The following is a 72,089-nucleotide window of genomic DNA, read 5'->3' on the forward strand; positions in this document are numbered from 1 at the left end:
GACTAACTGAAATCCCCCTATTTCAACCCTTTTATAACTGGATTGATTCGCCCCCATCACGACTAAGATATTTTCACACCCTGACAAAATTCTCAATTTACAGGGTATAATCCTGTTATTTCTTACTTTGCACATGTTCATATTATAGTGTCCATTTGTAAGAAATGATCCAAGTTAGAAACTTTTAAGCAGTTTAAGTTCAGTTCTGCTGGTTCATCTTCGCTTACTGATAATATTCATTAGAAAGCACTTTCACGTGTCTCTGTGGCGCAATTGGTTAGCGCGTTCGGCTGTTAACTGAAAGGTTGGTGGTTCAAGCCCACCCAGGGACGTGTTTAGTATTTGTTATTCTGTGGCAGGAGGATTCTTTATTTGACGAAATTTACCAGACATTTGTCTTCATTTTACCTCAATACACAAACTTACATGGAAATTAACAGCTATGACTTTACTAACTCTACATCCATGGCTTTCCAGCTTGTGTTAGATAATACTAGAAAGAACTTTACAAATTGAAAACTAGAGATCAGTCCTAAGAAGATATAGAGAATAAGCTAAAAATTCACAGTGACTTTTAGCCAGAAGAATAAGAAAATTGAATTAATATATACCAGATACTGGGATTCCCTGGGTTAATTCTGAGAAGTTGATTCAATTATTTACAAAGGGGGTAAGTTAACCTTGCAACAGTATAGTAACACCAGTTACAGCAGTTGAAATTGGACCCCTAGCAACCCGATATCACTTTTTTTGCAGCATTATGGGGCTACAACAAATTGCTGCAAGTTTGGAGCTACCGTAAGTGTGGCTTATAGTCAGTTACTCACAGGAAATGTGGTGTATCAGCTCTTTGAATCAACCCCAAATTGTTTGCATGTAATTTTCATGATAACTATATGTAACTCAGCAGTCCTCTGGGGCATCAGAAGAAAATGAAAACAGTGAAAAATTTTGGTCAGGAATGTTATTCTTCACTTGATATATTGAAGCAAATTTTGGTTCCAAAATCTTATCTGGAGAATGCGGAATGGATTACATTTAGAAATAACATCTCAAAAACATCCATTAGCCTCAAGTTTAGTGAAATCCCATTATCGTTGGTATTTAGTACCTTAATGATTTCATAAAATGTTTCCTTCTATATCACCATTGTGTTGGAGACTTTGTGGGGCTGAGGAAACTGTCCCACATCTGGTGGCACTGTCCCAACTTACTTCAATTGTGGACAGATATACATTGTCTTACTTACCTTCTCATACAAATTTTAGTGCCCAACTCCCTGTCATATTCCCTTTTATCTCATTATATTTCTGATTTTCCTAAGTATACCCACAAATTTATAACACATATTTTGAGTGCTACCAAATGCCATATAGCTTTATATTGAAAAAACTCAGTTCCACCATTCTCTATCTTTATTTTAAATACAATTTGGCACATCTATCATTGTGAATACATCACCAGAGTTTTTCATATCACTGCAAATAAGTTCTCATATACTTGGATCCTTGGACTAACTGAAATCCCCCTATTTCAACCCTTTTATAACTGGTTTGATTCGCCCCCATCATGACTAAGATATTTTCACACCCTGACAAAATTCTCAATTCACAGGGTATAATCCTGTTATTTCTTACTTTGCACAACTTCATATTATAGTGTCCATTTGTAAGAAATGATCCAAGTTAGAAACTTTTAAGCAGTTTAAGTTCAGTTCTGCTGGTTCATCTTCCCTTACTGTTAATATCCATTAGAAAGCAATTTCACGTGTCTCTGTGGTGCAATTGGATAGCGCGTTAGGCTATTAACAAAAAGGTTGGTGGTTCAAGCCCACCCAGGGACGTGTTTAGTATTTGTTATTTTGTGGTATTAGACAAAATTTAACAGGCATTTGTCTTCATTTTACCTCAATACACAAACTTACATGGAAATTAACAGCTATGACTTTACTAACTCTACATCCATGGCTTTCAACTAGTGTTAGATAATACTAGAAAAAACTTTACAAATTGAAAACAAGAGATCAGTCCTAAGAATATATAGAGAATAAGCTAAAAATTCACAGTGACTTTTAGCCAGAAGAATAAGAAAATTGAATTAATATATACCAGATACTGGGATTCCCTGGGTTAATTCTGAGAAGTTGATTCAATTATTTACAAAGGGGGTAAGTTAACCTTGCAACAGTATAGTAACACCAGTTACAGCAGTTGAAATTGGACCCCTAGCAACCCGATATCACTTTTTTTGGAGCATTATGGGGCTACAACAAATTGCTGCAAGTTTGGAGCTACCGTAAGTGTGGCTTATAGTCAGTTACTCACAGGAAATGTGGTGTATCAGCTCTTTGAATCAACCCCAAATTGTTTGCATGTAATTTTCATGATAACTATATGTAACTCAGCAGTCCTCTGGGGCATCAGAAGAAAATGAAAACAGTGAAAAATTTTGGTCAGGAATGTTATTCTTCACTTGATATATTGAAGCAAATTTTGGTTCCAAAATCTTATCTGGAGAATGCGGAATGGATTACATTTAGAAATAACATCTCAAAAACATCCATTAGCCTCAAGTTTAGTGAAATCCCATTATCGTTGGTATTTAGTACCTTAATGATTTCATAAAATGTTTCGTTCTTTATCACCATTGTGTTGGAGACTTTGTGGGGCTGAGGAAACTGTCCCACATCTGGTGGCACTGTCACCAACTTACTTCCATTGTGGACAGAGATACATTGTCTTACTTACCTTCTCATTGGAATTTTAATGCCCAACTCCCTGTCATATTAACTTTTATCTCATTATATTTTTGATATTGTAAGAAATGATCCAAGTTAGAAACTTTTATGCAGTTTAAGTTCAGTTCTGCTGGTTCATCTTCCCTTACTGATAATATCCATTAGAAAGCACTTTCACGTGTCTCTGTGGCGCAATTGGTTAGCGCGTTCGGCTGTTAACTGAAAGGTTGGTGGTTCAAGCCCACCCAGGGACGTGTTTAGTATTTGTTATTCTGTGGCTGGAGGATTCTATTTTTGACGAAATTTACCTGGCATTTGTCATCATTTTACCTCAATACACAAACTTACATGGAAATTAACAGCTATGACTTTACTAACTCTACATCCATGGCTTTCCAGCTAGTGTTAGATAATACTAGAAAGAACTTTACAAATTGAAAACAAGTGATCAGTTCTAAGAAGATATAGAGAATAAGCTAAAAATTCACAGTGACTTTTAGCCAGAAGAATAAGAAAAATTTATTAATATATACCAGATACTGGGATCCACTGGGTTAATTCTGAGAAGTGGATTCAATTATTTAAAAAGGGGGTAAGTTACCTTGCAAATGTCTAGTAATACCAGTTACAGCAGTTGAAATTGGACCCCTAGTAACAACATATCACTTTTTTATGCAGCATTATGGGGCTACAACAAGTTGGTGCAAGTTTGGAGCTACCATAAGTGTGGCTTATAGTCAGTTACTCACAGGAAATGTGGTGTATCAGCTCTTTGAATCAACCCCAAATTGTTTGCATGTAATTTTCAAGACAACTATATGTCACTCCGCATTCCTCTGGGGCATCAGAAGAAAATAAAAACAGTGAAGAATTTTGGTCTGGAATGTTATTCTTCACTTGATATATTGCAGCAAATTTTGGTTGCAAAATCTTATCTGGAGAATGCGGACTGGATTACATTTAGAAATAACATCTCAAAAACTTCCATTAGCCTCAAGTTTAGTGAAATCCCATTATCGTTGGTATTTAGTACCTTATTGATTTCATAAAATGTTTCCTTCTTTATCACCATTGTGTTGGAGACTTTGTGGGGCTGAGGAAACTGTCCCACATCTGGTGGCACTGTCCCAACTTACTTCCATTGTGGACAGAGATACATTGTCTTACTTACCTTCTCATTGGAATTTTAATGCCCAACTCCCTGTCATATTCCCTTTTATCTCATTATATTTTTGATATTGTAAGAAATGATCCAAGTTAGAAACTTTTATGCAGTTTAAGTTCAGTTCTGCTGGTTCATCTTCCCTTACTGATAATATCCATTAGAAAGCAATTTCACGTGTCTCTGTGTCGCAATTGGTTAGCGCGTTCGGCTGTTAACCGAAAGGTTGGTAGTTCAAGACCACCCAGGGACGTGTTTAGTATTTGTTATTTTGTGGTATTAGACAAAATTTACCAGGCATTTGTCTTCATTTTACCTCAATACACAAACTTACATGGAAATTAACAGCTATGACTTTACTAACTCTACATCCATGGCTTTCCAGCTAGTGTTAGATAATACTAGAAGGAACTTTGCTAATTGAAAACAAGTGATCAGTCCTAAGAAGATATAGAGAATAAGCTAAAAATTCACAGTGACTTTTAGCCAGAAGAATAAGAAAAATGTATTAATATATACCAGATACTGGGATCCACTGGGTTAATTCTGAGAAGTTGATTCAATTATTTAAAAAGGGAGTAAGTTAATCTTGCAACAGTATAGTAACACAAGTTACAGCAGTTGAAATTGGACCCCTAGCAATCCGATATCACTTTTTTATGTAGCATTATGGGGCTACAACAAATTGGTGCAAGTTTGGAGCTACCATAAGTGTAGCTTATAGTCAGTTACTCACAGGAAATGTGGTGTATCAGCTCTTTGAATCATCCCCAAATTGTTTGCATGTAATTTTCAAGACAACTATATGTAACTCAGCATTCCTCTGGGGCATCAGAAAAAAATAAAAACAGTGAAGAATTTTGGTCAGGAATGTTATTCTTCACTTGATATATTGAATCAAATTTTGGTTCCAAAATCTTATCTGGAGAATGCGGACTGGATTACATTTAGAAATAACATCTCAAAAACATCCATTAGCCTCAAGTTTAGTGAAATCCCATTATCGCTGGTATTTAGTACCTTAATGATTTCATAAAATGTTTCCTTCTTTATCACCATTGTGTTGGAGACTTTGTGGGGCTGAGGAAACTGTCCCACATCTGGTGGCACTGTCCCAACTTACTTCCATTGTGGACAGAGATACATTGTCTTACTTACCTTCTCATTGGAATTTTAATGCCCAACTCCCTGTCTTATTCCTTTTTATCTCATTATATTTCTGATATTCCTAAGTATACCCACAAAATTTATAACACATATTTTAAGTGCTAGCAAATGCCATATAGCTTTATATTGAAAAAACTCAGTTCCACCATTCTCTATCTTTATTATAAATACAATTTGGCACATCTATCATTGTGAATACATCACCAGAATTTTTCATAACACTGCAAATAAGTTCTCATATACTTGGATCCTTGGACTAAGTGAAATCCCCCTATTTCAACCCTTTTATAACTGGATTGATTCGCCCCCATCATGACTAAGATATTTTCACACCCTGACAAAATTCTCAATTCACAGGGTATAATCCTGTTATTTCTTACTCTGCACAAGTTCATATTATGGTGTCCATTTGTTAGAAATGATCCAAGTTAGAAACTTTTAAGTAGTTTAAGTTCAGTTCTGCTGGTTCATCTTCGCTTACTGATAATATCCATTAGAAAGCACTTTCACGTGTCTCTGTGGCGCAATTGGTTAGCGCGTGTCCCAGCTTACTTCCATTGTGGACAGAGATACATTGTCTTACTTACCTTCTCATTGGAATTTTAATGCCCAACTCCCTGTCATATTCCCTTTTATCTCATTATATTTCTGATATTCCTAAGTATACCCACAAATTTATAACACATATTTTAAGTGCTAGCAAATGCCATATAGCTTTATATTGAAAAAACTCAGTTCCACCATTCTCTATCTTTATTATAAATACAATTTGGCACATCTATCATTGTGAATACATCACCAGAATTTTTCATAACACTGCAAATAAGTTCTCATATACTTGGATCCTTGGACTAACTGAAATCCCTCTATTTCAACCCTTTTATAACTGGATTGATTCGCCCCCATCATGACTAAGATATTTTGACACCCTGACAAAATTCTCAATTCACAGGGTATAATCCTGTTATTTCTTACTTTGCACAAGTTCATATTATAGTGTCCATTTGTAAGAAATGATCCAAGTTAGAAACTTTTAAGTAGTTTAAGTTCAGTTCTGCTGGTTCATCTTCGCTTACTGATAATATCCCTTAGAAAGCACTTTCACGTGTCTCTGTGGCGCAATTGGTTAGCGCGTGTCCCAACTTACTTCCATTGTGGACAGAGATACATTGTCTTACTTACCTTCTCATTGGAATTTTAATGCCCAACTCCCTGTCATATTCCCTTTTATCTCATTATATTTCTGATATTCCTAAGTATACCCACAAATTTATAACACATATTTTAAGTGCTAGCAAATGCCATATAGCTTTATATTGAAAAAACTCAGTTCCACCATTCTCTATCTTTATTATAAATACAATTTGGCACATCTATCATTGTGAATACATCACCAGAATTTTTCATAACACTGCAAATAAGTTCTCATATACTTGGATCCTTGGACTAACTGAAATCCCCCTATTTCAACCCTTTTATAACTGGATTGATTCGCCCCCATCATGACTAAGATATTTTGACACCCTGACAAAATTCTCAATTCACAGGGTATAATCCTGTTATTTCTTACTTTGCACAAGTTCATATTATAGTGTCCATTTGTAAGAAATGATCCAAGTTAGAAACTTTTAAGTAGTTGAAGTTCAGTTCTGCTGGTTCATCTTCGCTTACTGATAATATCCATTAGAAAGCACTTTCACGTGTCTCTGTGGCGCAATTGGTTAGCGCATTTGGCTGTTAACTGAAAGGTTGGTGGTTCAAGCCCACCCAGGGACGTGTTTAGTATTTGTTATTCTGTGGCTGGAGGATTCTATATTTGATGAAATTTACCTGGCATTTGTCATCATTTTACCTCAATACACAAACTTACATGGAAATTAACAGCTATGACTTTACTAACTCTACATCCATGGCTTTCCAGCTAGTGTTAGATAATACTAGAAAGAACTTTACAAATTGAAAACAAGTGATCAGTTCTAAGAAGATATAGAGAATAAGCTAAAAATTCACATTGACTTTTAGCCAGAAGAATAAGAAAAATTTATTAATATATATCAGATACTGCGATCCACTGGGTTAATTCTGAGAAGTGGATTCAATTATTTAAAAAGGGGGTAAGTTACCTTGCAAATGTCTAGTAATACCAGATACAGCAGTTGAAATTGGACCCCCAGTAACACAATATCACTTTTTTATGCAGCATTATGGGGCTACAACAAATTGGTGCAAGTTTGGAGCTACCATAAGTGTGGCTTATAGTCAGTTACTCACAGGAAATGTGGTGTATCAGCTCTTTGAATCAACCTCAAATTGTTTGCATGTAATTTTCAAGACAACTATATGTCACTCCGCATTCCTCTGGGGCATCAGAAGAAAATAAAAACAGTGAAGAATTTTGGTCTGGAATGTTATTCTTCACTTGATATATTGCAGCAAATTTTGGTTGCAAAATCTTATCTGGAGAATGTGGACTGGATTACATTTAGAAATAACATCTCAAAAACTTCCATTAGCCTCAAGTTTAGTGAAATCCCATTATCGTTGGTATTTAGTACCTTAATGATTTCATAAAATGTTTCCTTCTTTATCACCATTGTGTTGGAGACTTTGTGGGGCTGAGGAAACTGTCCCACATCTGGTGGCACTGTCCCAACTTACTTCCATTGTGGACAGAGATACATTGTCTTACTTACCTTCTCATTGGAATTTTAATGCCCAACTCCCTGTCATATTCCCTTTTATCTCATTATATTTCTGATATTCCTAAGTATACCCACAAATTTATAACACATATTTTGAGTGCTACCAAATGCCATATAGCTTTATATTGAAAAAACTCAGTTACACCATTCTCTATCTTTATTATAAATACAATTTGGCACATCTATCATTGTGAATACATCACCAGAATTTTTCATAACACTGCAAATAAGTTCTCATATACTTGGATCCTTGGACTAACTGAAATCCCCCTATTTCAACCCTTTTATAACTGGATTGATTCGCCCCCATCACGACTAAGATATTTTCACACCCTGACAAAATTCTCTATTTACAGGGTATAATCCTGTTATTTCTTACTTTGCACATGTTCATATTATAGTGTCCATTTGTAAGAAATGATCCAAGTTAGAAACTTTTAAGCAGTTTAAGTTCAGTTCTGCTGGTTCATCTTCACTTACTGATAATATTCATTAGAAAGCACTTTCACGTGTCTCTGTGGCACAATTGGTTAGCGCGTTCGGCTGTTAACTGAAAGGTTGGTGGTTCATGTTTAGTATTTGTTATTCTGTGGCAGGAGGATTGTTTATTTGACGAAATTTACCAGACATTTGTCTTCATTTTACCTCAATACACAAACTTACATGGAAATTAACAGCTATGACTTTACTAACTCAACATCCATGGCTTTCCAACTAGTGTTAGATAATAATAGAAAGAACTTTACAAATTGAAAACAAGTGATCAGTCCTAAGAAGATATAGAGAATAAGCTAAAAATTCACAGTGACTTTTAGCCAGAAGAATAAGAAAAAATGTATTAATATATACCAGATACTGGGATCCACTGGGTTAATTCTGAGAAGTTGATTCAATTATTTACAAAGGGGGTAAGTTAACCTTGCAACAGTATAGTAACACCAGTTACAGCAGTTGAAATTGGACGACTAGCAACCCGATATCACTTTTTTATACAGCATATGGTGCTACAACAAATTGGTGCAAGTTTGGAGCTACCATAAGTGTGGCTTATAGTCAGTTACTCACATTAAATGTGGTGTATCAGCTCTTTGAATCAACCCCAAATTGTTTGCATGTAATTTTCAAGACAATTATATGTAACTCTGCATTCCTCTGGGGCATCAGAAGAAAATAAAAACAGTGAAGAATTTTGGTCAGGAATGTTATTCTTCACTTGATATATTGCAGCAAATTTTGGTTCCAAAATATTATCTGGAGAATGCGGGAATCGATCCCACTACCTCTCGCATGCTAAGCAAGCACTCTATCATTTGAGCTAATTCCCTTTGATGTTAAAAGCATTTACACCACTCTCACCAAGAGGACTGGATTACATTTAGAGATAACATCTCAAAAACATCCATTAGCCTCAAGTTTAGTGAAATCCCGTTATCGTTGGTATTTAGTACCTTAATGATTTCATAAAATGTTTCCTTCTTTATCACCATTGTGTTGGAGACTTTGTGGGGCTGAGGAAACTGTCCCACATCTGGTGGCACTGTCCCAACTTACTTCCATTGTGGACAGAGATACATTGTCTTACTTACCTTCTCATTGGAATTTTAATGCCCAACTCCCTGTCATATTCCCTTTTATCTCATTATATTTTTGATATTGTAAGAAATGATCCAAGTTAGAAACTTTTATGCAGTTTAAGTTCAGTTCTGCTGGTTCATCTTCCCTTACTGATAATATCCATTAGAAAGCAATTTCTCGTGTCTCTGTGGCGCAATTGGTTAGCGCGTTCGGCTGTTAACCGAAAGGTTGGTAGTTCAAGACCACCCAGGGACGTGTTTAGTATTTGTTATTTTGTGGTATTAGACAAAATTTACTAGGCATTTGTCTTCATTTTACCTCAATACACAAACTTACATGGAAATTAACAGCTATGACTTTACTAACTCTACATCCATGGCTTTCCAGCTAGTGTTAGATAATACTAGAAAGAACTTTACAAATTGAAAACAAGTGATCAGTCCTAAGAAGATATAGAGAATAAGCTAAAAATTCACAGTGACTTTTAGCCAGAAGAATAAGAAAAATGTATTAATATATACCAGATACTGGGATCCACTGGGTTAATTCTGAGAAGTTGATTCAATTATTTAAAAAGGGAGTAAGTTAATCTTGCAACAGTATAGTAACACAAGTTACAGCAGTTGAAATTGGACCCCTAGCAATCCGATATCACTTTTTTATGTAGCATTATGGGGCTACAACAAATTGGTGCAAGTTTGGAGCTACCATAAGTGTAGCTTATAGTCAGTTACTCACAGGAAATGTGGTGTATCAGCTCTTTGAATCATCCCCAAATTGTTTGCATGTAATTTTCAAGACAACTATATGTAACTCAGCATTCCTCTGGGGCATCAGAAAAAAATAAAAACAGTGAAGAATTTTGGTCAGGAATGTTATTCTTCACTTGATATATTGAATCAAATTTTGGTTCCAAAATCTTATCTGGAGAATGTGGACTGGATTACATTTAGAAATAACATCTCAAAAACATCCATTAGCCTCAAGTTTAGTGAAATCCCATTATCGCTGGTATTTAGTACCTTAATGATTTCATAAAATGTTTCCTTCTTTATCACCATTGTGTTGGAGACTTTGTGGGGCTGAGGAAACTGTCCCACATCTGGTGGCACTGTCCCAACTTACTTCCATTGTGGACAGAGATACATTGTCTTACTTACCTTCTCATTGGAATTTTAATGCCCAACTCCCTGTCTTATTCCTTTTTATCTCATTATATTTCTGATATTCCTAAGTATACCCACAAAATTTATAACACATATTTTAAGTGCTAGCAAATGCCATATAGCTTTATATTGAAAAAACTCAGTTCCACCATTCTCTATCTTTATTATAAATACAATTTGGCACATCTATCATTGTGAATACATCACCAGAATTTTTTATAACACTGCAAATAAGTTCTCATATACTTGGATCCTTGGACTAAGTGAAATCCCCCTATTTCAACCCTTTTATAACTGGATTGATTCGCCCCCATCATGACTAAGATATTTTCACACCCTGACAAAATTCTCAATTCACAGGGTATAATCCTGTTATTTCTTACTCTGCACAAGTTCATATTATGGTGTCCATTTGTAAGAAATGATCCAAGTTAGAAACTTTTAAGTAGTTTAAGTTCAGTTCTGCTGGTTCATCTTCGCTTACTGATAATATCCATTAGAAAGCACTTTCACGTGTCTCTGTGGCGCAATTGGTTAGCGCGTGTCCCAGCTTACTTCCATTGTGGACAGAGATACATTGTCTTACTTACCTTCTCATTGGAATTTTAATGCCCAACTCCCTGTCATATTCCCTTTTATCTCATTATATTTCTGATATTCCTAAGTATACCCACAAATTTATAACACATATTTTAAGTGCTAGCAAATGCCATATAGCTTTATATTGAAAAAACTCAGTTCCACCATTCTCTATCTTTATTATAAATACAATTTGGCACATCTATCATTGTGAATACATCACCAGAATTTTTCATAACACTGCAAATAAGTTCTCATATATTTGGATCCTTGGACTAACTGAAATCCCTCTATTTCAACCCTTTTATAACTGGACTGATTCGCCCCCATCATGACTAAGATATTTTGACACCCTGACAAAATTCTCAATTCACAGGGTATAATCCTGTTATTTCTTACTTTGCACAAGTTCATATTATAGTGTCCATTTGTAAGAAATGATCCAAGTTAGAAACTTTTAAGTAGTTTAAGTTCAGTTCTGCTAGTTCATCTTCGCTTACTGATAATATCCCTTAGAAAGCACTTTCACGTGTCTCTGTGGCGCAATTGGTTAGCGCGTGTCCCAACTTACTTCCATTGTGGACAGAGATACATTGTCTTACTTACCTTCTCATTGGAATTTTAATGCCCAACTCCCTGTCATATTCCCTTTTATCTCATTATATTTCTGATATTCCTAAGTATACCCACAAATTTATAACACATATTTTAAGTGCTAGCAAATGCCATATAGCTTTATATTGAAAAAACTCAGTTCCACCATTCTCTATCTTTATTATAAATACAATTTGGCACATCTATCATTGTGAATACATCACCAGAATTTTTCATAACACTGCAAATAAGTTCTCATATACTTGGATCCTTGGACTAACTGAAATCCCCCTATTTCAACCCTTTTATAACTGGATTGATTCGCCCCCATCATGACTAAGATATTTTGACACCCTGACAAAATTCTCAATTCACAGGGTATAATCCTGTTATTTCTTACTTTGCACAAGTTCATATTATAGTGTCCATTTGTAAGAAATGATCCAAGTTAGAAACTTTTAAGTAGTTGAAGTTCAGTTCTGCTGGTTCATCTTCGCTTACTGATAATATCCATTAGAAAGCACTTTCACGTGTCTCTGTGGCGCAATTGGTTAGCGCATTCGGCTGTTAACTGAAAGGTTGGTGGTTCAAGCCCACCCAGGGACGTGTTTAGTATTTGTTATTCTGTGGCTGGAGGATTCTATATTTGATGAAATTTACCTGGCATTTGTCATCATTTTACCTCAATACACAAACTTACATGGAAATTAACAGCTATGACTTTACTAACTCTACATCCATGGCTTTCCAGCTAGTGTTAGATAATACTAGAAAGAACTTTACAAATTGAAAACAAGTGATCAGTTCTAAGAAGATATAGAGAATAAGCTAAAAATTCACATTGACTTTTAGCCAGAAGAATAAGAAAAATTTATTAATATATATCAGATACTGCGATCCACTGGGTTAATTCTGAGAAGTGGATTCAATTATTTAAAAAGGGGGTAAGTTACCTTGCAAATGTCTAGTAATACCAGATACAGCAGTTGAAATTGGACCCCCAGTAACACAATATCACTTTTTTATGCAGCATTATGGGGCTACAACAAATTGGTGCAAGTTTGGAGCTACCATAAGTGTGGCTTATAGTCAGTTACTCACAGGAAATGTGGTGGATCAGCTCTTTGAAGCAACCTCAAATTGTTTGCATGTAATTTTCAAGACAACTATATGTCACTCCGCATTCCTCTGGGGCATCAGAAGAAAATAAAAACAGTGAAGAATTTTGGTCTGGAATGTTATTCTTCACTTGATATATTGCAGCAAATTTTGGTTGCAAAATCTTATCTGGAGAATGCGGACTGGATTACATTTAGAAATAACATCTCAAAAACTTCCATTAGCCTCAAGTTTAGTGAAATCCCATTATCGTTGGTATTTAGTACCTTAATGATTTCATAAAATGTTTCCTTCTTTATCACCATTGTGTTGGAGACTTTGTGGGGCTGAGGAAACTGTCCCACATCTGGTGGCACTGTCCCAACTTACTTCCATTGTGGACAGAGATACATTGTCTTACTTACCTTCTCATTGGAATTTTAATGCCCAACTCCCTGTCATATTCCCTTTTATCTCATTATATTTCTGATTTTCCTAAGTATACCCACAAATTTATAACACATATTTTGAGTGCTACCAAATGCCATATAGCTTTATATTGAAAAAACTCAGTTCCACCATTCTCTATCTTTATTATAAATACAATTTGGCACATCTATCATTGTGAATACATCACCAGAATTTTTCATAACACTGCAAATAAGTTCTCATATACTTGGATCCTTGGACTAACTGAAATCCCCCTATTTCAACCCTTTTATAACTGGATTGATTCGCCCCCATCATGACTAAGATATTTTGACACCCTGACAAAATTCTCAATTCACAGGGTATAATCCTGTTATTTCTTACTTTGCACAAGTTCATATTATAGTGTCCATTTGTAAGAAATGATCCAAGTTAGAAACTTTTAAGTAGTTGAAGTTCAGTTCTGCTGGTTCATCTTCGCTTACTGATAATATCCATTAGAAAGCACTTTCACGTGTCTCTGTGGCGCAATTGGTTAGCGCATTCGGCTGTTAACTGAAAGGTTGGTGGTTCAAGCCCACCCAGGGACGTGTTTAGTATTTGTTATTCTGTGGCTGGAGGATTCTATATTTGATGAAATTTACCTGGCATTTGTCATCATTTTACCTCAATACACAAACTTACATGGAAATTAACAGCTATGACTTTACTAACTCTACATCCATGGCTTTCCAGCTAGTGTTAGATAATACTAGAAAGAACTTTACAAATTGAAAACAAGTGATCAGTTCTAAGAAGATATAGAGAATAAGCTAAAAATTCACATTGACTTTTAGCCAGAAGAATAAGAAAAATTTATTAATATATATCAGATACTGCGATCCACTGGGTTAATTCTGAGAAGTGGATTCAATTATTTAAAAAGGGGGTAAGTTACCTTGCAAATGTCTAGTAATACCAGATACAGCAGTTGAAATTGGACCCCCAGTAACACAATATCACTTTTTTATGCAGCATTATGGGGCTACAACAAATTGGTGCAAGTTTGGAGCTACCATAAGTGTGGCTTATAGTCAGTTACTCACAGGAAATGTGGTGGATCAGCTCTTTGAAGCAACCTCAAATTGTTTGCATGTAATTTTCAAGACAACTATATGTCACTCCGCATTCCTCTGGGGCATCAGAAGAAAATAAAAACAGTGAAGAATTTTGGTCTGGAATGTTATTCTTCACTTGATATATTGCAGCAAATTTTGGTTGCAAAATCTTATCTGGAGAATGCGGACTGGATTACATTTAGAAATAACATCTCAAAAACTTCCATTAGCCTCAAGTTTAGTGAAATCCCATTATCGTTGGTATTTAGTACCTTAATGATTTCATAAAATGTTTCCTTCTTTATCACCATTGTGTTGGAGACTTTGTGGGGCTGAGGAAACTGTCCCACATCTGGTGGCACTGTCCCAACTTACTTCCATTGTGGACAGAGATACATTGTCTTACTTACCTTCTCATTGGAATTTTAATGCCCAACTCCCTGTCATATTCCCTTTTATCTCATTATATTTCTGATTTTCCTAAGTATACCCACAAATTTATAACACATATTTTGAGTGCTACCAAATGCCATATAGCTTTATATTGAAAAAACTCAGTTCCACCATTCTCTATCTTTATTCTAAATACAATTTGGCACATCTATCATTGTGAATACATCACCAGAATTTTTCATAACACTGCAAATAAGTTCTCATATACTTGGATCCTTGGACTAACTGAAATCCCCCTATTTCAACCCTTTTATAACTGGATTGATTCGCACCCATCACGACTAAGATATTTTCACACCCTGACAAAATTCTCAATTTACAGGGTATAATCCTGTTATTTCTTACTTTGCACATGTTCATATTATAGTGTCCATTTGTAAGAAATGATCCAAGTTAGAAACTTTTAAGCAGTTTAAGTTCAATTCTGCTGGTTCATCTTCGCTTACTGATAATATTCATTAGAAAGCACTTTCACGTGTCTCTGTGGCGCAATTGGTTAGCGCATTCGGCTGTTAACTGAAAGGTTGGTGGTTAAAGCCCACCCAGGGACGTGTTTAGTATTTGTTATTCTGTGGCAGGAGGAATCTTTATTTGACGAAATTTACCAGACATTTGTCTTAATTTTACCTCAATACACAAACTTACATGGAAATTAACAGCTATGACTTTACTAACTCAACATCCATGGCTTTCCAGCTAGTGTTAGATAATAATAGAAAGAACTTTACAAATTGAAAACAAGTGATCAGTCCTAAGAAGATATAGAGAATAAGCTAAAAATTCACAGTGACTTTTAGCCAGAAGAATAAGAAAAAATGTATTAATATATACCAGATACTGGGATCCACTGGGTTAATTCTGAGAAGTTGATTCAATTATTTACAAAGGGGGTAAGTTAACCTTGCAACAGTATAGTAACACCAGTTACAGCAGTTGAAATTGGACGACTAGCAACCCGATATCACTTTTTTATACAGCATATGGTGCTACAACAAATTGGTGCAAGTTTGGAGCTACCATAAGTGTGGCTTATAGTCAGTTACTCACATTAAATGTGGTGTATCAGCTCTTTGAATCAACCCCAAATTGTTTGCATGTAACTTTCAAGACAACTATATGTAACTCTGCATTCCTCTAGGGCATCAGAAGAAAATAAAAACATTGAAGAATTTTGGTCAGGAATGTTATTCTTCACTTGATATATTGCAGCAAATTTTGGTTCCAAAATCTTATCTGGAGAATGCAGGAATCGATCCCACTACCTCTCGCATGCTAAGCTAGCACTCTACCATTTGAGCTAATTCCCCTTTGATGTTAAAAGCATTTACACCGCTCACACCAAGAGGACTGGATTACATTTAGAGATAACATCTCAAAAACATCCATTAGCCTCAAGTTTAGTGAAATCCCATTATCGTTGGTATTTAGTACCTTAATGATTTCATAAAATGTTTCCTTCTTTATCACCATTGTGTTGGAGACTTTGTGGGGCTGAGGAAACTGTCCCACATCTGGTGGCACTGTCGCCAACTTACTTCCATTGTGGACAGAGATCCATTGTCTTACTTACCTTCTCATTGGAATTTTAATGCCCAACTCCCTGTCATATTCCCTTTTATCTCATTATATTTTTGATATTGTAAGAAATGATCCAAGTTAGAAACTTTTATGCAGTTTAAGATCAGTTCTGCTGGTTCATCTTCCCTTACTGATAATATCCATTAGAAAGCACTTTCACGTGTCTCTGAGGCGCAATTGGTTAGCGAGTTCGGCTGTTAACCGAAAGGTTGGTAGTTCAAGACCACCCAGGGACGTGTTTAGTATTTGTTATTTTGTGGTATTTGACAAAATTTACCAGGCATTTGTCTTCATTTTACCTCAATACACAAACTTACATGGAAATTAACAGCTATGACTTTACTAACTCTACATCCATGGCTTTCCAGCTAGTGTTAGATAATACTAGAAAGAACTTTACAAATTGAAAACAAGTGATCAGTCCTAAGAAGACATAGAGAATAAGCTAAAAATTCACAGTGACTTTTAGCCAGAAGAATAAGAAAAATGTATTAATATATAGCAGATACTGGGATTCACTGGGTTAATTCAGAGAAGTTGATTCAATTATTTAAAATGGGAGTAAGTTAATCTTGCAACAGTATAGTAACACAAGTTACAGCAGTTGAAATTGGACCCCTAGCAATCCGATATCACTTTTTTATGTAGCATTATGGGGCTACAACAAATTGGTGCAAGTTTGGAGCTACCATAAGTGTAGCTTATAGTCAGTTACTCACAGGAAATGTGGTGTATCAGCTCTTTGAATCATCCCCAAATTGTTTGCATGTAATTTTCAAGACAACTATATGTAACTCAGCATTCCTCTGGGGCATCAGAAAAAAATAAAAACAGTGAAGAATTTTGGTCAGGAATGTTATTCTTCACTTGATATATTGAATCAAATTTTGGTTCCAAAATCTTATCTGGAGAATGCGGACTGGATTACATTTGGAAATAACATCTCAAAAACATCCATTAGCCTCAAGTTTAGTGAAATCCCATTATCGCTGGTATTTAGTACCTTAATGATTTCATAAAATGTTTCCTTCTTTATCACCATTGTGTTGGAGACTTTGTGGGGCTGAGGAAACTGTCCCACATCTGGTGGCACTGTCCCAACTTACTTCCATTGTGGACAGAGATACATTGTCTTACTTACCTTCTCATTGGAATTTTAATGCCCAACTCCCTGTCTTATTCCTTTTTATCTCATTATATTTCTGATATTCCTAAGTATACCCACAAAATTTATAACACATATTTTAATTGCTAGCAAATGCCATATAGCTTTATATTGAAAAAACTCAGTTCCACCATTCTCTATCTTTATTATAAATACAATTTGGCACATCTATCATTGTGAATACATCACCAGAATTTTTCATAACACTGCAAATAAGTTCTCATATACTTGGATCCTTGGACTAACTGAAATCCCCCTATTTCAACCCTTTTATAACTGGATTGATTCGCCCCCATCATGACTAAGATATTTTGACACCCTGACAAAATTCTCAATTCACAGGGTATAATCCTGTTATTTCTTACTTTGCACAAGTTCATATTATAGTGTCCATTTGTAAGAAATGATCCAAGTTAGAAACTTTTAAGTAGTTTAAGTTCAGTTCTGCTGGTTCATCTTCGCTTACTGATAATATCCCTTAGAAAGCACTTTCACGTGTCTCTGTGGCGCAATTGGTTAGCGCGTGTCCCAACTTACTTCCATTGTGGACAGAGATACATTGTCTTACTTACCTTCTCATTGGAATTTTAATGCCCAACTCCCTGTCATATTCCCTTTTATCTCATTATATTTCTGATATTCCTAAGTATACCCACAAATTTATAACACATATTTTGAGTGCTACCAAATGCCATATAGCTTTATATTGAAAAAACTCAGTTCCACCATTCTCTATCTTTATTCTAAATACAATTTGGCACATCTATCATTGTGAATACATCACCAGAATTTTTCATAACACTGCAAATAAGTTCTCATATACTTGGATCCTTGGACTAACTGAAATCCCCCTATTTCAACCCTTTTATAACTGGATTGATTCGCCCCCATCATGACTAAGATATTTTGACACCCTGACAAAATTCTCAATTCACAGGGTATAATCCTGTTATTTCTTACTTTGCACAAGTTCATATTATAGTGTCCATTTGTAAGAAATGATCCAAGAAAGAAACTTTTAAGTAGTTTAAGTTCAGTTCTGCTGGTTCATCTTGCCTTACTGATAATATCCATTAGAAAGCACTTAAAAATGTATTAATATATACCAGATACTGGGATCCACTGGGTTAATTCTGAGAAGTTGATTAAATTATTTACAAAGGGGATAAGTTAACCTTGCAACAGTATAGTAACACCAGTTACAGCAGATGAAATTGGACCCCTAGCAACCCAAAATCAATTTTTTATGCAGCATTATGGGGCTACAACAAATTGCTGCAAGTTTGGAGCTACCATAAGTGTGGCTTATAGTCAGTTACTCACAGGAAATGTGATGTATCAGCTCTTTGAATCATCCCCAAATTGTTTGCATGTAATTTTCAAGACAACTATATGTAACTCAGCATTCCTCTGGGGCATCAGAAGAAAATGAAAACAGTGAAGAATTTTGGTCAGGAATGTTATTCTTCACTTAAAATATTGCAGCAAATTTTGTTTCCAAAATCTTATGTGGAGAATGCGGGCACCGATCCCGTTACCTCTCGCATGCTAAGCGAGTGCTCCACCATTTGAGCTAATTCCCCTTTGATGTTAAAACCATTTACACCACTCACACCAAGAGGACTGGATTACATTTAGAGATAACATCTCAAAAACATCCATTAGCCTCAAGTTTAGTGAAATCCCATTATCGTTGGCATTTAGTACCTTAATGATTTCATAAAATGTTTCCTTCTTTATCACCATTGTGTTGGAGACTTTGTGGGGCTGAGGAAACTGTCCCACATCTGGTGGCACTGTCCCAACTTACTTCCATTGAGGACAGAGAAACATTTTCTTGCTTTCCTTCTCAAAGGAATTTTAATACCAAGCTCCCTGTCATATTCCCTTTTATCTCATTATATTTCTGATATTCCTAAGTATACCCACAAATTTATAAGACATATTTTGAGTGCTACCAAATGCCATATAGCTTTTTATTGAAAAAACTCAGTTCCACCATTCTCTATCTTTATTGTAAATACAATTTGGCACATCTATCATTCTGAATACATCACCAGAATTTTTCATAACACTGCAAATAAGTTCTCATATACTTGGATCCTTTGACTAACTGAAATCCCCCTATTTCAACCCTTTTATAACTGGTTTGATTCGCCCCCATCATGACTAAGATATTTTGACACCCTGACAAAATTCTCAATTCACAGGGTATAATCCTGTTATTTCTTACTTTGCACAAGTTCATATTATAGTGTCCATTTGTAAGAAATGATCCAAGAAAGAAACTTTTAAGTAGTTTAAGTTCAGTTCTGCTGGTTCATCTTGCCTTACTGATAATATCAATTAGAAAGCACTTTCACGTGTCTCTGTGGCGCAATTGGTTAGTGCGTTAGGCTGTTAACCGAAAGGTTGGTGGTTCAAGCCCACCCAAGGATGTGTTTAGTATTTGTTATTCTGTGGCAGGAGGATTCTGTATTTGACAAAATTTACCAGGCATTTGTCTTCATTTTACCTCAATACACAAACTTACATGGAAATTAACAGCTATGACTTTAATAACTCTACATCCATGGCTTTCCAGCTAGTGTTAGATAATACTAGAAATAACTTTACAAATTGAAAACAAGTGATCAGTCCTAAGAAGATATAGAGAATCAGCTAAAAATTCACAGTGACTTTTAGCCAGAAGAATAAGAAAAATCTATTAATATATACCAGATACTGGGATCCACTGGGTTAATTCTGAGAAGTTGATTCAATTATTTACAAAGGGGATAAGTTAACCTTGCAACAGTATAGTAACACCAGTTACAGCAGATGAAATTGGACCCCTAGCAACCCAAAATCAATTTTTTATGCAGCATTATGGGGCTACAACAAATTGCTGCAAGTTTGGAGCTACCATAAGTGTGGCTTATAGTCAGTTACTCTCAGGAAATGTGATGTATCAGCTCTTTGAATCATCCCCAAATTGTTTGCATGTAATTTTCAAGACAACTATATGTAACTCAGCATTCCTCTGGGGCATCAGAAGAAAATGAAAACAGTGAAGAATTTTCATCAGGAATGTTATTCTTCACTTGATATATTGCAGCAAATTTTGTTTCCAAAATCTTATGTGGAGAATGCGGGCACTGATCCCGATACCTCTCGCATGCTAAGCGAGTGCTCCACCATTTGAGCTAATTCCCCTTTGATGTTAAAACCATTTACACCACTCACACCAAGAGGACTGGATTACATGTAGAGATAACATCTGAAAAACATCCATTAGCCTCAAGTTTAGTGAAAACTCATTATCGTTGACATTTAGTACCTTAATGATTTCATAAAATGTTTCCTTCTTTATCACCATTGTGTTGGAGACTTTGTGCGGCTGAGGAAACTGTCCCACATCTGGTGGCACTGTCCCAACTTACTTCCAATGAGGACAGAGATACATTGTCTAGCTTTCCTTCTCATAGGAATTTTAATGCCAAGCTCCCTGTCATATTCCCTTTTATCTCATTATATTTCTGATAATCCTAAGTATACCCACAAATATATAAGACATATTTTGAGTGCTACCAAATGCCTTATAGCTTTTTATTGAAAAAACTCAGTTCCACCATTCTCTATCTTTATTGTAAATACAATTTGGCACATCTATCATTGTGAATACATCACCAGAATTTTTCATAACACTGCAAATAAGTTCTCATATACTTGGATCCTTGGACTAACTGAAATCCCCCTATTTCAACCCTTTTATAACTGGTTTGATTCGCCCCCATCATGACTAAGATATTTTGACACCCTGACAAAATTCTCAATTCACAGGGTATAATCCTGTTATTTCTTACTTTGCACAAGTTCATATTATAGTGTCCATTTGTAAGAAATGATCCAAGAAAGAAACTTTTAAGTAGTTTAAGTTCAGTTCTGCTGGTTCATCTTGCCTTACTGATAATATCCATTAGAAAGCACTTTCACGTGTCTCTGTGGCGCAATTGGTTAGTGCGTTCGGCTGTTAACCGAAAGGTTGGTGGTTCAAGCCCACCCAAGGATGTGTTTAGTATTTGTTATTCTGTGGCAGGAGGATTCTGTATTTGACAAAATTTACCAGGCATTTGTCTTCATTTTACCTCAATACACAAACTTGCATGGAAATTAACAGCTATGACTTTACTAACTCTACATCCATGGCTTTCCAGCTAGTGTTAGATAATACTAGAAAGAACTTTACAAATTGAAAACAAGTGATCAGTCCTAAGAAGATATAGAGAATAAGCTAAAAATTCACAGTGACTTTTAGCCAGAAGAATAAGAAAAATGTATTAATATATACCAGATACTGGGATCCACTGGGTTAATTCTGAGAAGTTGATTAAATTATTTACAAAGGGGATAAGTTAACCTTGCAACAGTATAGTAACACCAGTTACAGCAGATGAAATTGGACCCCTAGCAACCCAAAATCAATTTTTTATGCAGCATTATGGGGCTACAACAATTTGCTGCAAGTTTGGAGCTACCATAAGTGTGGCTTATAGTCAGTTACTCACAGGAAATGTGATGTATCAGCTCTTTGAATCATCCCCAAATTGTTTGCATGTAATTTTCAAGACAACTATATGTAACTCAGCATTCCTCTGGGGCATCAGAAGAAAATGAAAACAGTGAAGAATTTTGGTCAGGAATGTTATTCTTCACTTGACATATTGAAGCAAATTTTGGTTCCAAAATTTTATCTGGAGAATGAGGGCATCAATCCCGTTACCTCTCGCATGCTAAGTGAGCGCTCTACCATTTGAGCTAATTCCCCTTTGATGTTAAAACCATTTACACCACTCACACCAAGAGGACTGGATTACATTTAGAGATAACATCTCAAAAACATCAATTAGCCTCAAGTTTAGTGAAATCCCATTATCGTTGGTATTTAGTACCTTAATGATTTCATAAAATGTTTCCTTCTTTATCACTATTGTGTTGGAGACTTTGTGGGGCTGAGGAAACTGTCCCACATCTGGTGGCACTGTCCCAACTTACTTCCATTGAGGACAGAGATACATTGTCTTGCTTTCCTTCTCATAGGAATTTTAATGCCAAGCTCCCTGTCATATTCCCTTTTATCTCATTATATTTCTGATATTCCTAAGTATACCCAAACATTTATAAGACATATTTTGAGTGCTACCAAATGCCATTTAGCTTTTTATTGAAAAAACTCAGTTCCACCATTCTCTATCTTTATTGTAAATACAATTTGGCATATCTATCATTGTGAATACATCACCAGAATTTTTCATAACACTGCAAATAAGTTCTCATATACTTGGATCCTTGGACTAACTGAAATCCCCCTATTTCAACCCTTTTATAACTGGTTTAATTCGCCCCCATCATGACTAAGATATTTTGACACCCTGACAAAATTCTCAATTCACAGGGTATAATCCTGTTATTTCTTACTTTGCACAAGTTCATATTATAGTGTCCATTTGTAAGAAATGATCCAAGAAAGAAACTTTTAAGTAGTTTAAGTTCAGTTCTGCTGGTTCATCTTCCCTTACTGATAATATCCATTAGAAAGCACTTTCACGTGTCTCTGTGGCGCAATTGGTTAGTGCGTTCAGCTGTTAACCGAAAGGTTGGTGGTTCAAGCCCACCCAAGGATGTGTTTAGTATTTGTAATTCTGTGGCAGGAGAATTCTGTATTTGACAAAATTTACCAGGCATTTGTCTTCATTTTACCTCAATACACAAACTTACATGGAAAATAACAGCTATGACTTTACTAACTCTACATCCATGGCTTTCCAGCTAGTGTTAGATAATACTAGAAATAACTTTACAAATTGAAAACAAGTGATCAGTCCTAAGAAGATATAGAGAATAAGCTAAAAATTCACAGTGACTTTTAGCCAGAAGAATAAGAAAAATCTATTAATATATACCAGATACTGGGATCCACTGGGTTAATTCTGAGAAGTTGATTCAATTATTTACAAAGGGGATAAGTTAACCTTGCAACAGTATAGTAACACCAGTTACAGCAGATGAAATTGGACCCCTAGCAACCCAATATCAATTTTTTATGCAGCATTATGGGGCTACAGCAAATTGCTGCAAGTTTGGAGCTACCATAAGTGTGGCTTATAGTCAGTTACTCTCAGGAAATGTGATGTATCAGCTCTTTGAATCATCCCCAAATTGTTTGCATGTAATTTTCAAGACAACTATATGTAACTCAGCATTCCTCTGGGGCATCAGAAGAAAATGAAAACAGTGAAGAATTTTCATCAGGAATGTTATTCTTCACTTGATATATTGCAGCAAATTTTGTTTCCAAAATCTTATGTGGAGAATGCGGGCACTGATCCCGATACCTCTCGCATGCTAAGTGAGCGCTCTACCATTTGAGCTAATTCCCCTTTGATGTTAAAACCATTTACACCACTCACACCAAGAGGACTGGATTACATTTAGAGATAACATCTCAAAAACATCAATTAGCCTCAAGTTTAGTGAAATCCCATTATCGTTGGTATTTAGTACCTTAATGATTTCATAAAATGTTTCCTTCTTTATCACTATTGTGTTGGAGACTTTGTGGGGCTGAGGAAACTGTCCCACATCTGGTGGCACTGTCCCAACTTACTTCCATTGAGGACAGAGATACATTGTCTTGCTTTCCTTCTCATAGGAATTTTAATGCCAAGCTCCCTGTCATATTCCCTTTTATCTCATTATATTTCTGATATTCCTAAGTATACCCAAACATTTATAAGACATATTTTGAGTGCTACCAAATGCCATTTAGCTTTTTATTGAAAAAACTCAGTTCCACCATTCTCTATCTTTATTGTAAATACAATTTGGCATATCTATCATTGTGAATACATCACCAGAATTTTTCATAACACTGCAAATAAGTTCTCATATACTTGGATCCTTGGACTAACTGAAATCCCCCTATTTCAACCCTTTTATAACTGGTTTAATTCGCCCCCATCATGACTAAGATATTTTGACACCCTGACAAAATTCTCAATTCACAGGGTATAATCCTGTTATTTCTTACTTTGCACAAGTTCATATTATAGTGTCCATTTGTAAGAAATGATCCAAGAAAGAAACTTTTAAGTAGTTTAAGTTCAGTTCTGCTGGTTCATCTTCCCTTACTGATAATATCCATTAGAAAGCACTTTCACGTGTCTCTGTGGCACAATTGGTTAGTGCGTTCAGCTGTTAACCGAAAGGTTGGTGGTTCAAGCCCACCCAAGGATGTGTTTAGTATTTGTAATTCTGTGGCAGGAGAATTCTGTATTTGACAAAATTTACCAGGCATTTGTCTTCATTTTACCTCAATACACAAACTTACATGGAAAATAACAGCTATGACTTTACTAACTCTACATCCATGGCTTTCCAGCTAGTGTTAGATAATACTAGAAAGAACTTTACAAATTGAAAACAAGTGATCAGTCCTAAGAAGATATAGAGAATAAGCTAAAAATTCACAGTGACTTTTAGCCAGAAGAATAAGAAAAATCTATTAATATATACCAGATACTGGGATCCACTGGGTTAATTCTGAGAAGTTGATTCAATTATTTACAAAGGGGATAAGTTAACCTTGCAACAGTATAGTAACACCAGTTACAGCAGATGAAATTGGACCCCTAGCAACCCAATATCAATTTTTTATGCAGCATTATGGGGCTACAGCAAATTGCTGCAAGTTTGGAGCTACCATAAGTGTGGCTTATAGACAGTTACTCTCAGGAAATGTGATGTATCAGCTCTTTGAATCATCCCCAAATTGTTTGCATGTAATTTTCAAGACAACTATATGTAACTCAGCATTCCTCTGGGGCATCAGAAGAAAATGAAAACAGTGAAGAATTTTGGTCAGGAATGTTATTCTTCACTTGTTATATTGCAGCAAATTTTGGTTCCAAAATCTTATGTTGAGAATGCGGGCACCGATCCCGTTACCTCTCGCATGCTAAGCGAGTGCTCCACCATTTGAGCTAATTCCCCTTTGATGTTAAAACCATTTACACCACTCACACCAAGAGGACTGGATTACATGTAGAGATAACATCTCAAAAACATCCATTAGCCTCAAGTTTAGTGAAATCCCATTATCGTTGGCATTTAGTACCTTAATGATTTCATAAAATGTTTCCTTCTTTATTACCATTGTGTTGGAGACTTTGTGGGGCTGAGGAAACTGTCCCACATCTGGTGGCACTGTCCCAACTTACTTCCATTGAGGACAGAGAAACATTTTCTTGCTTTCCTTCTCATAGGAATTTTAATACCAAGCTCCCTGTCATATTCCCTTTTATCTCATTATATTTCTGATATTCCTAAGTATACCCACAAATTTATAAGACATATTTTGAGTGCTACCAAATGCCATATAGCTTTTTATTGAAAAAACTCAGTTCCACCATTCTCTATCTTTATTGTAAATACAATTTGGCACATCTATCATTCTGAATACATCACCAGAATTTTTCATAACACTGCAAATAAGTTCTCATATACTTGGATCCTTTGACTAACTGAAATCCCCCTATTTCAACCCTTTTATAACTGGTTTGATTCGCCCCCATCATGACTAAGATATTTTGACACCCTGACAAAATTCTCAATTCACAGGGTATAATCCTGTTATTTCTTACTTTGCACAAGTTCATATTATAGTGTCCATTTGTAAGAAATGATCCAAGAAAGAAACTTTTAAGTAGTTTAAGTTCAGTTCTGCTGGTTCATCTTGCCTTACTGATAATACCCATTAGAAAGCACTTTCACATGTCTCTGTGGCGCAATTGGTTAGTGCGTTAGGCTGTTAACCGAAAGGTTGGTGGTTCAAGCCCACCCAAGGATGTGTTTAGTATTTGTTATTCTGTGGCAGGAGGATTCTGTATTTGACAAAATTTACCAGGCATTTGTCTTCATTTTACCTCAATACACAAACTTACATGGAAATTAACAGCTATGACTTTACTAACTCTACATCCATGGCTTTCCAGCTAGTGTTAGATAATACTAGAAATAACTTTACAAATTGAAAACAAGTGATCAGTCCTAAGAAGATATAGAGAATCAGCTAAAAATTCACAGTGACTTTTAGCCAGAAGAATAAGAAAAATCTATTAATATATACCAGATACTGGGATCCACTGGGTTAATTCTGAGAAGTTGATTCAATTATTTACAAAGGGGATAAGTTAACCTTGCAACAGTATAGTAACACCAGTTACAGCAGATGAAATTGGACCCCTAGCAACCCAAAATCAATTTTTTATGCAGCATTATGGGGCTACAACAAATTGCTGCAAGTTTGGAGCTACCATAAGTGTGGCTTATAGTCAGTTACTCTCAGGAAATGTGATGTATCAGCTCTTTGAATCATCCCCAAATTGTTTGCATGTAATTTTCAAGACAACTATATGTAACTCAGCATTCCTCTGGGGCATCAGAAGAAAATGAAAACAGTGAAGAATTTTCATCAGGAATGTTATTCTTCACTTGATATATTGCAGCAAATTTTGTTTCCAAAATCTTATGTGGAGAATGCGGGCACTGATCCCGTTACCTCTCGCATGCTAAGCGAGTGCTCCACCATTTGAGCTAATTCCCCTTTGATGTTAAAACCATTTACACCACTCACACCAAGAGGACTGGATTACATGTAGAGATAACATCTGAAAAACATCCATTAGCCTCAAGTTTAGTGAAAACCCATTATCGTTGGCATTTAGTACCTTAATGATTTCATAAAATGTTTCCTTCTTTATCACCATTGTGTTGGAGACTTTGTGCGGCTGAGGAAACTGTCCCACATCTGGTGGCACTGTCCCAACTTACTTCCAATGAGGACAGAGATACATTGTCTAGCTTTCCTTCTCATAGGAATTTTAATGCCAAGCTCCCTGTCATATTCCCTTTTATCTCATTATATTTCTGATAATCCTAAGTATACCCACAAATATATAAGACATATTTTGAGTGCTACCAAATGCCTTATAGCTTTTTATTGAAAAAACTCAGTTCCACCAGTCTCTATCTTTATTGTAAATACAATTTGGCACATCTATCATTGTGAATACATCACCAGAATTTTTCATAACACTGCAAATAAGTTCTCATATACTTGGATCCTTGGACTAACTGAAATCCCCCTATTTCAACCCTTTTATAACTGGTTTGATTCGCCCCCATCATGACTAAGATATTTTGACACCCTGACAAAATTCTCAATTCACAGGGTATAATCCTGTTATTTCTTACTTTGCACAAGTTCATATTATAGTGTCCATTTGTAAGAAATGATCCAAGAAAGAAACTTTTAAGTAGTTTAAGTTCAGTTCTGCTGGTTCATCTTCCCTTACTGATAATATCCATTAGAAAGCACTTTCACGTGTCTCTGTGGCGCAATTGGTTAGTGCGTTCAGCTGTTAACCGAAAGGTTGGTGGTTCAAGCCCACCCAAGGATGTGTTTAGTATTTGTAATTCTGTGGCAGGAGAATTCTGTATTTGACAAAATTTACCAGGCATTTGTCTTCATTTTACCTCAATACACAAACTTACATGGAAAATAACAGCTATGACTTTACTAACTCTACATCCATGGCTTTCCAGCTAGTGTTAGATAATACTAGAAAGAACTTTACAAATTGAAAACAAGTGATCAGTCCTAAGAAGATATAGAGAATAAGCTAAAAATTCACAGTGACTTTTAGCCAGAAGAATAAGAAAAATCTATTAATATATACCAGATACTGGGATCCACTGGGTTAATTCTGAGAAGTTGATTCAATTATTTACAAAGGGGATAAGTTAACCTTGCAACAGTATAGTAACACCAGTTACAGCAGATGAAATTGGACCCCTAGCAACCCAATATCAATTTTTTATGCAGCATTATGGGGCTACAGCAAATTGCTGCAAGTTTGGAGCTACCATAAGTGTGGCTTATAGTCAGTTACTCTCAGGAAATGTGATGTATCAGCTCTTTGAATCATCCCCAAATTGTTTGCATGTAATTTTCAAGACAACTATATGTAACTCAGCATTCCTCTGGGGCATCAGAAGAAAATGAAAACAGTGAAGAATTTTGGTCAGGAATGTTATTCTTCACTTGTTATATTGCAGCAAATTTTGGTTCCAAAATCTTATGTTGAGAATGCGGGCACCGATCCCGTTACCTCTCGCATGCTAAGCGAGTGCTCCACCATTTGAGCTAATTCCCCTTTGATGTTAAAACCATTTACACCACTCACACCAAGAGGACTGGATTACATGTAGAGATAACATCTCAAAAACATCCATTAGCCTCAAGTTTAGTGAAATCCCATTATCGTTGGCATTTAGTACCTTAATGATTTCATAAAATGTTTCCTTCTTTATTACCATTGTGTTGGAGACTTTGTGGGGCTGAGGAAACTGTCCCACATCTGGTGGCACTGTCCCAACTTACTTCCATTGAGGACAGAGAAACATTTTCTTGCTTTCCTTCTCATAGGAATTTTAATACCAAGCTCCCTGTCATATTCCCTTTTATCTCATTATATTTCTGATATTCCTAAGTATACCCACAAATTTATAAGACATATTTTGAGTGCTACCAAATGCCATATAGCTTTTTATTGAAAAAACTCAGTTCCACCATTCTCTATCTTTATTGTAAATACAATTTGGCACATCTATCATTCTGAATACATCACCAGAATTTTTCATAACACTGCAAATAAGTTCTCATATACTTGGATCCTTTGACTAACTGAAATCCCCCTATTTCAACCCTTTTATAACTGGTTTGATTCGCCCCCATCATGACTAAGATATTTTGACACCCTGACAAAATTCTCAATTCACAGGGTATAATCCTGTTATTTCTTACTTTGCACAAGTTCATATTATAGTGTCCATTTGTAAGAAATGATCCAAGAAAGAAACTTTTAAGTAGTTTAAGTTCAGTTCTGCTGGTTCATCTTGCCTTACTGATAATATCCATTAGAAAGCACTTTCACATGTCTCTGTGGCGCAATTGGTTAGTGCATTAGGCTGTTAACCGAAAGGTTGGTGGTTCAAGCCCACCCAAGGATGTGTTTAGTATTTGTTATTCTGTGGCAGGAGGATTCTGTATTTGACAAAATTTACCAGGCATTTGTCTTCATTTTACCTCAATACACAAACTTACATGGAAATTAACAGCTATGACTTTACTAACTCTACATCCATGGCTTTCCAGCTAGTGTTAGATAATACTAGAAATAACTTTACAAATTGAAAACAAGTGATCAGTCCTAAGAAGATATAGAGAATCAGCTAAAAATTCACAGTGACTTTTAGCCAGAAGAATAAGAAAAATCTATTAATATATACCAGATACTGGGATCCACTGGGTTAATTCTGAGAAGTTGATTCAATTATTTACAAAGGGGATAAGTTAACCTTGCAACAGTATAGTAACACCAGTTACAGCAGATGAAATTGGACCCCTAGCAACCCAAAATCAATTTTTTATGCAGCATTATGGGGCTACAACAAATTGCTGCAAGTTTGGAGCTACCATAAGTGTGGCTTATAGTCAGTTACTCTCAGGAAATGTGATGTATCAGCTCTTTGAATCATCCCCAAATTGTTTGCATGTAATTTTCAAGACAACTATATGTAACTCAGCATTCCTCTGGGGCATCAGAAGAAAATGAAAACAGTGAAGAATTTTCATCAGGAATGTTATTCTTCACTTGATATATTGCAGCAAATTTTGTTTCCAAAATCTTATGTGGAGAATGCGGGCACTGATCCCGTTACCTCTCGCATGCTAAGCGAGTGCTCCACCATTTGAGCTAATTCCCCTTTGATGTTAAAACCATTTACACCACTCACACCAAGAGGACTGGATTACATGTAGAGATAACATCTGAAAAACATCCATTAGCCTCAAGTTTAGTGAAAACCCATTATCGTTGGCATTTAGTACCTTAATGATTTCATAAAATGTTTCCTTCTTTATCACCATTGTGTTGGAGACTTTGTGCGGCTGAGGAAACTGTCCCACATCTGGTGGCACTGTCCCAACTTACTTCCAATGAGGACAGAGATACATTGTCTAGCTTTCCTTCTCATAGGAATTTTAATGCCAAGCTCCCTGTCATATTCCCTTTTATCTCATTATATTTCTGATAATCCTAAGTATACCCACAAATATATAAGACATATTTTGAGTGCTACCAAATGCCTTATAGCTTTTTATTGAAAAAACTCAGTTCCACCAGTCTCTATCTTTATTGTAAATACAATTTGGCACATCTATCATTGTGAATACATCACCAGAATTTTTCATAACACTGCAAATAAGTTCTCATATACTTGGATCCTTGGACTAACTGAAATCCCCCTATTTCAACCCTTTTATAACTGGTTTGATTCGCCCCCATCATGACTAAGATATTTTGACACCCTGACAAAATTCTCAATTCACAGGGTATAATCCTGTTATTTCTTACTTTGCACAAGTTCATATTATAGTGTCCATTTGTAAGAAATGATCCAAGAAAGAAACTTTTAAGTAGTTTAAGTTCAGTTCTGCTGGTTCATCTTGCCTTACTGATAATATCCATTAGAAAGCACTTTCACGTGTCTCTGTGGCGCAATTGGTTAGTGCGTTCGGCTGTTAACCGAAAGGTTGGTGGTTCAAGCCCACCCAAGGATGTGTTTAGTATTTGTTATTCTGTGGCAGGAGGATTCTGTATTTGACAAAATTTACCAGGCATTTGTCTTCATTTTACCTCAATACACAAACTTGCATGGAAATTAACAGCTATGACTTTACTAACTCTACATCCATGGCTTTCCAGCTAGTGTTAGATAATACTAGAAAGAACTTTACAAATTGAAAACAAGTGATCAGTCCTAAGAAGATATAGAGAAAAAGCTAAAAATTCACAGTGACTTTTAGCCAGAAGAATAAGAAAAATGTATTAATATATACCAGATACTGAGATCCTCTGGGTTAATTCTGAGAAGTTGATTAAATTATTTACAAAGGGGATAAGTTAACCTTGCAACAGTATAGTAACACCAGTTACAGCAGATGAAATTGGACCCCTAGCAACCCAAAATCAATTTTTTATGCAGCATTATGGGGCTACAACAATTTGCTGCAAGTTTGGAGCTACCATAAGTGTGGCTTATAGTCAGTTACTCACAGGAAATGTGATGTATCAGCTCTTTGAATCATCCCCAAATTGTTTGCATGTAATTTTCAAGACAACTATATGTAACTCAGCATTCCTCTGGGGCATCAGAAGAAAATGAAAACAGTGAAGAATTTTGGTCAGGAATGTTATTCTTCACTTGACATATTGAAGCAAATTTTGGTTCCAAAATTTTATCTGGAGAATGAGGGCATCAATCCCGTTACCTCTCGCATGCTAAGTGAGCGCTCTACCATTTGAGCTAATTCCCCTTTGATGTTAAAACCATTTACACCACTCACACCAAGAGGACTGGATTACATTTAGAGATAACATCTCAAAAACATCAATTAGCCTCAAGTTTAGTGAAATCCCATTATCGTTGGTATTTAGTACCTTAATGATTTCATAAAATGTTTCCTTCTTTATCACTATTGTGTTGGAGACTTTGTGGGGCTGAGGAAACTGTCCCACATCTGGTGGCACTGTCCCAACTTACTTCCATTGAGGACAGAGATACATTGTCTTGCTTTCCTTCTCATAGGAATTTTAATGCCAAGCTCCCTGTCATATTCCCTTTTATCTCATTATATTTCTGATATTCCTAAGTATACCCAAACATTTATAAGACATATTTTGAGTGCTACCAAATGCCATTTAGCTTTTTATTGAAAAAACTCAGTTCCACCATTCTCTATCTTTATTGTAAATACAATTTGGCATATCTATCATTGTGAATACATCACCAGAATTTTTCATAACACTGCAAATAAGTTCTCATATACTTGGATCCTTTGACTAACTGAAATCCCCCTATTTCAACCCTTTTATAACTGGTTTGATTCGCCCCCATCATGACTAAGATATTTTGACACCCTGACAAAATTCTCAATTCACAGGGTATAATCCTGTTATTTCTTACTTTGCACAAGTTCATATTATAGTGTCCATTTGTAAGAAATGATCCAAGAAAGAAACTTTTAAGTAGTTTAAGTTCAGTTCTGCTGGTTCATCTTGCCTTACTGATAATACCCATTAGAAAGCACTTTCACATGTCTCTGTGGCGCAATTGGTTAGTGCGTTAGGCTGTTAACCGAAAGGTTGGTGGTTCAAGCCCACCCAAGGATGTGTTTAGTATTTGTTATTCTGTGGCAGGAGGATTCTGTATTTGACAAAATTTACCAGGCATTTGTCTTCATTTTACCTCAATACACAAACTTACATGGAAATTAACAGCTATGACTTTACTAACTCTACATCCATGGCTTTCCAGCTAGTGTTAGATAATACTAGAAATAACTTTACAAATTGAAAACAAGTGATCAGTCCTAAGAAGATATAGAGAATCAGCTAAAAATTCACAGTGACTTTTAGCCAGAAGAATAAGAAAAATCTATTAATATATACCAGATACTGGGATCCACTGGGTTAATTCTGAGAAGTTGATTCAATTATTTACAAAGGGGATAAGTTAACCTTGCAACAGTATAGTAACACCAGTTACAGCAGATGAAATTGGACCCCTAGCAACCCAAAATCAATTTTTTATGCAGCATTATGGGGCTACAACAAATTGCTGCAAGTTTGGAGCTACCATAAGTGTGGCTTATAGTCAGTTACTCTCAGGAAATGTGATGTATCAGCTCTTTGAATCATCCCCAAATTGTTTGCATGTAATTTTCAAGACAACTATATGTAACTCAGCATTCCTCTGGGGCATCAGAAGAAAATGAAAACAGTGAAGAATTTTCATCAGGAATGTTATTCTTCACTTGATATATTGCAGCAAATTTTGTTTCCAAAATCTTATGTGGAGAATGCGGGCACTGATCCCGTTACCTCTCGCATGCTAAGCGAGTGCTCCACCATTTGAGCTAATTCCCCTTTGATGTTAAAACCATTTACACCACTCACACCAAGAGGACTGGATTACATGTAGAGATAACATCTGAAAAACATCCATTAGCCTCAAGTTTAGTGAAAACCCATTATCGTTGGCATTTAGTACCTTAATGATTTCATAAAATGTTTCCTTCTTTATCACCATTGTGTTGGAGACTTTGTGCGGCTGAGGAAACTGTCCCACATCTGGTGGCACTGTCCCAACTTACTTCCAATGAGGACAGAGATACATTGTCTAGCTTTCCTTCTCATAGGAATTTTAATGCCAAGCTCCCTGTCATATTCCCTTTTATCTCATTATATTTCTGATAATCCTAAGTATACCCACAAATATATAAGACATATTTTGAGTGCTACCAAATGCCTTATAGCTTTTTATTGAAAAAACTCAGTTCCACCAGTCTCTATCTTTATTGTAAATACAATTTGGCACATCTATCATTGTGAATACATCACCAGAATTTTTCATAACACTGCAAATAAGTTCTCATATACTTGGATCCTTGGACTAACTGAAATCCCCCTATTTCAACCCTTTTATAACTGGTTTGATTCGCCCCCATCATGACTAAGATATTTTGACACCCTGACAAAATTCTCAATTCACAGGGTATAATCCTGTTATTTCTTACTTTGCACAAGTTCATATTATAGTGTCCATTTGTAAGAAATGATCCAAGAAAGAAACTTTTAAGTAGTTTAAGTTCAGTTCTGCTGGTTCATCTTCCCTTACTGATAATATCCATTAGAAAGCACTTTCACGTGTCTCTGTGGCGCAATTGGTTAGTGCGTTCAGCTGTTAACCGAAAGGTTGGTGGTTCAAGCCCACCCAAGGATGTGTTTAGTATTTGTAATTCTGTGGCAGGAGAATTCTGTATTTGACAAAATTTACCAGGCATTTGTCTTCATTTTACCTCAATACACAAACTTACATGGAAAATAACAGCTATGACTTTACTAACTCTACATCCATGGCTTTCCAGCTAGTGTTAGATAATACTAGAAAGAACTTTACAAATTGAAAACAAGTGATCAGTCCTAAGAAGATATAGAGAATAAGCTAAAAATTCACAGTGACTTTTAGCCAGAAGAATAAGAAAAATCTATTAATATATACCAGATACTGGGATCCACTGGGTTAATTCTGAGAAGTTGATTCAATTATTTACAAAGGGGATAAGTTAACCTTGCAACAGTATAGTAACACCAGTTACAGCAGATGAAATTGGACCCCTAGCAACCCAATATCAATTTTTTATGCAGCATTATGGGGCTACAGCAAATTGCTGCAAGTTTGGAGCTACCATAAGTGTGGCTTATAGTCAGTTACTCTCAGGAAATGTGATGTATCAGCTCTTTGAATCATCCCCAAATTGTTTGCATGTAATTTTCAAGACAACTATATGTAACTCAGCATTCCTCTGGGGCATCAGAAGAAAATGAAAACAGTGAAGAATTTTGGTCAGGAATGTTATTCTTCACTTGTTATATTGCAGCAAATTTTGGTTCCAAAATCTTATGTTGAGAATGCGGGCACCGATCCCGTTACCTCTCGCATGCTAAGCGAGTGCTCCACCATTTGAGCTAATTCCCCTTTGATGTTAAAACCATTTACACCACTCACACCAAGAGGACTGGATTACATGTAGAGATAACATCTCAAAAACATCCATTAGCCTCAAGTTTAGTGAAATCCCATTATCGTTGGCATTTAGTACCTTAATGATTTCATAAAATGTTTCCTTCTTTATTACCATTGTGTTGGAGACTTTGTGGGGCTGAGGAAACTGTCCCACATCTGGTGGCACTGTCCCAACTTACTTCCATTGAGGACAGAGAAACATTTTCTTGCTTTCCTTCTCATAGGAATTTTAATACCAAGCTCCCTGTCATATTCCCTTTTATCTCATTATATTTCTGATATTCCTAAGTATACCCACAAATTTATAAGACATATTTTGAGTGCTACCAAATGCCATATAGCTTTTTATTGAAAAAACTCAGTTCCACCATTCTCTATCTTTATTGTAAATACAATTTGGCACATCTATCATTCTGAATACATCACCAGAATTTTTCATAACACTGCAAATAAGTTCTCATATACTTGGATCCTTTGACTAACTGAAATCCCCCTATTTCAACCCTTTTATAACTGGTTTGATTCGCCCCCATCATGACTAAGATATTTTGACACCCTGACAAAATTCTCAATTCACAGGGTATAATCCTGTTATTTCTTACTTTGCACAAGTTCATATTATAGTGTCCATTTGTAAGAAATGATCCAAGAAAGAAACTTTTAAGTAGTTTAAGTTCAGTTCTGCTGGTTCATCTTGCCTTACTGATAATATCCATTAGAAAGCACTTTCACATGTCTCTGTGGCGCAATTGGTTAGTGCGTTAGGCTGTTAACCGAAAGGTTGGTGGTTCAAGCCCACCCAAGGATGTGTTTAGTATTTGTTATTCTGTGGCAGGAGGATTCTGTATTTGACAAAATTTACCAGGCATTTGTCTTCATTTTACCTCAATACACAAACTTACATGGAAATTAACAGCTATGACTTTACTAACTCTACATCCATGGCTTTCCAGCTAGTGTTAGATAATACTAGAAATAACTTTACAAATTGAAAACAAGTGATCAGTCCTAAGAAGATATAGAGAATCAGCTAAAAATTCACAGTGACTTTTAGCCAGAAGAATAAGAAAAATCTATTAATATATACCAGATACTGGGATCCACTGGGTTAATTCTGAGAAGTTGATTCAATTATTTACAAAGGGGATAAGTTAACCTTGCAACAGTATAGTAACACCAGTTACAGCAGATGAAATTGGACCCCTAGCAACCCAAAATCAATTTTTTATGCAGCATTATGGGGCTACAACAAATTGCTGCAAGTTTGGAGCTACCATAAGTGTGGCTTATAGTCAGTTACTCTCAGGAAATGTGATGTATCAGCTCTTTGAATCATCCCCAAATTGTTTGCATGTAATTTTCAAGACAACTATATGTAACTCAGCATTCCTCTGGGGCATCAGAAGAAAATGAAAACAGTGAAGAATTTTCATCAGGAATGTTATTCTTCACTTGATATATTGCAGCAAATTTTGTTTCCAAAATCTTATGTGGAGAATGCGGGCACTGATCCCGTTACCTCTCGCATGCTAAGCGAGTGCTCCACCATTTGAGCTAATTCCCCTTTGATGTTAAAACCATTTACACCACTCACACCAAGAGGACTGGATTACATGTAGAGATAACATCTGAAAAACATCCATTAGCCTCAAGTTTAGTGAAAACCCATTATCGTTGGCATTTAGTACCTTAATGATTTCATAAAATGTTTCCTTCTTTATCACCATTGTGTTGGAGACTTTGTGCGGCTGAGGAAACTGTCCCACATCTGGTGGCACTGTCCCAACTTACTTCCAATGAGGACAGAGATACATTGTCTAGCTTTCCTTCTCATAGGAATTTTAATGCCAAGCTCCCTGTCATATTCCCTTTTATCTCATTATATTTCTGATAATCCTAAGTATACCCACAAATATATAAGACATATTTTGAGTGCTACCAAATGCCTTATAGCTTTTTATTGAAAAAACTCAGTTCCACCAGTCTCTATCTTTATTGTAAATACAATTTGGCACATCTATCATTGTGAATACATCACCAGAATTTTTCATAACACTGCAAATAAGTTCTCATATACTTGGATCCTTGGACTAACTGAAATCCCCCTATTTCAACCCTTTTATAACTGGTTTGATTCGCCCCCATCATGACTAAGATATTTTGACACCCTGACAAAATTCTCAATTCACAGGGTATAATCCTGTTATTTCTTACTTTGCACAAGTTCATATTATAGTGTCCATTTGTAAGAAATGATCCAAGAAAGAAACTTTTAAGTAGTTTAAGTTCAGTTCTGCTGGTTCATCTTGCCTTACTGATAATATCCATTAGAAAGCACTTTCACGTGTCTCTGTGGCGCAATTGGTTAGTGCGTTCGGCTGTTAACCGAAAGGTTGGTGGTTCAAGCCCACCCAAGGATGTGTTTAGTATTTGTTATTCTGTGGCAGGAGAATTCTGTATTTGACAAAATTTACCAGGCATTTGTCTTCATTTTACCTCAATACACAAACTTGCATGGAAATTAACAGCTATGACTTTACTAACTCTACATCCATGGCTTTCCAGCTAGTGTTAGATAATACTAGAAAGAACTTTACAAATTGAAAACAAGTGATCAGTCCTAAGAAGATATAGAGAAAAAGCTAAAAATTCACAGTGACTTTTAGCCAGAAGAATAAGAAAAATGTATTAATATATACCAGATACTGAGATCCTCTGGGTTAATTCTGAGAAGTTGATTAAATTATTTACAAAGGGGATAAGTTAACCTTGCAACAGTATAGTAACACCAGTTACAGCAGATGAAATTGGACCCCTAGCAACCCAAAATCAATTTTTTATGCAGCATTATGGGGCTACAACAATTTGCTGCAAGTTTGGAGCTACCATAAGTGTGGCTTATAGTCAGTTACTCACAGGAAATGTGATGTATCAGCTCTTTGAATCATCCCCAAATTGTTTGCATGTAATTTTCAAGACAACTATATGTAACTCAGCATTCCTCTGGGGCATCAGAAGAAAATGAAAACAGTGAAGAATTTTGGTCAGGAATGTTATTCTTCACTTGACATATTGAAGCAAATTTTGGTTCCAAAATTTTATCTGGAGAATGAGGGCATCAATCCCGTTACCTCTCGCATGCTAAGTGAGCGCTCTACCATTTGAGCTAATTCCCCTTTGATGTTAAAACCATTTACACCACTCACACCAAGAGGACTGGATTACATTTAGAGATAACATCTCAAAAACATCAATTAGCCTCAAGTTTAGTGAAATCCCATTATCGTTGGTATTTAGTACCTTAATGATTTCATAAAATGTTTCCTTCTTTATCACTATTGTGTTGGAGACTTTGTGGGGCTGAGGAAACTGTCCCACATCTGGTGGCACTGTCCCAACTTACTTCCATTGAGGACAGAGATACATTGTCTTGCTTTCCTTCTCATAGGAATTTTAATGCCAAGCTCCCTGTCATATTCCCTTTTATCTCATTATATTTCTGATATTCCTAAGTATACCCAAACATTTATAAGACATATTTTGAGTGCTACCAAATGCCATTTAGCTTTTTATTGAAAAAACTCAGTTCCACCATTCTCTATCTTTATTGTAAATACAATTTGGCATATCTATCATTGTGAATACATCACCAGAATTTTTCATAACACTGCAAATAAGTTCTCATATACTTGGATCCTTGGACTAACTGAAATCCCCCTATTTCAACCCTTTTTTAACTGGTTTAATTCGCCCCCATCATGACTAAGATATTTTGACACCCTGACAAAATTCTCAATTCACAGGGTATAATCCTGTTATTTCTTACTTTGCACAAGTTCATATTATAGTGTCCATTTGTAAGAAATGATCCAAGAAAGAAACTTTTAAGTAGTTTAAGTTCAGTTCTGCTGGTTCATCTTCCCTTACTGATAATATCCATTAGAAAGCACTTTCACGTGTCTCTGTGGCGCAATTGGTTAGTGCGTTCAGCTGTTAACCGAAAGGTTGGTGGTTCAAGCCCACCCAAGGATGTGTTTAGTATTTGTAATTCTGTGGCCGGAGAATTCTGTATTTGACAAAATTTACCAGGCATTTGTCTTCATTTTACCTCAATACACAAACTTACATGGAAAATAACAGCTATGACTTTACTAACTCTACATCCATGGCTTTCCAGCTAGTGTTAGATAATACTAGAAAGAACTTTACAAATTGAAAACAAGTGATCAGTCCTAAGAAGATATAGAGAATAAGCTAAAAATTCACAGTGACTTTTAGCCAGAAGAATAAGAAAAATCTATTAATATATACCAGATACTGGGATCCACTGGGTTAATTCTGAGAAGTTGATTCAATTATTTACAAAGGGGATAAGTTAACCTTGCAACAGTATAGTAACACCAGTTACAGCAGATGAAATTGGACCCCTAGCAACCCAATATCAATTTTTTATGCAGCATTATGGGGCTACAGCAAATTGCTGCAAGTTTGGAGCTACCATAAGTGTGGCTTATAGTCAGTTACTCTCAGGAAATGTGATGTATCAGCTCTTTGAATCATCCCCAAATTGTTTGCATGTAATTTTCAAGACAACTATATGTAACTCAGCATTCCTCTGGGGCATCAGAAGAAAATGAAAACAGTGAAGAATTTTGGTCAGGAATGTTATTCTTCACTTGTTATATTGCAGCAAATTTTGGTTCCAAAATCTTATGTGGAGAATGCCGGCACCGATCCCGTTACCTCTCGCATGCTAAGCGAGTGCTCCACCATTTGAGCTAATTCCCCTTTGATGTTAAAACCATTTACACCACTCACACCAAGAGGACTGGATTACATTTAGAGATAACATCTCAAAAACATCCATTAGCCTCAAGTTTAGTGAAATCCCATTATCGTTGGCATTTAGTACCTTAATGATTTCATAAAATGTTTCCTTCTTTATCACCATTGTGTTGGAGACTTTGTGCGGCTGAGGAAACTGTCCCACATCTGGTGGCACTGTCCCAACTTACTTCCAATGAGGACAGAGATACACTGTCTTGCTTTCCTTCTCATAGGAATTTTAATGCCTAGCTCCCTGTCATATTCCCTTTTATCTCATTATATTTCTGATATTCCTAAGTATACCCACAAATTTATAACACATATTTTGAGTGCTACCAAATGCCATTTAGCTTTTTATTGAAAAAACTCAGTTCCACCATTCTCTATCTTTATTGTAAATACAATTTGGCATATCTATCATTGTGAATACATCACCAGAATTTTTCATAACACTGCAAATAAGTTCTCATATACTTGGATCCTTGGACTAACTGAAATCCCCCTATTTCAACCCTTTTTTAACTGGTTTAATTCGCCCCCATCATGACTAAGATATTTTGACACCCTGACAAAATTCTCAATTCACAGGGTATAATCCTGTTATTTCTTACTTTGCACAAGTTCATATTATAGTGTCCATTTGTAAGAAATGATCCAAGAAAGAAACTTTTAAGTAGTTTAAGTTCAGTTCTGCTGGTTCATCTTCCCTTACTGATAATATCCATTAGAAAGCACTTTCATGTGTCTCTGTGGCGCAATTGGTTAGTGCGTTCAGCTGTTAACCGAAAGGTTGGTGGTTCAAGCCCACCCAAGGATGTGTTTAGTATTTGTAATTCTGTGGCAGGAGAATTCTGTATTTGACAAAATTTACCAGGCATTTGTCTTCATTTTACCTCAATACACAAACTTACATGGAAAATAACAGCTATGACTTTACTAACTCTACATCCATGGCTTTCCAGCTAGTGTTAGATAATACTAGAAAGAACTTTACAAATTGAAAACAAGTGATCAGTCCTAAGAAGATATAGAGAATAAGCTAAAAATTCACAGTGACTTTTAGCCAGAAGAATAAGAAAAATCTATTAATATATACCAGATACTGGGATCCACTGGGTTAATTCTGAGAAGTTGATTCAATTATTTACAAAGGGGATAAGTTAACCTTGCAACAGTATAGTAACACCAGTTACAGCAGATGAAATTGGACCCCTAGCAACCCAATATCAATTTTTTATGCAGCATTATGGGGCTACAGCAAATTGCTGCAAGTTTGGAGCTACCATAAGTGTGGCTTATAGTCAGTTACTCTCAGGAAATGTGATGTATCAGCTCTTTGAATCATCCCCAAATTGTTTGCATGTAATTTTCAAGACAACTATATGTAACTCAGCATTCCTCTGGGGCATCAGAAGAAAATGAAAACAGTGAAGAATTTTGGTCAGGAATGTTATTCTTCACTTGTTATATTGCAGCAAATTTTGGTTCCAAAATCTTATGTGGAGAATGCGGGCACCAATCCCGTTACCTCTCGCATGCTAAGCGAGTGCTCCACCATTTGAGCTAATTCCCCTTTGATGTTAAAACCATTTACACCACTCACACCAAGAGGACTGGATTACATTTAGAGATAACATCTCAAAAACATCCATTAGCCTCAAGTTTAGTGAAATCCCATTATCGTTGGCATTTAGTACCTTAATGATTTCATAAAATGTTTCCTTCTTTATCACCATTGTGTTGGAGACTTTGTGCGGCTGAGGAAACTGTCCCACATCTGGTGGCACTGTCCCAACTTACTTCCAATGAGGACAGAGATACACTGTCTTGCTTTCCTTCTCATAGGAATTTTAATGCCTAGCTCCCTGTCATATTCCCTTTTATCTCATTATATTTCTGATATTCCTAAGTATACCCACAAATTTATAACACATATTTTGAGTGCTACCAAATGCCTTATAGCTTTTTATTGAAAAAACTCAGTACCACCATTCTCTATCTTTATTGTAAATACAATTTGGCACATCTATCATTGTGAATACATCACCAGAATTTTTCATAACACTGCAAATAAGTTCTCATATACTTGGATCCTTGGACTAACTGAAATCCCCCTATTTCAACCCTTTTATAACTGGTTTGATTCGCCCCCATCATGACTAAGATATTTTGACACCCTGACAAAATTCTCAATTCACAGGGTATAATCCTGTTATTTCTTACTTTGCACAAGTTCATATTATAGTGTCCATTTGTAAGAAATGATCCAAGAAAGAAACTTTTAAGTAGTTTAAGTTCAGTTCTGCTGGTTCATTATGCCTTACTGATAATATCCATTAGAAAGCACTTTCACGTGTCTCTGTGGCGCAATTGGTTAGTGCATTCGGCTGTTAATCGAAAGGTTGGTGGTTCAAGCCCACCCAAGGATGTGTTTAGTATTTGTTATTCTGTGGCAGGAGGATTCTGTATTTGACAAAATTTACCAGGCATTTGTCTTCATTTTACCTCAATACTCAAACTTACATGGAAATTAACAGCTATGACTTTACTAACTCTACATCCATGGCTTTCCAGCTAGTGTTAGATAATACTAGAAAGAACTTTACAAATTGAAATCAAGTGATCAGTCCTAAGAAGATATAGAGAAAAAGCTAAAAATTCACAGTGACTTTTAGCCAGAAGAATGAGAAAAATGTATTAATATATACCAGATACTGGGATCCACTGGGTTAATTCTGAGAAGTTGATTCAATTATTTACAAAGGGGAAAAGTTAACCTTGCAACAGTATAGTAACACCAGTTACAGCAGATGAAATTGGACCACTAGCAACCCAAAATCAATTTTTTATGCAGCATTATGGGGCTACAACAAATTGCTGCAAGTTTGGAGCTACCATAAGTGTGGCTTATAGTCAGTTACTCTCAGGAAATGTGATGTATCAGCTCTTTGAATCATCCCCAAATTGTTTGCATGTAATTTTCAAGACAACTATTTGTAACTCAGCATTCCTCTGGGGCATCAGAAGAAAATGAAAACAGTGAAGAATTTTGGTCAGGAATGTTATTCTTCACTTGATATATTGCAGCAAATTTTGTTTCCAAAATCTTATGTGGAGAATGCGGGCACCGATCCCGTTACCTCTCGCATGCTAAGCGAGTGCTCCACCATTTGAGCTAATTCCCCTTTGATGTTAAAACCATTTACACCACTCACACCAAGAGGACTGGATTACATTTTAGAGATAACATCTCAAAAACATCCATTAGCCTCAAGTTTAGTGAAATCCCATTATCGTTGGCATTTAGTACCTTAATGATTTCATAAAATGTTTCCTTCTTTATCACCATTGTGTTGGAGACTTTGTGCGGCTGAGGAAACTGTCCCACATCTGGTGGCACTGTCCCAACTTACTTCCAATGAGGACAGAGATACATTGTCTAGCTTTCCTTCTCATAGGAATTTTAATACCAAGCTCCCTGTCATATTCCCTTTTATCTCATTATATTTCTGATATTCCTAAGTATACCCACAAATTTATAAGACATATTTTGAGTGCTACCAAATGCCATATAGCTTTTTATTGAAAAAACTCAGTTCCACCATTCTCTATCTTTATTGTAAATACAATTTGGCACATCTATCATTCTGAATACATCACCAGAATTTTTCATAACACTGCAAATAAGTTCTCATATACTTGGATCCTTTGACTAACTGAAATCCCCCTATTTCAACCCTTTTATAACTGGTTTGATTCGCCCCCATCATGACTAAGATATTTTGACACCCTGACAAAATTCTCAATTCACAGGGTATAATCCTGTTATTTCTTACTTTGCACAAGTTCATATTATAGTGTCCATTTGTAAGAAATGATCCAAGAAAGAAACTTTTAAGTAGTTTAAGTTCAGTTCTGCTGGTTCATCTTGCCTTACTGATAATATCCATTAGAAAGCGCTTTCACGTGTCTCTGTGGCGCAATTGGTTAGTGCGTTAGGCTGTTAACCGAAAGGTTGGTGGTTCAAGCCCACCCAAGGATGTGTTTAGTATTTGTTATTCTGTGGCAGGAGGATTCTGTATTTGACAAAATTTACCAGGCATTTGTCTTCATTTTACCTCAATACACAAACTTACATGGAAATTAACAGCTATGACTTTACTAACTCTACATCCATGGCTTTCCAGCTAGTGTTAGATAATACTAGAAATAACTTTACAAATTGAAAACAAGTGATCAGTCCTAAGAAGATATAGAGAATCAGCTAAAAATTCACAGTGACTTTTAGCCAGAAGAATAAGAAAAATCTATTAATATATACCAGATACTGGGATCCACTGGGTTAATTCTGAGAAGTTGATTCAATTATTTACAAAGGGGATAAGTTAACCTTGCAACAGTATAGTAACACCAGTTACAGCAGATGAAATTGGACCCCTAGCAACCCAAAATCAATTTTTTATGCAGCATTATGGGGCTACAACAAATTGCTGCAAGTTTGGAGCTACCATAAGTGTGGCTTATAGTCAGTTACTCTCAGGAAATGTGATGTATCAGCTCTTTGAATCATCCCCAAATTGTTTGCATGTAATTTTCAAGACAACTATATGTAACTCAGCATTCCTCTGGGGCATCAGAAGAAAATGAAAACAGTGAAGAATTTTCATCAGGAATGTTATTCTTCACTTGATATATTGCAGCAAATTTTGTTTCCAAAATCTTATGTGGAGAATGCGGGCACCGATCCCGTTACCTCTCGCATGCTAAGCGAGTGCTCCACCATTTGAGCTAATTCCCCTTTGATGTTAAAACCATTTACACCACTCACACCAAGAGGACTGGATTACATGTAGAGATAACATCTGAAAAACATCCATTAGCCTCAAGTTTAGTGAAAACCCATTATCGTTGGGATTTAGTACCTTAATGATTTCATAAAATGTTTCCTTCTTTATCACCATTGTGTTGGAGACTTTGTGTGGCTGAGGAAACTGTCCCACATCTGGTGGCACTGTCCCAACTTACTTCCAATGAGGACAGAGATACATTGTCTAGCTTTCCTTCTCATAGGAATTTTAATGCCAAGCTCCCTGTCATATTCCCTTTTATCTCATTATATTTCTGATAATCCTAAGTATACCCACAAATATATAAGACATATTTTGAGTGCTACCAAATGCCTTATAGCTTTTTATTGAAAAAACTCAGTTCCACCATTCTCTATCTTTATTGTAAATACAATTTGGCACATCTATCATTGTGAATACATCACCAGAATTTTTCATAACACTGCAAATAAGTTCTCATATACTTGGATCCTTGGACTAACTGAAATCCCCCTATTTCAACCCTTTTATAACTGGTTTGATTCGCCCCCATCATGACTAAGATATTTTGACACCCTGACAAAATTCTCAATTCACAGGGTATAATCCTGTTATTTCTTACTTTGCACAAGTTCATATTATAGTGTCCATTTGTAAGAAATTATCCAAGAAAGAAACTTTTAAGTAGTTTAAGTTCAGTTCTGCTGGTTCATCTTGCCTTACTGATAATATCCATTAGAAAGCACTTTCACATGTCTCTGTGGCGCAATTGGTTAGTGCGTTCGGCTGTTAACCGAAAGGTTGGTGGTTCAAGCCCACCCAAGGATGTGTTTAGTATTTGTTATTCTGTGGCAGGAGGATTCTGTATTTGACAAAATTTACCAGGCATTTGTCTTCATTTTACCTCAATACACAAACTTGCATGGAAATTAACAGCTATGACTTTACTAACTCTACATCCATGGCTTTCCAGCTAGTGTTAGATAATACTAGAAAGAACTTTACAAATTGAAAACAAGTGATCAGTCCTAAGAAGATATAGAGAATAAGCTAAAAATTCACAGTGACTTTTAGCCAGAAGAATAAGAAAAATGTATTAATATATACCAGATACTGGGATCCACTGGGTTAATTCTGAGAAGTTGATTAAATTATTTACAAAGGGGATAAGTTAACCTTGCAACAGTATAGTAACACCAGTTACAGCAGATGAAATTGGACCCCTAGCAACCCAAAATCAATTTTTTATGCAGCATTATGGGGCTACAACAATTTGCTGCAAGTTTGGAGCTACCATAAGTGTGGCTTATAGTCAGTTACTCACAGGAAATGTGATGTAACAGCTCTTTGAATCATCCCCAAATTGTTTGCATGTAATTTTCAAGACAACTATATGTAACTCAGCATTCCTCTGGGGCATCAGAAGAAAATGAAAACAGTGAAGAATTTTGGTCAGGAATGTTATTCTTCACTTGACATATTGAAGCAAATTTTGGTTCCAAAATTTTATCTGGAGAATGAGGGCATCAATCCCGTTACCTCTCGCATGCTAAGTGAGCGCTCTACCATTTGAGCTAATTCCCCTTTGATGTTAAAACCATTTACACCACTCACACCAAGAGGACTGGATTACATTTAGAGATAACATCTCAAAAACATCAATTAGCCTCAAGTTTAGTGAAATCCCATTATCGTTGGTATTTAGTACCTTAATGATTTCATAAAATGTTTCCTTCTTTATCACTATTGTGTTGGAGACTTTGTGGGGCTGAGGAAACTGTCCCACATCTGGTGGCACTGTCCCAACTTACTTCCATTGAGGACAGAGATACATTGTCTTGCTTTCCTTCTCATAGGAATTTTAATGCCAAGCTCCCTGTCATATTCCCTTTTATCTCATTATATTTCTGATATTCCTAAGTATACCCAAAAATTTATAAGACATATTTTGAGTGCTACCAAATGCCATTTAGCTTTTTATTGAAAAAACTCAGTTCCACCATTCTCTATCTTTATTGTAAATACAATTTGGCATATCTATCATTGTGAATACATCACCAGAATTTTTCATAACACTGCAAATAAGTTCTCATATACTTGGATCCTTGGACTAACTGAAATCCCCCTATTTCAACCCTTTTATAACTGGTTTAATTCGCCCCCATCATGACTAAGATATTTTGACACCCTGACAAAATTCTCAATTCACAGGGTATAATCCTGTTATTTCTTACTTTGCACAAGTTCATATTATAGTGTCCATTTGTAAGAAATGATCCAAGAAAGAAACTTTTAAGTAGTTTAAGTTCAGTTCTGCTGGTTCATCTTCCCTTACTGATAATATCCATTAGAAAGCACTTTCATGTGTCTCTGTGGCGCAATTGGTTAGTGCGTTCAGCTATTAACCGAAAGGTTGGTGGTTCAAGCCCACCCAAGGATGTGTTTAGTATTTGTAATTCTGTGGCAGGAGAATTCTGTATTTGACAAAATTTACCAGGCATTTGTCTTCATTTTACCTCAATACACAAACTTACATGGAAAATAACAGCTATGACTTTACTAACTCTACATCCATGGCTTTCCAGCTAGTGTTAGATAATACTAGAAAGAACTTTACAAATTGAAAACAAGTGATCAGTCCTAAGAAGATATAGAGAATAAGCTAAAAATTCACAGTGACTTTTAGCCAGAAGAATAAGAAAAATCTATTAATATATACCAGATACTGGGATCCACTGGGTTAATTCTGAGAAGTTGATTCAATTATTTACAAAGGGGATAAGTTAACCTTGCAACAGTATAGTAACACCAGTTACAGCAGATGAAATTGGACCCCTAGCAACCCAATATCAATTTTTTATGCAGCATTATGGGGCTACAGCAAATTGCTGCAAGTTTGGAGCTACCATAAGTGTGGCTTATAGTCACTTACTCTCAGGAAATGTGATGTATCAGCTCTTTGAATCAACCCCAAATTGTTTGCATGTAATTTTCAAGACAACTATATGTAACTCAGCATTCCTCTGGGGCATCAGAAGAAAATGAAAACAGTGAAGAATTTTGGTCAGGAATGTTATTCTTCACTTGTTATATTGCAGCAAATTTTGGTTCCAAAATCTTATGTGGAGAATGCGGGCACCGATCCCGTTACCTCTCGCATGCTAAGCGAGTGCTCCACCATTTGAGCTAATTCCCCTTTGATGTTAAAACCATTTACACCACTCACACCAAGAGGACTGGATTACATTTAGAGATAACATCTCAAAAACATCCATTAGCCTCAAGTTTAGTGAAATCCCATTATCGTTGGCATTTAGTACCTTAATGATTTCATAAAATGTTTCCTTCTTTATCACCATTGTGTTGGAGACTTTGTGCGGCTGAGGAAACTGTCCCACATCTGGTGGCACTGTCCCAACTTACTTCCAATGAGGACAGAGATACACTGTCTTGCTTTCCTTCTCATAGGAATTTTAATGCCTAGCTCCCTGTCATATTCCCTTTTATCTCATTATATTTCTGATATTCCTAAGTATACCCACAAATTTATAACACATATTTTGAGTGCTACCAAATGCCTTATAGCTTTTTATTGAAAAAACTCAGTACCACCATTCTCTATCTTTATTGTAAATACAATTTGGCACATCTATCATTGTGAATACATCACCAGAATTTTTCATAACACTGCAAATAAGTTCTCATATACTTGGATCCTTGGACTAACTGAAATCCCCCTATTTCAACCCTTTTATAACTGGTTTGATTCGCCCCCATCATGACTAAGATATTTTGACACCCTGACAAAATTCTCAATTCACAGGGTATAATCCTGTTATTTCTTACTTTGCACAAGTTCATATTATAGTGTCCATTTGTAAGAAATGATCCAAGAAAGAAACTTTTAAGTAGTTTAAGTTCAGTTCTGCTGGTTCATTATGCCTTACTGATAATATCCATTAGAAAGCACTTTCACGTGTCTCTGTGGCGCAATTGGTTAGTGCGTTCGGCTGTTAACCGAAAGGTTGGTGGTTCAAGCCCACCCAAGGATGTGTTTAGTATTTGTTATTCTGTGGCAGGAGGATTCTGTATTTGACAAAATTTACCAGGCATTTGTCTTCATTTTACCTCAATACTCAAACTTACATGGAAATTAACAGCTATGACTTTACTAACTCTACATCCATGGCTTTCCAGCTAGTGTTAGATAATACTAGAAAGAACTTTACAAATTGAAAACAAGTGATCAGTCCTAAGAAGATATAGAGAAAAAGCTAAAAATTCACAGTGACTTTTAGCCAGAAGAATAAGAAAAATGTATTAATATATACCAGATACTGGGATCCACTGGGTTAATTCTGAGAAGTTGATTCAATTATTTACAAAGGGGAAAAGTTAACCTTGCAACAGTATAGTAACACCAGTTACAGCAGATGAAATTGGACCACTAGCAACCCAAAATCAATTTTTTATGCAGCATTATGGGGCTACAACAAATTGCTGCAAGTTTGGAGCTACCATAAGTGTGGCTTATAGTCAGTTACTCTCAGGAAATGTGATGTATCAGCTCTTTGAATCATCCCCAAATTGTTTGCATGTAATTTTCAAGACAACTATATGTAACTCAGCATTCCTCTGGGGCATCAGAAGAAAATGAAAACAGTGAAGAATTTTGGTCAGGAATGTTATTCTTCACTTGATATATTGCAGCAAATTTTGTTTCCAAAATCTTATGTGGAGAATGCGGGCACCGATCCCGTTACCTCTCGCATGCTAAGCGAGTGCTCCACCATTTGAGCTAATTCCCCTTTGATGTTAAAACCATTTACACCACTCACACCAAGAGGACTGGATTACATTTAGAGATAACATCTCAAAAACATCCATTAGCCTCAAGTTTAGTGAAATCCCATTATCGTTGGCATTTAGTACCTTAATGATTTCATAAAATGTTTCCTTCTTTATCACCATTGTGTTGGAGACTTTGTGCGGCTGAGGAAACTGTCCCACATCTGGTGGCACTGTCCCAACTTACTTCCAATGAGGACAGAGATACATTGTCTAGCTTTCCTTCTCATAGGAATTTTAATGCCAAGCTCCCTGTCATATTCCCTTTTATCTCATTATATTTCTGATAATCCTAAGTATACCCACAAATATATAAGACATATTTTGAGTGCTACCAAATGCCTTATAGCTTTTTATTGAAAAAACTCAGTTCCACCATTCTCTATCTTTATTGTAAATACAATTTGGCACATCTATCATTGTGAATACATCACCAGAATTTTTCATAACACTGCAAATAAGTTCTCATATACTTGGATCCTTGGACTAACTGAAATCCCCCTATTTCAACCCTTTTATAACTGGTTTGATTTGCCCCCATCATGACTAAGATATTTTGACACCCTGACAAAATTCTCAATTCACAGGGTATAATCCTGTTATTTCTTACTTTGCACAAGTTCATATTATAGTGTCCATTTGTAAGAAATGATCCAAGAAAGAAACTTTTAAGTAGTTTAAGTTCAGTTCTGCTGGTTCATCTTGCCTTACTGATAATATCCATTAGAAAGCATTTTCACGTGTCTCTGTGGTGGAATTGGTTAGTGCGTTTGGCTGTTAACCGAAAGGTTGGTGGTTCAAGCCCATCCAAGGATGTGTTTAGTATTTGTTATTCTGTGGCAGGAGGATTCTGTATTTGACAAAATTTACCAGGCATTTGTCTTCATTTTACCTCAATACACAAACTTGCATGGAAATTAACAGCTATGACTTTACTAACTCTACATCCATGGCTTTCCAGCTAGTGTTAAATAATACTAGAAAGAACTTTACAAATTGAAAACAAGTGATCAGTCCTAAGAAGATATAGAGAATAAGCTAAAAATTCACAGTGACTTTTAGCCAGAAGAATAAGAAAAATGTATTAATATATACCAGATACTGGGATCCACTGGGTTAATTCTGAGAAGCTGATTCAATTATTTACAAAGGGGGTAAGTTAACCTTGCAACAGTATAGTAACACCAGTTACAGCAGTTGAAATAGGACCCCTAGCAACCCGATATCACTTTTTTATGCAGCATTATGGGGCTACAACAAATTGCTGCAAGTTTGGAGCTACCATAAGTGAAGCTTATAGTCAGTTTCTCACAGGAAATGTGGTGTATCAGCTCATTGAATCAACCCCAAATTGTTTGTATGTCAATTTCAAGACAACTATATGTAACTGAGCATTCCTCTGTGGCATCAGAAGAAAATAAAAACAGTGAAGAATTTTGGTCAGGAATGTTATTCTTCACTTGATATATTGCAGCAAATTTTGGTTCCAAAATCTTATGTGGAGAATGAGGGCATCAATCCCGTTACCTCTCGCATGCTAAGTGAGCGCTCTACCATTTGAGCTAATTCCCCTTTGATGTTAAAACCATTTACACCACTCACACCAAGAGGACTGGATTACATTTAGAGATAACATCTCAAAAACATCCATTAGCCTCAAGTTTAGTGAAATCCCATTATCGTTGGCATTTAGTACCTTAATGATTTCATAAAATGTTTCCTTCTTATCACCATTGTGTTGGAGACTTTGTTGGGCTGAGGAAACTGTCCCACATCTGGTGGCACTGTCCCAACTTACTTCCATTGAGGACAGAGATACATTGTCTTGCTTTCCTTCTCATAGGAATTTTAATGCCAAGCTCTCTGTCATATTCCCTTTTATCTCATTATATTTCTGATATTCCTAAGTATACCCACAAATTTATAAGACATATTTTGAGTGCTACCAAATGCCATATAGCTTTTTATTGAAAAAACTCATTTCCACCATTCTCTATCTTTATTGTAAATACAATTTGGCACATCTATCATTGTGAATACATCACCAGAATTTTTCATAACACTGCAAATAAGTTCTCATATACTTGGATCCTTGGACTAACTGAAATCCCCCTATTTCAACCCTTTTATAACTGGTTTGATTCGCCCCCATCATGACTAAGATATTTTGACACCCTGACAAAATTCTCAATTCACAGGGTATATTCCTGTTGTTTCTTACTTTGCACAAGTTCATATTATAGTGTCCATTTGTAAGAAATGATCCAAGAAAGAAACTTTTAAGTAGTTTAAGTTCAGTTCTGCTGGTTCATTATGCCTTACTGATAATATCCATTAGAAAGCACTTTCACGTGTCTCTGTGGCGCAATTGGTTAGTGCGTTCGGCTGTTAACCGAAAGGTTGGTGGTTCAAGCCCACCCAAGGATGTGTTTAGTATTTGTTATTCTGTGGCAGGAGGATTCTGTATTTGACAAAATTTACCAGGCATTTGTCTTCATTTTACCTCAATACTCAAACTTACATGGAAATTAACAGCTATGACTTTACTAACTCTACATCCATGGCTTTCCAGCTAGTGTTAGATAATACTAGAAAGAACTTTACAAATTGAAAACAAGTGATCAGTCCTAAGAAGATATAGAGAAAAATCAAAAAATTCACAGTGACTTTTAGCCAGAAGAATAAGAAAAATGTATTAATATATACCAGATACTGGGATCCACTGGGTTAATTCTGAGAAGTTGATTCAATTATTTACAAAGGGGAAAAGTTAACCTTGCAACAGTATAGTAACACCAGTTACAGCAGATGAAATTGGACCACTAGCAACCCAAAATCAATTTTTTATGCAGCATTATGGGGCTACAACAAATTGCTGCAAGTTTGGAGCTACCATAAGTGTGGCTTATAGTCAGTTACTCTCAGGAAATGTGATGTATCAGCTCTTTGAATCATCCCCAAATTGTTTGCATGTAATTTTCAAGACAACTATTTGTAACTCAGCATTCCTCTGGGGCATCAGAAGAAAATGAATACAGTGAAGAATTTTGGTCAGGAATGTTATTCTTCACTTGATATATTGCAGCAAATTTTGTTTCCAAAATCTTATGTGGAGAATGCGGGCACCGATCCCATTACCTCTCGCATGCTAAGCGAGTGCTCCACCATTTGAGCTAATTCCCCTTTGATGTTAAAACCATTTACACCACTCACACCAAGAGGACTGGATTACATTTAGAGATAACATCTCAAAAACATCCATTAGCCTCAAGTTTAGTGAAATCCCATTATCGTTGGCATTTAGTACCTTAATGATTTCATAAAATGTTTCCTTCTTTATCACCATTGTGTTGGAGACTTTGTGCGGCTGAGGAAACTGTCCCACATCTGGTGGCACTGTCCCAACTTACTTCCAATGAGGACAGAGATACATTGTCTAGCTTTCCTTCTCATAGGAATTTTAATGCCAAGCTCCCTGTCATATTCCCTTTTATCTCATTATATTTCTGATAATCCTAAGTATACCCACAAATATATAAGACATATTTTGAGTGCTACCAAATGCCTTATAGCTTTTTATTGAAAAAACTCAGTTCCACCATTCTCTATCTTTATTGTAAATACAATTTGGCACATCTATCATTGTGAATACATCACCAGAATTTTTCATAACACTGCAAATAAGTTCTCATATACTTGGATCCTTGGACTAACTGAAATCCCCCTATTTCAACCCTTTTATAACTGGTTTGATTTGCCCCCATCATGACTAAGATATTTTGACACCCTGACAAAATTCTCAATTCACAGGGTATAATCCTGTTATTTCTTACTTTGCACAAGTTCATATTATAGTGTCCATTTGTAAGAAATGATCCAAGAAAGAAACTTTTAAGTAGTTTAAGTTCAGTTCTGCTGGTTCATCTTGCCTTACTGATAATATCCATTAGAAAGCACTTTCACGTGTCTCTGTGGTGGAATTGGTTAGTGCGTTCGGCTGTTAACCGAAAGGTTGGTGGTTCAAGCCCACCCAAGGATGTGTTTAGTATTTGTTATTCTGTGGCAGGAGGATTCTGTATTTGACAAAATTTACCAGGCATTTGTCTTCATTTTACCTCAATACACAAACTTGCATGGAAATTAACAGCTATGACTTTACTAACTCTACATCCATGGCTTTCCAGCTAGTGTTAGATAATACTAGAAAGAACTTTACAAATTGAAAACAAGTGATCAGTCCTAAGAAGATATAGAGAATAAGCTAAAAATTCACAGTGACTTTTAGCCAGAAGAATAAGAAAAATGTATTAATATATACCAGATACTGGGATCCACTGGGTTAATTCTGAGAAGTTGATTAAATTATTTACAAAGGGGATAAGTTAACCTTGCAACAGTATAGTAACACCAGTTACAGCAGATGAAATTGGAACCCTAGCATCCCAAAATCAATTTTTTATGCAGCATTATGGGGCTACAACAAATTGCTGCAAGTTTGGAGCTACCATAAGTGTGGCTTATAGTCAGTTACTCACAGGAAATGTGATGTATCAGCTCTTTGAATCATCCCCAAATTGTTTGCATGTAATTTTCAAGACAACTATATGTAACTCAGCATTCCTCTGGGGCATCAGAAGAAAATGAAAACAGTGAAGAATTTTGGTCAGAAATGTTATTCTTCACTTGATATATTGCAGCAAATTTTGTTTCCAAAATCTTATGTGGAGAATGCGGGCACCGATCCCGTTACCTCTCGCATGCTAAGCGAGTGCTCCACCATTTGAGCTAATTCCCCTTTGATGTTAAAACCATTTACACCACTTACACCAAGAGGACTGGATTACATTTAGAGATAACATCTCAAAAACATCCATTAGCCTCAAGTTTAGTGAAATCCCATTATCGTTGGCATTTAGTACCTTAATGATTTCATAAAATGTTTCCTTCTTTATCACCATTGTGTTGGAGACTTTGTGTGGCTGAGGAAACTGTCCCACATCTGGTGGCACTGTCCCAACTTACTTCCAATGAGGACAGAGATACATTGTCTAGCTTTCCTTCTCATATAAATTTTAATGCCAAGCTCCCTGTCATATTCCCTTTTATCTCATTATATTTCTGATAATCCTAAGTATACCCACAAATATATAAGACATATTTTGAGTGCTACCAAATGCCTTATAGCTTTTTATTGAAAAAACTCAGTTCCACCATTCTCTATCTTTATTGTAAATACAATTTGGCACATCTATCATTGTGAATACATCACCAGAATGTTTCATAACACTGCAAATAAGTTCTCATATGCTTGGATCCTTGGACTAACTGAAATCCCCCTATTTCAACCCTTTTATAACTGGTTTGATTCGCCCCCATCATGACTAAGATATGTTGACACCCTGACAAAATTCTCAATTCACAGGGTATAATCCTGTTATTTCTTACTTTGCACAAGTTCATATTATAGTGTCCATTTGTAAGAAATGATACAAGAAAGAAACTTTTAAGTAGTTTAAGTTCAGTTCTGCTGGTTCATCTTGCCTTACTGATAATATCCATTAGAAAGCACTTTCACTTGTCTCTGTGGCGCAATTGGTTCGTGCGTTCGGCTGTTAACCGAAAGGTTGGTGGTTCAAGCCCACCCAAGGATGTGTTTAGTATTTGTTATTCTGTGGCAGGAGGATTCTGTATTTGACAAAATTTACCAGGCATTTGTCTTCATTTTACCTCAATACACAAACTTACATGGAAATTAACAGCTATGACTTTACTAACTCTACATCCATGGCTTTCCAGCTAGTGTTAGATAATACTAGAAAGAACTTTACAAATTGAAAACAAGTGATCAGTCCTAAGAAGATATAGAGAATAAGCTAAAAATTCACAGTGACTTTTAGCCAGAAGAATAAGAAAAATGTATTAATATATACCAGATACTGGGATCCACTGGGTTAATTCTGAGAAGTTGATTCAATTATTTACAAAGGGGGTAAGTTAGCCTTGCAACAGTATAGTAACACCAGTTACAGCAGTTGAAATAGGACCCCTAGCAACCCGATATCACTTTTTTATGCAGCATTATGGGGCTACAACAAATTGCTGCAAGTTTGGAGCTACCATAAGTGAAGCTTATAGTCAGTTTCTCACAGGAAATGTGGTGTATAAGCTCATTGAATCAACCCCAAATTGTTTGTATGTCAATTTCAAGACAACTATATGTAACTGAGCATTCCTCTGTGGCATCAGAAGAAAATAAAAACAGTGAAGAATTTTGGTCAGGAATGTTATTCTTCACTTGATATATTGCAGCAAATTTTGGTTCTAAAATCTTATGTGGAGAATGAGGGCATCAATCCCGTTACCTCTCGCATGCTAAGTGAGCACTCTACCATTTGAGCTAATTCCCCTTTGATTTTAAAACCATTTACACCACTCACACCAAGAGGACTGGATTACATTTAGAGATAACATCTCAAAAACATCCATTAGCCTCAAGTTTAGTGAAATCCCATTATCGTTGGCATTTAGTACCTTAATGATTTCATAAAATGTTTCCTTCTTATCACCATTGTGTTGGAGACTTTGTGGGGCTGAGGAAACTGTCCCACATCTGGTGGCACTGTCCCAACTTACTTCCATTGAGGACAGAGATACATTGTCTTGCTTTCCTTCTCATAGGAATTTTAATGCCAAGCTCCCTGTCATATTCCCTTTTATCTCATTATATTTCTGATATTCCTAAGTATACCCACAAATTTATAAGACATATTTTGAGTGCTACCAAATGCCATATAGCTTTTTATTGAAAAAACCCAGTTCCACCATTCTCTATCTTTATTGTAAATACAATTTGGCACATCTATCATTGTGAATACATCACCAGAATTTTTCATAACACTGCAAATAAGTTCTCATATACTTGGATCCTTGGACTAACTGAAATCCCCCTATTTCAACCCTTTTATAACTGGTTTGATTCGCGCCCATCATGACTAAGATATTTTGACACCCTGACAAAATTCTCAATTCACAGGGTATAATCCTGTTATTTCTTACTTTGCACAAGTTAATATTATAGTGTCCATTTGTAAGAAATGATCCAAGAAAGAAACTTTTAAGTAGTTTAAGTTCAGTTCTGCTGGTTCATCTTGCCTTACTGATAATATCCATTAGAAAGCACTTTCACGTGTCTCTGTGGCGCAATTGGTTTGTGCGTTCGGCTGTTAACCGAAAGGTTAGTGGTTCAAGCCCACCCAAGGATGTGTTTAGTTTTTGTTATTCTGTGGCAGGAGGATTCTGTATTTGACAAAATTTACCAGGCATTTGTCTTCATTTTACCTCAATACTCAAACTTACATGGAAATTAACAGCTATGACTTTACTAACTCTACATCCATTGCTTTCCAGCTAGTGTTAGATAATACTAGAAAGAACTTTACAAATTGAAAACAAGTGATCAGTCCTAAGAAGATATAGAGAGTAAGCTAAAAATTCACAGTGACTTTTAGCCAGAAGAATAAGAAAAATGTATTAATATATACCAGATACTGGGATCCACTGGGTTAATTCTGAGAAGTTGATTCAATTATTTACAAAGGGGATAAGTTAACCTTGCAACAGTATAGTAACACCAGTTACAGCAGATGAAATTGGACCACTAGAATCCCAAAATCAATTTTTTTATGCAGCATTATGGGGCTACAACAAATTGCTGCAAGTTTGGAGCTACCATAAGTGTGGCTTATAGTCAGTTACTCTCAGGAAATGTGATGTATCAGCTCTTTGAATCATCCCCAAATTGTTTGCATGTAATTTTCAAGACAACTATTTGTAACTTAGCATTCCTCTGGGGCATCAGAAGAAAATGAAAACAGTGAAGAATTTTGGTCAGGAATGTTATTCTTCACTTGATATATTGCAGCAAATTTTGTTTCCAAAATCTTATGTGGAGAATGCGGGCACCGATCCCGTTACCTCTCGCATGCTAAGCGAGTGCTCCACCATTTGAGCTAATTCCCCTTTGATGTTAAAACCATTTACACCACTCACACCAAGAGGACTGGATTACATTTAGAGATAACATCTCAAAAACATCCATTAGCCTCAAGTTTAGTGAAATCCCATTATCGTTGGCATTTAGTACCTTAATGATTTCATAAAATGTTTCCTTCTTTATCACCATTGTGTTGGAGACTTTGTGCGGCTGAGGAAACTGTCCCACATCTGGTGGCACTGTCCCAACTTACTTCCAATGAGGACAGAGATACATTGTCTAGCTTTCCTTCTCATAGAAATTTTAATGCCAAGCTCCCTGTCATATTCCCTTTTATCTCATTATATTTCTGATAATCCTAAGTATACCCACAAATATATAAGACATATTTTGAGTGCTACCAAATGCCTTATAGCTTTTTATTGAAAAAACTCAGTTCCACCATTCTCTATCTTTATTATAAATACAATTTGGCACATCTATCATTGTGAATACATCACCAGAATTTTTCATAACACTGCAAATAAGTTCTCATATACTTGGATCCTTGGACTAACTGAAATCCCTCTATTTCAACCCTTTTATAACTGGTTTGATTCGCCCCCATCATGACTAAGATATTTTGACACCCTGACAAAATTCTCAATTCACAGGGTATAATCCTGTTATTTCTTACTTTGCACAAGTTCATATTATAGTGTCCATTTGTAAGAAATGATCCAAGAAAGAAACTTTTAAGTAGTTTAAGTTCAGTTCTGCTGGTTCATCTTGCCTTACTGATAATATCCATTAGAAAGCACTTTCACGTGTCTCTGTGGTGGAATTGGTTAGTGCGTTCGGCTGTTAACCGAAAGGTTGGTGGTTTAAGCCCACCCAAGGATGTGTTTAGTATTTGTTATTCTGTGGCAGGAGGATTCTGTATTTGACAAAATTTACCAGGCATTTGTCTTCATTTTACCTCAATACACAAACTTGCATGGAAATTAACAGCTATGACTTTACTAACTCTACATCCATGGCTTTCCAGCTAGTGTTAGATAATACTAGAAAGAACTTTACAAATTGAAAACAAGTGATCAGTCCTAAGAAGATATAGAGAATAAGCTAAAAATTCACAGTGACTTTTAGCCAGAAGAATAAGAAAAATGTATTAATATATACCAGATACTGGGATCCACTGGGTTAATTCTGAGAAGTTGATTAAATTATTTACAAAGGGGATAAGTTAACCTTGCAACAGTATAGTAACACCAGTTACAGCAGATGAAATTGGAACCCTAGCATCCCAAAATCAATTTTTTATGCAGCATTATGGGGCTACAACAAATTGCTGCAAGTTTGGAGCTACCATAAGTGTGGCTTATAGTCAGTTACTCACAGGAAATGTGATGTATCAGCTCTTTGAATCATCCCCAAATTGTTTGCATGTAATTTTCAAGACAACTATATGTAACTCAGCATTCCTCTGGGGCATCAGAAGAAAATGAAAACAGTGAAGAATTTTGGTCAGGAATGTTATTCTTCACTTGATATATTGCAGCAAATTTTGGTTCCAAAATCTTATGTGGAGAATGAGGGCATCAATCCCGTTACCTCTCGCATGCTAAGTGAGCGCTCTACCATTTGAGCTAATTCCCCTTTGATGTTAAAACCATTTACACCACTCACACCAAGAGGACTGGATTACATTTAGAGATAACATCTCAAAAACATCCATTAGCCTCAAGTTTAGTGAAATCCCATTATCGTTGGCATTTAGTACCTTAATGATTTCATAAAATGTTTCCTTCTTATCACCATTGTGTTGGAGACTTTGTGGGGCTGAGGAAACTGTCCCACATCTGGTGGCACTGTCCCAACTTACTTCCATTGAGGACAGAGATACATTGTCTTGCTTTCCTTCTCATAGGAATTTTAATGCCAAGCTCCCTGTCATATTCCCTTTTATCTCATTATAAAAGGGACATATTTTGAGTGCTACCAAATGCCATATAGCTTTTTATTGAAAAAACTCAGTTCCACCATTCTCTATCTTTATTGTAAATACAATTTGGGACATCTATCATTGTGAATACATCACCAGAATTTTTCATAACACTGCAAATAAGTTCTCATATACTTGGATCCTTGGACTAACTGAAATCCCCCTATTTCAACCCTTTTATAACTGGTTTGATTCGCCCCCATCATGACTAAGATATTTTGACACCCTGACAAAATTCTCAATTCACAGGGTATAATCCTGTTATTTCTTACTTTGCACAAGTTCATATTATAGTGTCCATTTGTAAGAAATGATCCAAGAAAGAAACTTTTAAGTAGTTTAAGTTCAGTTCTGCTGGTTCATCTTCCCTTACTGATAATATCCATTTAAAAAACTTTCACGTGTCTCTGTGGTGCAATTGGTTAGAGCGTTCGGCTGTTAACTGAAAGGTTGGTGGTTCAAGCCCACCCAAGGACGTGTTTAGTGTTTGTTATTCTGTGGCAGGAGGATTCTGTATTTGACAAAATTTACCAGGCATTTGTCTTCATTTTACCTCAATACACAAACTTACATGGAAATTAACAGCTATGACTTTACTAACTCAACATCCATGGCTTTCCAGCTAGTGTTAGATAATACTAGAAAGAACTTTACAAATTGAAAACAAGTGATCAGTCCTAAGAAGATATAGAGAATAAGCTAAAATTCACAGTGACTTTTAGCCAGAAGAATAAGAAAAATGTATTAATATATACCAGATACTGGGATCCACTGGGTTAATTCTGAGAAGTTGATTCAATTATTTACAACGGGGGTAAGTTAACCTTGCAACAGTATAGTAACACCAGTTACAGCAGATGAAATTGGTCCCCTACCAACCCAATATCAATTTTTTATGCAGCATTATGGGACTACCACAAATTGCTGCAAGTTTGGAGCTACCATAAGTGTGGCTTATAGTCAGTTAATCACAGGAAATGTGATGTATCAGCTCTTTGAATCATCCCCAAATTGTTTGCATGTAATTTTCAAGACAACTATATGTAACTCAGCATTCCTCTGGGGCATCAGAAGAAAATGAAAACAGTGAAGAATTTTGGTCAGGAATGTTATTCTTCACTTGATATATTGCAGGAAATTCTGATTCCAAAATCTAATGTGGAGAATGCGGGCATCGATCCCGTTACCTCTCGCATGCTAAGCGAGTGCTCCACCATTTGAGCTAATTCCCCTTTGATGTAAAAACCAATTACACAACTCACACCAAGAGGACTGGATTACATTTAGAGATAACATCTCAAAAACATCCATTAGCCTCAAGTTTAGTGAAATCCCATTATCGTTGGCATTTAGTACCTTAATGATTTCATAAAATGTTTCCTTCTTTATCACCATTGTGTTGGAGACTTTGTGGGGCTGAGGAAACTGTCCCACATCTGGTGGCACTGTCCCAACTTACTTCCATTGAGGACAGAGATACATTGTCTTGCTTTCCTTCTCATAGGAATTTTAATGCCAAGCTCCCTGTCATATTCCCTTTTATCTCATTATATTTCTGATATTCCTAAGTATACCCACAAATTTATAAGACATATTTTGAGTGCTACCAAATGCCTTATAGCTTTTTATTGAAAAAACTCAGTTCCACCAGTCTCTATCTTTATTGTAAATACAATTTGGCACATCTATCATTGTGAATACATCACCCGAATTTTTCATAACACTGCAAATAAGTTCTCATATATTTGGATTCTTGGACTAACTGAAATCCCCCTATTTCAACCCTTTTATAACTGGTTTGATTCGCCTCCATCATGACTAAGATATTTTGACACCCTGACAAAATTCTCAATTCACATGGTATAATCCTGTTATTTCTTACTTTGCACAAGTTCATATTATAGTGTCCATTTGTAAGAAATGATCCAAGAAAGAAACTTTTAAGTAGTTTAAGTTCAGTTCTGCTGGTTCATCTTCCCTTACTGATAATATCTATTAGAAAAAACTTTCTTGTGTCTCTGTGGCGCAATTGGTTAGTGCGTTCGGCTGTTTACTGAAAGGTTGTTGGTTCAAGCCCACCCAAGGACGTGTTTAGTGTTTGTTATTCTGTGGCAGGAGGATTCTGTATTTGACAAAATTTACCAGGCATTTGTCTTCATTTTACCTCAATACACAAACTTACATGGAAATTAACAGCTATGACTTTACTAACTCTACATCCATGGCTTTCCAGCTAGTGTTAGATAATACTAGAAAGAACTTTACAAATTGAAAACAAGTGATCAGTCCTAAGAAGATATAGAGAATAAGCTAAAAATTCACAGTGACTTTTAGCCAGAAGAATAAGAAAAATGTATTAATATATACCAGATACTGGGATCCACTGGGTTAATTCTGAGAAGTTGATTCAATTATTTACAAAGGGGATAAGTTAACCTTGCAACAGTATAGTAACACCAGTTACAGCAGATGAAATTGGACCCCTAGCAACCCAATATCAATATTTTATGCAGCATTATGGGTCTACAACAAATTGGTGCAAGTTTGGAGCTACCATAAGTGTGGCTTATAGTCAGTTACTCACAGGAAATGTGATGTATCAGCTCTTTGAATCATCCCCAAATTGTTTGCATGTAATTTTAAAGACAACTATATGTAACTCAGCATTCCTCTGTGGCATCAGAAGAAAATAAAAACAGTGAAGAATTTTGGTCAGGAATGTTATTCTTCACTTGATATATTGAAGCAAATTTTGGTTCCAAAATCTTATCTGGAGAATGAGGGCATCAATCCCGTTACCTCTCGCATGCTAAGTGAGCGCTCTACCATTTGAGCTAATTCCCCTTTGATGTTAAAACCATTTACACCACTCACACAAAGAGGACTGGATTACATTTAGAGCTAACATCTCAAAAACATCCTTTAGCCTCAAGTTTAGTGAAATCCCATTATCGTTGGCATTTAGTACCTTAATGATTTCATAAAATGTTTCCTTCTTTATCACCATTGTGTTGGAGACTTTGTGGGGCTGAGGAAACTGTCCCACATCTGGTGGCACTGTCCCAACTTACTTCAATTGAGGACAGAGATACATTTTCTTTCTTTCCTTCTCATAGGAATTTTAATGCCAAGCTCCCTGTCATATTCCCTTTTATCTCATTATATTTCTGATATTCCTAAGTATACCCACAAATTTTTAAGACATATTTTGAGTGCTACCAAATGCCATTTAGCTTTTTATTGAAAAAACTCAGTTCCACCATTCTCTATCTTTATTGTAAATACAATTTGGCACATCTATCATTGTGAATACATCACCAGAATTTTTCATAACACTGCAAATAAGTTCTCATATACTAGGATCCTTGGACTAACTGAAATCCCCCTATTTCAACCCTTTTATAACTGGTTTGATTCGCCCCCATCATGACTAAGATATTTTGACACCCTGACAAAATTCTCAATTCACAGGGTATAATCCTGTTATTTCTTACTTTGCACAAGTTCATATTATAGTGTCCATTTGTAAGAAATGATCCAAGAAAGAAACTTTTAAGTAGTTTAAGTTCAGTTCTGCTGGTTCATCTTCCCTTACTGATAATATCCATTAGAAAGCACTTTCACGTGTCTCTGTGGCGCAATTGGTTAGTGCGTTCGGCTGTTAACCGAAAGGTTGGTGGTTCAATCCCACCCAAGGATGTGTTCAGTATTTGTTATTCTGTGGCAGGAGGATTCTGTATTTGACAAAATTTACCAGGCATTTGTCTTCATTTTACCTCAATACACAAACTTACATGGAAATTAACAGCTATGACTTTACTAACTCGACATCCATGGCTTTCCAGCTAGTGTTACATAATACTAGAAAGAACTTTACAAATTGAAAACAAGTGATCAGTCCTTAGAGGATATAGAGAATAAGCTAAAAATTCACAGTGACTTTTAGCCAGAAGAATAAAAAAAATGTATTAATATATACCAGATACTGGGATCCACTGGGTTAATTCTGAGAAGTTGATTCAATTATTTACAAAGGGGGTAAGTTATCCTTGCAACAGTATAGTAACACAAGTTACAGCAGATGAAATTGGACCCCTAGCAACCCAATATCACATTTTTATGCAGCATTATGGGGCTACAACAAATTGCTGCAAGTTTGGAGCTACCATAAGTGTGGCTTATAGTCAGTTACTCACAGGAAATGTGGTGTATCAGCTCTTTGAATCAACCCCAAATTGTTTGCATGTCAATTTCAAGACAACTATATGTAACTGAGCATTCCTCTGTGGCATCAGAAGAAAATAAAAACAGTGAAGAATTTTGGTCAGGAATGTTATTCTTCACTTGATATATTGCAGCAAATTTTGGTTCCAAAATCTTATGTGGAGAATGCGGGCATCGATCCCGTTACCTCTCGCATGCTAAGCGAGTGCTCCACCATTTGAGATAATTCCCCTTTGATGTTAAAACCATTTACACCACTCACACCAAGAGGACTGGATTACATTTAGCGATAACAACTCAAAAACATCCAATAGCCTTAAGTTTAGTGAAATCCCATTATTGTTGGTATTTAGTACCTTAATGATTTCATAAAATGTTTCCTTCTTTATCACCATTGTGTTGGAGACTTTGTGGGGTTGAGGAAACTGTCCCACATCTGGTGGCACTGTCCCAACTTACTTCCATTGTGGACAGAGATACATTGTCTTGCTTTCCTTCTCATAGGAATTTTAATGCCCAACTCCCTGTCATATTCCCTTTTATCTCATTATATTTCTGATATTCCTAAGTATACCCACAAATTTATAACACATATTTTGAGTGCTACCAAATGCCATATAGCTTTATATTGAAAAATCTCAGTTCCACCATTCTCTATCTTTATTATAAATACAATTTTACACATCTATCATTGTGAATACATCACCAGAATTTTTCATAACACTGCAATTAAGTTCTCATATACTTGGATCCTTGGACTAACTGAAATCCCCCTATTTCAACCCTTTTATAACTGGTTTGATTCGCCCCCATCATGACTAAGATATTTTGACACCCTGACAAAATTCTCAATTCACAGGGTATAATCCTGTTATTTCTTACTTTGCACAAGTTCATATTATAGTGTCCATTTGTAAGAAATGATCCAAGTTAGAAACTCATAAGTAGTTTAAGTTCAGTTCTGCTTGTTCATCTTCCCTTACTGATAATATCCATTAGAAATCACTTTCACTTGTCTCTGTGGCGCAATTCGTTAGTGCGTTCGGCTGTTAACAGAATGGATGGTGGTTCAAGCCAGCCCAAGGACGTGTTTAGTATTTGTTATTCTGTGGCAGGAGGATTCTTTATTTGACGAAATTTACCAGACATTTGTCTTCATTTTACCTCAATACACAAACTTACATGGAAATTAACAGCTATGACTTTACTAACTCTACATCCATGGCTTTCCAACTAGTGTTAGATAATAATAGAAAGAACTTTACAAATTGAAAACAAGTGATCAGTCCTAAGAAGATATAGAGAATAAGCTAAAAATTCACAGTGACTTTTAGCCAGAAGAATAAGAAAAAATTTATTAATATATACCAGATACTGGGATCCACTGGGTTAATTCTGAGAAGTTGATTCAATTATTTACAAAGGGAGTAAGTTAACCTTGCAACAGTATAGTAACACCAGTTACAGCAGTTGAAATTGGACGACTAGCAACCCGATATCACTTTTTTATACAGCATATGGTGCTACAACAAATTGGTGCAAGTTTGGAGCTACCATAAGTGTGGCTTATAGTCAGTTACTCACATTAAATGTGGTGTATCAGCTCTTTGAATCAACCCCAAATTCTTTGCATGTAATTTTCAAGACAACTATATGTAACTCTGCATTCCTCTGGGGCATCAGAAGAAAATAAAAACAGTGAAGAATTTTGGTAAGGAATGTTTTCTTCACTTGATATATTGCAGCAAATTTTAGTTCCCAAATATTATCTGGAGAATGCAGGCATCGATCCCACTACCTCTCGCATGCTAAGCAAGCACTCTACCATTTGAGCTAATTCCCCTTTGATGTTAAAAGCATTTACACCACTCACACCAAGAGGACTGGATTACATTTAGAGATAACATCTCAAAAACATCCATTAGCCTCAAATTTTGTGAAATCCCATTATCGTTGGTATTTAGTACCTTAATGATTTCATAAAATGTTTCCTTCTTTATCACCATTGTGTTGGAGACTTTGTGGGGCTGAGGAAACTGTCCCACATCTGGTGGCACTGTCCCAACTTACTTCCATTGTGGACAGAGATACATTGTCTTACTTACCTTCTCATTGGAATTTTAATGCCCAACTCCCAGTCATATTCCCTTTTATCTCATTATATTTTTGATATTGTAAAAAATGATCCAAGTTAGAAACTTTTATGCAGTTTAAGTTCAGTTCTGCTGGTTTATCTTCCCTTACTGAAAATATCCATTAGAAAGCACTTTCACTTTTACCATGCATTTGTCTTCATTTTACCTTAATACACAAACTTACATGGAAATTAACAGCTATGACTTTACTAACTCTACATCCATGGCTTTCCAGCTAGTGTTAGATAATACTAGAAAGAACTTTACAAATTGAAAACAAGTGATCAGTCCTAAGAAGATATAGAGAATAAGCTAAAAATTCACAGTGACTTTTAGCCAGAAGAATAAGAAAAATTTATTAATATATACCCGATACTGGGATCCACTGGGTTAATTCTGAGAAGTTGATACAATTATTTAAAAAGGGGGTAAGTTAACCTTGCAACAGTATAGTAACACCAGTTACAGCAGTTGAAATTGGACCCCTAGCAACCTGATATCACTTTTTTATGCAGCATTATGGGGCTGCAACAAAATGCTGCAAGTTTGGAGCTACCATAAGTGTGGCTTAAAGTCAGAAACTCACAGCAAATGTTGTGTATCAGCTCTTTGAATCAACCCCAAATTGTTTGCATGTAATTTTCAAGATAACTATATGTAACTCAGCAGTCCTCTGGGGCATTAGAAGAAAATGATAACAGTGAAGAATTTTGGTCAGGAATGTTATTCTTCACTTGATATATTGCAGCAAATTTTCGTTCCAAAATGTTATCTGGAGAATGCAGGCATCGATCCAGCTACCTCTCGCATGCTAAGCGAGCGCTCTACCATTTGAGCTAATTCCCCTTTGATGATAATACAATTTACACCACTCACACCAAGAGGACTGGATTACATTTAGAGATAACATCTCAAAAACATCCATTAGCCTCAAGTTTAGTGAAATCCCATTTACGTTGGTATTTAGTACCTTAATGATTTCATAAAATGTTTCCTTCTATATCACCATTGTGTTGGAGACTTTGTGGGGCTGAGGAAACTGTCCCACATCTGGTGGCACTGTCCCAACTTACTTCCATTGTGGACAGATATACATTGTCTTACTTACCTTCTCATACAAATTTTAATGTCCAACTCCCTGTCATATTCCCTTTTATCTCATTATATTTCTGATTTTCCTAAGTATACCCACAAATTTATAACACATATTTTGAGTGCTACCAAATGCCATATAGCTTTATATTGAAAAAACTCAGTTCCACCATTCTCTATCTTTATTATAAATACAATTTGGCACATCTATCATTGTGAATACATCACCAGAATTTTTCATATCACTGCAAATAAGTTCTCATATACTTGGATCCTTGGACTAACTGAAATCCCCCTATTTCAACCCTTTTATAACTGATTTGATTCGCCCCCATCATGACTAAGATATTTTGACACCCTGACAAAATTCTCAATTCACAGGGTATAATCCTGTTATTTCTTACTTTGCACAAGTTCATATTATAGTGTCCATTTGTAAGAAATGATCCAAGTTAGAAACTTTTAAGCAGTTTAAGTTCAGTTCTGCTGGTTCATCTTCCCTTACTGTTAATATCCATTAGAAAGCAATTTCACGAGTCTCTGTGGCGCAATTGGATAGTGCATTCGGCTATTAACAAAATGGTTGGTGGTTCAAGCCCACCCAGAGACGTGTTTAGTATTTGTTATTCTGTGGCAGGAGGATTCTTTATTTGACAAAATTTACCAGGCCTTTGTCTTCATTTTACCTCAATACACAAACTTACATGGAAATTAACAGCTATGACTTTTCTAACTCTACATCCATGGCTTTCCAACTAGTGTTAGATAATACTAGAAAGAACTTTACAAATTGAAAACAAGTGATCAGTCCTAAGAAGATATAGAGAATAAGCGAAAAATTAACAGTGACTTTTAGCCAGAAGAATAAGAAAAATGTATTAATATATACCAGATACTGGGATCCACTGGGTTAATTCTGAGAAGTTGATTCAAATATTTACAAAGGGGGTAAGTTAACCATGCAACAGTATAGTAACACCAGTTACAGCAGTTGAAATTGGACCCCTAGCAACCCAATATCACTTTTTTATGCAGCATTATGGGGCTACAACAAATTGCTGCAAGTTTGGAGCTACCATAAGTGTGGCTTATAGTCAGTTACTCACAGGAAATGTGGTGTATCAGCTCTTTGAATCAACCCCAAATTGTTTGCATGTAATTTTCAAGATAACTGTATGTAACTCAGCAGTCCTCTGGGGCATCAGAAGAAAATTAAAACAGTGAAGAATTTTGGTCAGGAATGATATTCTTCACTTGATATATTGCAGCAAAATTTGGTTCCAAAATCTTATCTGGAGAATACAGGCATCGATCCTGCTACCTCTTGTATGCTAAGTGAGCGCTCTACCATTTGAGATAATTCCCCTTTGATGATAAAACAATTTACACCACTCACACCAACAGGACTGGATTACATTTAGAGATAACATCTCAAAAACATCCATTAGCCTCAAGTTTAGTGAAATCCCATTATCGTTGGTATTTACTACCTTAATGATTTCATAAAATGTTTCCTTCTTTATCACCATTGTGTTGGAGACTTTGTGGGGCTGAGGAAACTGTCCCACATCTAGTGGCACTGTCCCAACTTACTTCCATTGAGGACAGAGATACATTGCCTTGCTTTCCTTCTCATAGGAATTTTAATGCCCAACTCCCTGTCATATTCCCTTTTATCTCATTATATTTCTGATATTCCTAAGTATACCCACAAATTTATAACACATATTTTGAGTGCTACCAAATGCCATATAGCTTTATATTGAAAAAACTCAGTTCCACCATTCTCAATCTTTATTATAAATACAATTTGGCACATCTATCATTGTGAATACATCACCAGAATTTTTCATAACACTGCAAATAAGTTCTCATATACTTGGATCCTTGGACTAACTGAAATCCCCCTATTTCAACCCTTTTATAACTGGTTTGATTCGCCCCCATCATGACTAAGATATTTTGACACCCTAACAAAATTCTCAATTCACAGGGTATAATCCTGTTATTTCTTACTTTGCACAAGTTCATATTATAGTGTCCATTTGTAAGAAATGATCCAAGTTAGAAACTTTTAAGTAGTTTAAGTTCAGTTCTGCTGGTTCATCTTCCCTTACTGATAATATCCATTAATAAGCACATTCACGTGTCTCTTTGATGCAGTTGGTTTGCGCGTTCGGCTGTTAACTGAAAGGTTGGTGGTTCCATCCCACCCAGGGACGTGTTTAGTATTTGTTATTCTGTGGCAGGAGGATTCTGTATTTGACAAAATTTACCAGGCTTTTGTCTTCATTTTACCTCAATACACAAACTTACATGGAAATTAACAGCTATGACTTTACTAACTCTACATCCATGGCTTTCCAGCTAGTGTTAGATAATACTAGAAAGAACTTTACAAATTGAAAACAAGTGATCAGTCCTAAGAAGATATAGAGAATAAGCTAAAAATTCACAGTGACTTTTAGCCAGAAGAATAAGAAAAATGTATTAATATAAACCAGATACTGGGATCCACTGGGTTAATTCTGAGAAGTTGATTCAATTATTTACAAAGAGGGTAAATTAACCTTGCAACAGTATAGTAACACCAGTTACAGCAGTTGAAATTGGACCCCTAGCAACCCGATATCACTTTTTTATGCAGCATTATGGGGCTACAACAAATTGCTGCAAGTTTGGAGCTACCATAAGTGAAGCTTATAGTCAGTTACTCACAGGAAATGTGGTGTATCAGCTCTTTGAATCAACCCCAAATTGTTTGCATGTAATTTTCAAGTCAACTATATGTAACTCAGCATTCCTCTGGGGCATCAGAAGAAAATGAAAACAATGAAGATTTTTGGTCAGGAATGTTATTCTTCACTTGATATATTGAAGCAAATTTTGGTTCCAAAATCTTATCTGGAGAATGCGGGCATCAATCCCGTTACCTCTCGCATGCTAAGTGAGCGCTCTACCATTTGAGCTAATTCCCCTTTGATGTTAAAACCATTTACACTGCTCACACCATGAGGACTGGATTACATTTAGAGATAACATCTCAAAAACATCCATTAGCCTCAAGATTAGTGAAATCCCATTATCGTTGTTATTTAGTACCTTAATGATTTCATAAAATGTTTCCTTCTTTATCACCATTGTGTTGGAGACTTTGTGGGGCTGAGGAAACTGTCCCACATCTGGTGGAACTGTCCCAACTTACTTCCATTGAGGACAGAGATAAATTGTCTTGCTTTCCTTCTCATAGGAATTTTAATGCCCAACTCCCTGTCATTTTCCCTTTTATCTCATTATATTTCTGATATTCCTAAGTATACCCACAAATTTATAACACATATTTTGAGTGCTACCAAATCCCATATAGCTTTATATTGAAAAAAGTCAGTTCCACCATTCTCTATCTTTATTATAAATACAATTTGGCACATCTATCATTGTGAATACATCACCAGAATTTTTCATAAAACTGCAAATAAGTTCTCTTATACTTGGATCCTTGAACTAACTGAAATCCCCCTATTTCAACCCTTTTATAACTGGATTGATTTGCCCCCATCATGACTAAGATATTTTCACACCCTGACAAAATTCTCAATTCACAGGGTATAATCCTGTTATTTCTTACTTTGCACAAGTTCATATTATAGTGTCCATTTGTAAGAAATGATCCAAGTTAGTAACTTTTAAGTAGTTTAAGTTCAGTTCTGCTGGTTCATCTTCCCTTACTGATAATATCCATTAAAAAGCACATTCACGTGTCTCTGTGATGCAGTTGGTTAGTGCGTTTGGCTGTTAACCGAAAGGTTGGTGGTTCAAGCCCACCCAGGGACGTGTTTAGTATTTGTTATTCTGTGGCAGGAGGTTTCTATATTTGACAAAAATTACCAGGCATTTGTCTTCATTTTACCTCAATACACAAACTTACATGGAAATTAACAGCTATGACTTTACTAACTCTACATCCATGGCTTTCCAGCTAGTGTTAGATAATACTAGAAAGAACTTTACAAATTGAAAACAAGTGATCAGTCCTAAGAAGATATAGAGAATAAGCTAAAAATTCAGTGACTTTTAGCCAGAAGAATAAGAAATATGTATTAATATATACCAGATACTGGGATCCACTGGGTTAATTCTGAGAAGTTGATTCAATTATTTACAAAGGGGGTAAGTTAACCTTGCAACAGTATAGTAACACCAGTTACAGCAGTTGAAATTGGACCCCTTGCAAACTGATATCACTTTATTATGCAGCATTATGGGGCTACAACAAATTGGTGCAAGTTTGGAGCTACCATAAGTGTGGCTTATAGTCAGTTACACGCAGGAAATGTGGTGTATCAGCTCTTTGAATCAACCCCAAATTGTTTTCATGTAATTTTCAAGACAACTATATGTAACTCAGCATTCCTCTGGGGCATCAGAAGAAAATAAAAACAGTGAAGAATTTTGGTCAGGAATGTTATTCTTCACTTGATATATTGCAGCAAATTTTGGTTCCAAAATCTTATCTGGAGAATGCGGACTGGATTACATTTAGAAATAACATCTCAAAAACATCCATTAGCCTCAAGTTTAGTGAAATCCCATTATCGTTTGTATTTAGTACCTTAATAATTTCATAAAATGTTTCCTTCTTTATCACCATTGTGTTGCAGACTTTGTGGGGCTGAGGAAACTGTCCCACATTGGTGGCACTGTCCCAACTTACTTCCATTGTGGAGAGAGATACATTGTCTTGCTTTCCTTCTCATAGGAATTTTAATGCCCAACTCCCTGTCATATTCCCTTTTATCTCATTATATTTCTGATATTCCTAAGTATACCCACAAATTATAACAGATATTTCGAGTGCTACCAAATGTCATATAGCTTTATATTGAAGAAACTCAGTTCCACCATTC

General features: G+C 35.9%; 8 non-coding genes across 8 annotated transcripts; all 8 read left to right on the forward strand.

The window, feature by feature from the left end:
- Window positions 1–258: 258 nt before the first annotated feature.
- Window positions 259–332, forward strand: TRNAN-GUU (transfer RNA asparagine (anticodon GUU)). Its single transcript has one exon. It is a non-coding gene; the product is annotated as a tRNA-Asn (tRNA).
- A 1,437-nt stretch (window positions 333–1,769) lies between these two features.
- Window positions 1,770–1,843, forward strand: TRNAN-AUU (transfer RNA asparagine (anticodon AUU)). The gene has a single exon. It is a non-coding gene; the product is annotated as a tRNA-Asn (tRNA).
- A 1,074-nt stretch (window positions 1,844–2,917) lies between these two features.
- Window positions 2,918–2,991, forward strand: TRNAN-GUU (transfer RNA asparagine (anticodon GUU)). Its single transcript has one exon. It is a non-coding gene; the product is annotated as a tRNA-Asn (tRNA).
- Window positions 2,992–6,768: 3,777 nt separating this feature from the next.
- TRNAN-GUU (transfer RNA asparagine (anticodon GUU)) lies at window positions 6,769–6,842 on the forward strand. The gene has a single exon. It is a non-coding gene; the product is annotated as a tRNA-Asn (tRNA).
- Window positions 6,843–9,524: 2,682 nt separating this feature from the next.
- On the forward strand, window positions 9,525–9,598 carry TRNAN-GUU (transfer RNA asparagine (anticodon GUU)). Its single transcript has one exon. It is a non-coding gene; the product is annotated as a tRNA-Asn (tRNA).
- Window positions 9,599–12,214: 2,616 nt separating this feature from the next.
- Window positions 12,215–12,288, forward strand: TRNAN-GUU (transfer RNA asparagine (anticodon GUU)). The gene has a single exon. It is a non-coding gene; the product is annotated as a tRNA-Asn (tRNA).
- A 1,437-nt stretch (window positions 12,289–13,725) lies between these two features.
- TRNAN-GUU (transfer RNA asparagine (anticodon GUU)) lies at window positions 13,726–13,799 on the forward strand. The gene has a single exon. It is a non-coding gene; the product is annotated as a tRNA-Asn (tRNA).
- Window positions 13,800–47,272: 33,473 nt separating this feature from the next.
- Window positions 47,273–47,346, forward strand: TRNAN-AUU (transfer RNA asparagine (anticodon AUU)). Its single transcript has one exon. It is a non-coding gene; the product is annotated as a tRNA-Asn (tRNA).
- The last annotated feature ends 24,743 nt before the right edge of the window (window positions 47,347–72,089 follow it).

The sequence above is a fragment of the Taudactylus pleione genome, unplaced genomic scaffold, assembly GCF_031769625.1.
Source record: "Taudactylus pleione unplaced genomic scaffold, aTauple2 ptg001569l, whole genome shotgun sequence".
Lineage (NCBI taxonomy): Eukaryota > Metazoa > Chordata > Amphibia > Anura > Myobatrachidae > Taudactylus > Taudactylus pleione.